The sequence below is a fragment of the Abramis brama genome, assembly GCF_963993115.1.
Source record: "Abramis brama genome assembly, chromosome: 10".
Classification (NCBI taxonomy): Eukaryota; Metazoa; Chordata; class Actinopteri; order Cypriniformes; family Leuciscidae; genus Abramis; species Abramis brama.
Window position 1 is genome coordinate 35,026,696 of NC_139972.1, and position 72,089 is coordinate 35,098,784.

A 72,089-nucleotide genomic window follows, 5' to 3' on the forward strand; every position below is an offset into this window, starting at 1 on the left:
AACGTGTTCAGCTCCAGGTTATTATGACTGCACCAGACAGCCAGCTGCTCAACCTCTTGTCTGTAAGCAGACTCATCACCATCCTGGATGAGGCCGATGACTGTGGTGTTGTCTGCAAACTTCAGGAGCTTAACAGAGGGGTTTTTGGAGGTGCGGTCATTTGTGTAGAGTAGGGATGGGAACCGAGAATCGAATTCTTCAGAACCGGTGCCCAGTGAATCGATTCCTTGGAACCGTTAGCATGCCTGCTTAACGATTCCGCTTATCGGTTCCACTCGTTCAAATGTGACACGACGTCACACACGTGCTGCGTTGTTTTGGTTCAGAACGTAGCAAACACTATGAGCAAACATGGCATCGAGGCAGAAGCGCTCTGACCGCGTCCTAACTACATGCGACGCGACGGCGCGACATGCGATAAAAAGTATCATTTTCCATGTTAATCAAAGTTTAACCAGCCGCGACACGCGACGATTCTATTTGAAACGGATCCTATTTTACTGCGACGTCGCGCTGGAACAACAATCTCAAAGTGTGGCTATGATAATATCAGGTACTATTTTTGTGCTTTATTTAATGTTAAAAGCGTGTATAATGTGACTGAATATCATTTAGTGCTCCCAGCTTTGTAGCTGTAAAAACAACAATGGATAAGTCACATCAGATCTTGAAATTAAACAAATGGAAACAAAAACGTTCAAAATGTGAAGAAAACGTACTCGGTTACTAACGTAACCTCGGTTCTCTCTAGAAGAGGGAACGAGTACTGCGTTTTTATCAAAACGCTACGGGAAAAGTCTCTTGTCACGAAATACTGAAGCAAAAAATTATCCTTAATTTTCATACATGTAAAGCGCGTTGCAGCAGTAGTCAACTATGGCGAGACGGCTTGCTCGCTCATTGGCTGCTCTGCGGCAACTGCATAAGCCTATCGAGCGAGGCCTGAGGTGACGTCAGGCCAATGAGGGCGCTTCGCGCCCTCCTTGCCATTTCCCGCCGAGACGGGTGTGGCTAACCTCTATAAAAGGAGCTCGAAAAGGCTGATTCACTTGATTTTCATAGCCGAAGCGAACCAGAGTGAACCGTACGCACGGCAGAGAACGCAGTACTCGTTCCCTCTTCTAGAGAGAACCGAGGTTACGTTAGTAACCGAGTACGTTCTCTTACGAGAGTCCTCTCGTACTGCGTTTTTATCAAAACGCTACGGGAACCCCTTGTAAAACGCCGTGCGTGCTGGGATAAAAACACTGATCACTGGAAGCTAAGCCAGATGTACAGTGCATAATCACCAGATAGACTCACAAAGAATCCGGGAATAAGGGATGGGGGACCTTAATTCCCTAAACTGTAACGTCCGCAGACGTAAACATGACCTCACAGAGAGAGTCTAGAGACAAGAGGGGATTCCCTCCGTCCTTATATGGTCGCGCCAGCAGACGCGAATATGACATCACATAGACAGGGTGGGGAACCTGAACTGAATGTGGGAAATGTGGTCCTACACAATTCTGCCCATAAGACAGTCGGTAGCGCGTTGCGCATGCGATTTCAGTGTTCTAGTTAGACAGCTGAATCAACTACACCGATAGTAGCTTAGCCTGCAAGGCGGGAACTTCTAGGTTGTAAAACCTGATAAATGTAGACGGCGAGGCCCAGCCTGCCGCCGTACATATATCCTGTAAGGAAATCCCGCTGGACCAAGCCCACGAGGAGGCAACGCCATAGATAGTTGACGCCATAGCGCTGGCTTATACTGTCAAGGGCATTCAGTGCCCGTTGGGAGTCAGAGCGCACTGAATGCCCTTGACAGTATAAGCCAGCGCTATGGCGTCAACTATCTATCTGGATAAGCTCTGTTTCGAAACAGCCATTCCCTTGGAACGTCCACTGAACGAGACAAAAAGCTGCTCAGTCTGTCTGAAGACAGCGGAGCGGGACACGTAAGCTCTTAAAGCCCTAACAGGGCAAAGAAAACCTGAGTCCCCTTCCTCAGGGCAGACAGGGAGATAACCTGAGCCCGAAACGGCGTGTTGAGGGACTTTGGCACATAGCCATGCTTAGGTTTGAGTATGACTTTAGAGTCATTAGGTCCAAACTCTAAGCACGCTGGGCTCACGGAGAGCGCGTGCAGGTCGCCTATGCGCTTCACCGAAGCGAGAGCCATCAAAAACACTGTTTTGAAAGACAAATGTTTGAGGCTAATAGATTGGATAGGCTCGAAAGGGGCACCTTTCATGGCCGTCAAGACTGTAGAAAGGTCCCACATAGGAACTGAAGGAGGTCTGGGTGGATTCAGCCTCCTAGCTCCCCTGAGGAAGCGGATGACTAAATCGTTCCTTCCTAGTGACTGACCCAGCTTTGTTCCGGAGAACGCTGTAATAGCCGCCACGTAAACTTTGAGCGTGGAAGGGGATCTGCCCTTATCCAACAGCTCCTGTAGGAAGGAGAGAACCTCCGTCACCTCACAATCGAGAGGTGATAGGCTCCGAGCTGTACACCAGCCGGAGAAAACCGACCACTTTGAGGCATAAAGCCGCCGAGTCGACGGCGCTCTGGCCTGAGTGATGGTATTTATCACTCCCTCTGCGAGGTCAACGGATATCCGTTGAGCGCCCACGCATGAAGGGACCACAGCTCCGGGTGTGGGTGCCAAATCGAGCCCCCGGCCTGCGAGAGGAGATCTCTCCTCAATGGCACTGGCCATGGAGCGAAGTCTGCTAGCTGCATCAGGACTGGAAACCATGTTTGGTTCCTCCAGAACGGTGCTACAAGCAGCACTGGGCATTCTGTTTCCCTGACCCGCTCTAACACCTGTGGCAGGAGGGAGACGGGGGGGAAAGCGTATAACGGGCAGCGCGGCCACATCTGGGACAGCGCGCCTATCGTTCTTGGAAAAGAACACGGGGCAATGAGCGTTTTCGCGGGACGCGAATAGGTCCACCTCCGCTCTGCCGAATCTCTCCCACAACAGCCGGACTGTTTGTGGGTGTAGAGACCATTCGCCCAGGGGAATGTTGTTCCTGGACAGTCTGTCTGGGCCCACATTCTGGAGCCCAGGCACATGCACTGCTCTCAGCGAGCGCAAATTGTGCTGAGCCCATATTAGGAGGCGTTCCGCCAGCCTGTACAGGGATGTGGATTTCAGACCGCCCTGGCGATTTATATAGGACACCACGGCCGTGTTGTCCGAACGGACTACGACGTGTTGGTCCTTGATATGGGGACAAAAACGCGTCAGCGCATTGTGCACTGCCAGCATTTCCAGGCAGTTGATGTGTTGGAGCTTTTCTCGTTCCGACCACAGGCCGAAGAACGGTCTGCCCTCGAGCAGCGCTCCCCATCCCGAGGTGGATGCATCTGTCGACACCATCCTCACTCTCGAGGAAGTCCCCAGGCTTACACCTGATTGGTACCAGCCGTCCGCCAACCAAGGTATCAGGGCTGTCACACAGCTTTGATTGATCTTGAGGCGTAACCGGCCGGACACCCACGCTCCGCGCGGTACTCGCGCTTTCAACCAGAACTGCAGCGGGCGCATGCGGAGCAAGCCCAGCTGGAGAACTGATGATGCTGAGGCCATGAGACCTAGCATCCTTTGAAACTTCCTGAGCGGGGTGAAAGCGCCGCGGCGGAAAGACTTCGCTGCGCGCTGAATGTGCAGCGCGCGCTGTGGCGACAGCCGCGCCGTCATAGACTGCGAGTCCAGAACGATACCCAGAAACGAAATCGTTTGACTGGGGTTCAGTGAACTCTTCGCCCAATTGACCGTGATACCAAGATTCTCGAGGTGATCGAGTAAAATGGTTCTGTGCTCCACGAGCTGAGATCGTGATTGAGCTAGGATCAACCAGTCGTCCAAATAGTTCAGCACTCGCATGCCTCTGAGTCTGAGAGGAGCGAGCGCTGCGTCCATGCATTTCGTAAATGTACGAGGTGCCAGGGACAAGCCGAAGGGCAGGACTGTATACTGGTATGTCTGACCCTCGAAGGCGAATCTCAAGTATCGCCTGTGATGTCACGCTATCTGTATTTGAAAATACGCGTCCTTCAGATCTATCGACATGAACCAGTCTTCTCGGCGAACATGCGCGAGAATTTTGCTGGTCGTGAGCATTTTGAAACTGCGTTTCACTAATACTCTGTTTAGCCGTCTTAGATCCAGAATGGGTCTGATACCGCCGTCCTTTTTGGGGACTAGAAAGTATCTGCTGTATAGCCCCCCTTCGCTTTGAGCTCGGGGAACACGCTCTATCGCCCCTTTGCTTATCAGTTTTGATATTTCGGCGCGAAGTAGGTGTGCTACTTCTGAAACCACCGTAGTCTGGACGCGCGCTGTGAAGCGGGGAGGGCGTCGACAAAACTGTAGCGAGAAGCCTCTCTTTATAATGCCTAGCACCCAGTCCGAAACCCCTGGAAGCGCTGCCCATGCTTCTGCATGGCTGGCTAAGGGCTGGATGCGAAGCGCGCTCTGCTCGCCGTGCGACAGAGGCGCTTCGGGGCGCAATAACGTAGGCATTATGCCTGTGGCATTCGAGGCGGGGGGCGCGCTTATTACAGCGGGCAGAGCGCTCGTCCTCGGCCTTACTACAGCGCTTGACTGAGTGAGGGAGGGCTGAGTGGGTCCCGTGGGACTCATGTCTGCGAGTAAATGTGGGCGGGAAGCGGGCACATTCACTGCTTTGGGCGCGCTGTCTGACTGAGCAGAGCGAGCGCGCACAGGTCTCGTTTTTACAGAGAGCCTGTGGTCTGTGAGACATAGTGTTTGTGCGGGCACTTTCACTATGTTGGAAGCGCAATCGACCTGAGTCGATTTTATGTGCGCGAGCCCTAAGTGTAGGGCTGTGCTTGTGTGTAGAGATGGGCACTGAGGAGTGGGCATCGACACTACACTTATAGCACCATCGGCCGTGGCCGGGACACCAGAAAATACACTCTTTTCGGGATATATCTGGGTAGCCGTAAAAACGGCTTTTGTGTGCAGGCAAGCGGGCGGCTGAGCGGGCTTGCATCTTGCAGAAAACGCTGGAACAGTCGCAAGTCTTGGGACTGAAACAGCGGCGCGCTTGGGTGAGAGACCGGCCGCAGCGGGACTCACACACCTGCGCTTTCCTAGGCGAGCTAGGACTTCTTCGGGGCTTCCGGCTTCACCACAATCCTCGATCGCGGCCCGCGCAGAGCGGGGCGTCGGCTGGTAGAGCGAGAGCGGGGCCCGGAGCTGCGCTGCTGTCGCTGCTGTGAGGATGCGGCCGAAGGCGGGGGCTGAGGCTGAGAGCTCCGCGGAGTCTGTTTTTCACGACCCGCTGCAGAACCAGAGCGCTTCGGGAGGAAGTGCTTGAAGGCTTGAGACGCTTTCTGAGCTTCAGTAAATCTCTCCACGAACTCGGAGAGAGAAGAACCGAAAAGGCCAGCGGAAGACAGCGGGGCGTCGAGAAACGCGTTGCGCTCGGAATCAGCCATCTCCGTGAGCGTCAGCCATAGATGCCTCTCAGCAACAGTGGCGGAAGCCATACACTTTCCCATGGCTTGTGCAGCAGACTTGGTAGCGCGGAGTGTTAGATCTGAAGCGCTCCTCAAATCCGCGATGCAGATAGCCTCAGGTCCCATCTCGTCCAACTTACGGAGGAGATCACCCTGAAATATCTGCAGTGTAGCCATGGTGTGTAGCGCTGACGCGGCCTGCCCAGCGGCGGAGAAAATTCGCGCGAGCAGCGTCGACGTCATGCGGCAGGCTTTTGAAGGCAACACCGGTTTAGTCCGCCGTCCAGCAGAGGGCGGGCAAAGGTGGGTTGCTATCGCCTGTTCCACCGGCGGAAGTGAAAGGTAGCCTCGGTCTTTCGCATTATCCAGGGAGGAAAATGCTGGTGACACAGACGAGCGCGTTCGCGCAGAGAAGGGCGCATTCCAGGCCTTTGCAACTTCTTCATGCAGCTCAGGAAGAAAAGGAGCGGGCTTTGAATCCGGAGAAGTGCGCTCACCAGGGAGGAAGCTACCATCCAGCCGGGTGCGAGAGGGGAGCTCCGGAGCAGACCACTCGAGGCCGAGGCTCGCCGCGGCCAGCGCGAGTACTCGCATGAGCTCTCTCTCGATGTTGGCTCTCGTAGTGGTCTTGCGGGCAGCAGGCGCGAGATCCTCGGAGCTCGCCCAGTCCTCGCTGCCTGAAGCTAGCAGAGAGCAGGAATCCTTTTCCCCCGACGCGGCCTCGGAACCGACTTCCTGTGATAAAGCGGCGGCAGACTGCGGGCGCTGAGCATCAGGAAGTGATTCGGGAGAAGCCGGTGAAGCAGGCGGGCGAACCGGCGAGCTTAGTCGGGCTGGAGCGGGTTCCGGGACCCGCTGCGAGCGGCGCTTCTTACGGCGCGGCAGCGCGGCGGGGAATGCAGGCTCTGAGAAGAATGCCAGGCGAGTCCGCAGAGTCACCATAGGCAAAAGCTCGTCAGCGAGCGCGAGCGCTGCATGGTCCTCACCCAGACAGGAGACGCAGATGACATGGCGGTCTCCCTCGGTGAGTGGGGCTCGGCACGAGCCGCATGAAGGCATCTTTAAAAAGACGCAGCTCTTTTAGGGGGTGAGTGTCGCAAGGCGAACACACACACACACACACAAGAACAGTAAAAGGATAATGAAAGGATATGCGTCGGAAAGCGCAGCAGGTACGGCTGTAGAAGGCGGCGAAGGCCAGCGGCTTCAAGTGGCTCGTCCCGCTGAAGTGCTTGCCTCAGACGACGCTTGCTTCCTCGTGATCCAGCGATGCGTGCGCTTCGCTGAAGAGATGAAAATCAAGTGAATCAGCCTTTTCGAGCTCCTTTTATAGAGGTTAGCCACACCCGTCTCGGCGGGAAATGGCAAGGAGGGCGCGAAGCGCCCTCATTGGCCTGACGTCACCTCAGGCCTCGCTCGATAGGCTTATGCAGTTGCCGCAGAGCAGCCAATGAGCGAGCAAGCCGTCTCGCCATAGTTGACTACTGCTGCAACGCGCTTTACATGTATGAAAATTAAGGATAATTTTTTGCTTCAGTATTTCGTGAAAAGAGACTTTTCCCGTAGCGTTTTGATAAAAACGCAGTACGAGAGGACTCTCGTAAGAGAACCCGTGTATTATTTGACAAAGATTGTTTTAGTAACTCAATAGCCTAATCCAAATGAGCACTGTTAATATTCCAAAAGACACAAGCTCTTCCTAAACTGTTTTCAGTCTGTGTTTTTAGTTTTTATGGCACATAAATGGCAGTTTTATTTATTTTTTTGTCCGGACCAATGAATGTGAAAATTGTCAATTTCCTAATCCTAAGGCACTCTTCTTGATAATCTTTCAAGGCACACAGGTTGAGAAACACTGCCCTAGGCTATAGGTCCCTGGACTTTACTTTGAGAAGTAGCTCACCTACTTTTAGGTTTGTTCTGAGGTTGCTACACATAATTTGTGTATACTCTGTGCTGTGTCTTCTGATCATAATTATATTAAAGCGAGTTAATACAAACAAATTTGTACTTATTCCCTCACCCAATAAGAATCGATAAGAGAATCGATAAGGAATCGGATCGATAAGCAATATCGATAATGGAATCGGAATCGTTAAATTCTTATCAATTCCCATCCCTAGTGTAGAGGGAGAAGAGTAGTGGGAGAGAACGCACTCCTGGGGGGCGCCAGTGCTGATGGTGAGAGTCTGAGATACTAGAATAGCAAGCGATATACTCTAGGTTACTAGAGCAGAAGCGATATGCTGGGTTAGTTACCTAGTGGTGTTCGGCACAGACAAATAGCCAGGTGTTGCAGGCTATTTCCTCGGAAGGCCTCCCTTGTGGTTGTCACCTGGGCATTGTCAGGATTCCTCTCACTTAGAAAGTGACAAGCTTTATGCTGAAGCCGCCACTCTTTAGAGCTTTGGTAGTAGCATTATCTAGCATGTGGTCCTTATAATAGACTCTCCTGTGAAAGCTCCTTGGGTTTGACCATCAAGTCGCGGGATTGTGTGGTTAGGCCTCTTCTATGGAATTTCTTCCTGCTGAGGCCTCTACTCCTCCTGAGCAACCTGTCTTAAAGCTAGAGTCAAGTTTTTGTTCAGGTCTCTACCTTTGAGTGCTTGTCTCGGGTAAGGCTGATGTCAACGCCATGCCTCCGGGCTGCCTGCACAGTCCCCTCAGACGAGAAGTGGATGAAATGTCTTCTCTTTACTTCAGACTTACGTGCCTGCGCTCTGCAAGTGAACGGACCTTTACGCTCTTTCTCGGACCTTTACCATGACTGTTCCCTGCTGGTGGAATGTCCATAGCCACTTTCAAGAAACGGCTGAAGACGCTTCTTTTTTGACAGCACTTGATCCAGTAATACTAACACTTTCTCTACTACTCTATTCTATTCTGTTCTATAACAAAAAAATAATAATAATAATTCTGTGTTAGATTAAACTGAGAAGGGTCATAGCACTTGCATATTGTTGTCCTACTGTTAGTTTAAATGCTTCTATTGTTCTCATTTGTAAGTCAATTTGGATAAAAGTGTCTGCTAAATGAATAAATGTAAATGTTCTCTTGGCGGCCCTTCCTGGTCGCATTAGTTTGATGTCATAGGCTGTTGCTGGCCAATACGATTGCCGTGATTCGACAGTTGCTTCAGATACCAATCACGCTGAGGCATTCATTATAAGCATCTCAGGACGCAGTGTCTCGGTCCCTGTTCTCAGGGAACAAGGGTTACAGTCGTAACCCAAGATGTTCTCTCACTATTCACTAAACGAAAGATTTACTAAACTGCTTGTAATATTGACACCTAATTTAATCATTTAAAATCTATGCTATAATATTATTGGCTTCTTATGATAAATGCCTTACATGTGACTAATGAAAATTCTGGAATAAAAATATGTTCTAACAATAAATTTACAGAGACAATGCATCTTGCAGAAAAAAATAATTAATAAATACAATGTGAAATATATAATGAGGTTATAACAATTGGTATACACTTACAAACAGTACACGCGTTAAGTACTTCACTGAAGGGGATTTTTATTTCCAATAATTAATAATATAATGTGATCAAAATTTATATAATGAAGTGCTCATTTGCATATTACTTTAATGACGTGTAGTATAGACAGACATATTTTTAAAAACACATTCTCAAGAGACCTTTTTAAAAGTATTGCTAGTGTTCACAAACAACACAATTAGCATGAGAATAGTTTCCATTTATATATATATATATATATATATATCACCAGATCAACCTTTCACACTGTCAAACTAACAAAAAGAGATTGTGGTAAGATTTTAATTATTTCATTGCTTGCGTATGAAATAGGACTGAATAGCTGACTATCTGAATGATTATTTTTTTTAAATGATCTAACTTTTAATTTCAAATGTACTTTTAGTTTTATTATGATGTGCATAATATCACTATCATAAGACAGCATCTCATTCGAGATGCAGCCACCACTAGAGAATGAATCCACTGACTTAGTGTTTAAACTCTCTGGACTAAATGAAACGATGGGGAAAAGATTTGTGTTTTTTTCATTGACTGCAATGTATTATCCATTAATTGTGTTGTGTAATGTAACCATCATTTACACTGTAATCTCACATAAGAAGCTTCATGAGCCGATGTATGTTTTTATATGTAATTTGTGTGTAAATGGACTTTTTGGCACTGGTGGATTTTACCCTAAATTCATGTATGATTTATTAGCCCAGTATCATGTGATTTCTTATGCTGGATGTTTGATTCAAATATTTGTCATTTATTCGTCTGTTCTGTGTGACTTTTCAACATTAACAGTGATGGCGTATGACAGGTATGTGGCAATATGTAGACCACTTGAGTATCATTCAGTAATGACCAATCAGAGGGTTCTTGAATGTATCCTTTTCTGCTGGCTTTCTCCATTTTTTTGCATGTGTGTTGGAATTGTACTAACATCAAGACTAACATTATGTGGCTCTAGTATTGAAAAGCTATATTGTGAAAATTGGTCAGTTGTTAAACTTTCCTGTTTTTCTACAACAGTAAATAATGTGATTGGGTATGTAATCATTTGTATATATTTTGGACATGCAATATTGATATTTTGCTCATACATTTACTTGGTTGAAAAATGCATCAAGTCAATAGAGGGCAGGCACAAATTCATACAAACATGTGTACCACATCTTCTTGCATTGCTCAATGTGACTGTTGCTTTGCTGTTTGATGTGCTGTACACTCGTTATGGTTCAAAGAGTTTGCCACAAGATTTACGTAATTTCATGGCCCTGGAATTCTTACTCATACCACCCATTTTAAACCCCCTCATTTATGGACTAAATCTGACAAGACTACGGAAGGAAGTCATGAGACTGCTTTTCAAAAAAAGTAGTGGAAATATCTGATTGAATATTTCTTGGTCACATACAGAGGTTTTTTTTTTTTTTATCCTAGACATTCTAACTTGTTTTATTGAAATGGACAACATAACAATTGTGATAGCTAGGTTTTTTCTTCTCAGCCATATTACACATGTATATTTTAATTATTATTATTTATTTATTTATTTATTGTATGAAAACATTAAATGATGCAGGCTTGTGTGAATTTCAAATTTCAGATTTGTATGTTCCTTTGATGTAATTTAACTGTCATACACTGATTGTGCTTGTGACACTGACTGGTTGTGACACTGATTGTCCATTCATGCACTGATTGTGCTTGAATGGAGCTATCAAAGCAGCACAAGTCTTAATTGTGTCCATTACAGGTATTCATTAAAGACAAACACACATTTCTTAAGAGGAGTTAAAAATGGACAAAGGAACATATTAAACCATTTAAAACTCTGATGTTTGTCAATGTTCACTATGGCCATCAACTCTTTATTCTATCTTCAAATGTTACCCCCCTGACTTCAGCGCAATGCACTTTCACACCTTATTTCTTTCCCATGCAGGGACTTCTGAAACTAGCACTTGACTGACATTCACTGTCATTGCAATCCTGTAAATTAAAATCCCACTGAAACATTTAACATAAACATTTAACTGAAATATTTGGTAACACTTCATTTTACAGTGGCTTTGTTACACATTACATGCAGTTATTTACTTTAATTTTATGCAACTAACCCTAAACCAAACACTAATCCGAAATAACAATATAGTAAGTACTTTTTGTTAATTAATATGACTCTATACTTAATTTTATAATTACAGTAAGGACACATAAAAAATAAAAATAAAAAATAAAATAAAAAGAACATTATATGTGCTATGTGTGTGTCTCTTGGACAGAAAAATGCAATATAAATTTATAAATCAATATAAATACATATAAATCAAAAGCACTGACTCAAGCAATTAAGCATAACCAAAGCTAGCATGAGAACATGCATTTTGAGTCATTTATAACAACAGCAGCAGCAGCAGCAGCAGGAAGACAACCTTGCTGTGATGTTACAGACAAGCATAGCTGTTCGACCATAGCAAAATAGAAATAATTGCATGCAGCATGCATGCTTGCTAAGGTGGTTGCTGAGAGTTATTTTCATCTCTATCAGCCTGCAACATTATATCCTTTGTTAAAATCACACATAGTGCAAGTTCTAATTAAATAAGCCATATTGGCACATAAGGCTCAGGCACATAGCAGGATTAAGTTAATAGTTACACAAACCTAAGGGTATGGCAACCAGTTCACACTGCTAAAGTAACTAGTTAAATAACTTTGGGCTTCACTGGCCCAGATACACATAAGTCAAGCCACTAGATGTTAAAGTCCCCGTGAACCGGACGTTGCAAACGACTTTTCTCCAGTGTTGTGACCAGGGTTTGAAATTAACTTTTTCACTCACCAGCCACTTTGACTTCTACATTTTTAAGTTATCGGCCTTTCAGAACTACTAGCCCAACAAAAAAAAAAAAAGAAAAAGAAAAAGAACCAGATTAACTATGATGGCTTATATTTGTTATGATGTGTATTACTGAATATAAAATTACATACATTATGATATATTAGTAAATATATTGTCACATTTTTCAATCTATGAAAAGCTATGGAAGCCCGTTTCCACCACATTGAGTAAAAAAAATAAAGATTCTTTAAGTCATAATAATGAGAAACTTTATCATAATAATGACTTAAAATCCCATAATAATGAGAAACTTTCTCGTAATTATGACTTAACATCTCGTAATAATGACTTAACATCTCGTAATAATGAGAAACTTTCTCATAATTATGATTTAACATCTCATAATAATGAGAAACTTTCTCATAATAATGAGAAACTTATAGAAGCCCATTCCCGCCACATAAGAAAAAAAAACCGAGCATAAAAACTCAAAATTATGACATTCTTAAGTCATTATTCTCCTGGGTATTTAACGGAACTTCTATCGCCCTACAATCCATCGCGCTCTTTATGATCACTAAATTCGAGGCTTCTGGTCATTCCTAGGATATCTAAGTCCACTAAAGGAGGGAGGGCATTTTCACATTTAGCTCCTAAACTCTGGAATGGCCTTCCTGATATTGTTCGAGGCTCAGACTCGCTGTCCCAGTTTAAAACTAGAATAAAGACGCATCTCTTCAGCCAAGCGTTCACTTAATACTTACCTTTTATACTACAGCACTGAAACTGCGCTCGTTAAAATCACAAATGATTTACTTTTAGCTTCTGACCAAGGCTGTTTCTCAATACTAGTTTTACTTGATCTAAGTGCTGCGTTCGATACTATAGATCACACAATACTCTTAGATCGACTACAAAATTATACTGGTGTTCAAGGACAAGCATTAAGCTGGTTCAAATCATACCTATCTGACCGCTACCATTTTGTCTCTTTAAATGGAGAAAAATCGATCATAACTCCAGTAAACTATGGAGTGCCGCAGGGATCTGTGTTAGGCCCTCTGTTATTCTCAATATATATGCTGCCACTTGGAAATATTATAAGGAAACATGGAATTAGTTTCCATTGTTATGCTGATGACACTCAAATATATATTTCATCACGGCCGGATGAAAACGCTAAATTATCCAAATTGACAGAATGTGTTAAAGATATCAAAGATTGGATGACGCGTAATTTTCTTTTATTAAATCCAGACAAGACAGAGGTAGTACTTATCGGTTCAAAAAACTGCCCACAAAACCTCTCACAATACAATTTTAACATCGTAGGATGTCCTGTTACTTTATCCTCTACAGTAAAAGACCTGGGTGTTATACTTGATTGCAACCTGTCTTTTGAAAATCATATTTCATATGTTACAAGAACAGCCTTTTTCCACCTTAGAAACATTGCTAAGCTACGTAATATGCTATCAGTTTCCGATGCAGAAAAGTTAGATCATGCATTCATGACCTCGAGACTAGATTACTGTAATGCTTTATTAGCTGGTTGTCCTGCATCCTCAATAAACAAGCTACAGTTAGTCCAAATGCAGCCGCTAGAGTTCTTACTAGATCAAGAAAATATGATCATATAACACCGATTTTATCATCACTGCATTGGTTACCTATAAAGTTCTATATCAATTACAAGGTATTGCTACTGACTTATAAAGCCCTAAACGGCTTAGCTCCAGTCTATTTAACGGATCTTCTATCGCCCTATAATCCATCGCGCTCTTTAAGATCACTAAATTCGAGGCTTTTGGTCATACCTAGGATATCCAGATCAACCAAAGGAGGGAGAGCATTTTCACATTTAGCTCCGAAACTCTGGAATAGCCTTCCTGATACTGTTCGTTGCTCAGACTCGCTCTCCCAGTTTAAAACTAGATTAAAGACGCATCTCTTCAGCCAGGCATTCATATAACATTTTAAATCTTACTGTTCAAACTACAATCTGGCCTCTAGTTCATAAATGCCAGAGGAGAACTGGCCCCCGACTGAGCCTGGGTTCTCCCAAGGTTTTTTTTCTCCATTGGGTCACCTGATGGAGTTTTAGGACACCATTAGGTCACTTGATGGAGTTTTCGGTTCCTTGCCACTGTTGCCTTTGGCTTGCTCAGTTGGGGATATTTTGGGGATATTAATTTAATTTTATCAATCAATAAATTTACACTAGAAACAACCTTGTTGTGTTATTTTGGTTTAATGCTGTGAAGCTGCTTTGATGCAATCTGTATTGTGAAAAGCGCTATATAAATACACTTGACTTGACTTGACTTGACTACAGTTAAATCGGATCGAATGCATTAATATTATGAACAGCAGCTATGCTAATTATTTCCCATCTGCTTTTCTGTTGTTATCTCGGGACTAGGGCTAGTCCCGAGGTAAATAGAGTTCATCAGCTCTAGTTTGTATCCAGCCTCTCATGGAAACTTCAGATGCCCCAACACCCGTGAAGAGACGACTCGACGCCTGTGAAGAGACGACTCGACACCTATGAAGAGACGACTCGACGCTGGCGATATGTTATGCCCTAAATTAATACATGATTAACTAACTGTATTTTTCTATGTACATTTCTGAAATGCACTTTCTGTAAAGCTGCTTTGAAACAATATGTATTGCGAAAAGCGCTATACAAATAAATTTGAATTGAATTGAATTGAATTATTATGACATAAAATGTCGAATTTATGATTTACTAAATCGAAATTATGACTTTAAAAGTCATAATTATGTGATAAAAAGTCAAACTTTTGACATACCAAGTCGAAATTTTGACATACTAAGTCGAAATTATGACTTTAAAAGTCGTAATTATGAGATAAAAAGTCAAAATTTTGACATACCAAGTCGAAATTATGAGATTAAAAAGTCGAAATTATTACTTTAAAAGTCAAAATTATGACATAACTAAATCGAAATTATGACATGTCGACTAAGCTTATTGATCTTCAGGCTTCACTCGACAGGACACGACACGACACAGGATGACATGCATGCTTCCATAGAATTGTGAACACATTAATTAGGCTATTTTTATCGTAGTTGGATGAAATTCTTGCCTTTAGCGAGGGGATCTGAGCAAACGCACTTCTGAAAAGATTTAAGGAAAGAATTGCATCACCCCAGGTAGGCCTAAAGTCATAAAGTAGGCTACACAGAAGTAGGCTATTGCATAATTGCACATAAGTAAAGAATCACAAAATGAAGATTATAATTCGCGTAGCCTATATATAGATGTGAATATGAATGATCCCACGTCATATTTGTAATTAAATCACATTTAGAACATGTTATGGCTTGGGCGCCTAAAACACTCTAAGAATAGGCCTATATAAGGGAAAATTAGAACTCATGTTAAAGTTTCAGATGTAAAGGCCTAATAAATTATGGCAGTATATAACATTTTATGGGGGAACCAATATAACATTTTATTTTATGTAGGCTACCATCATAGTCAGCCCTCCCTAAGTGAACAAAGCAGCTGCTTAGGGCCCCGCCGCCACTAGGTGGACCCCAAGACCCTGACCGTGACATGTAACTGTAGCCTACAACTTGATGTATATTTACATCACATGTTAACGCAGCTGTAGACTTACACTCACGAGACACTGCACTTATTCACAATAACAAAATATCATTATTTGCTTTATTTAAGCATAGGCTACACCCGGAGCGCGCGCACAAAAAGCCTGTCAAACAGCGTCTGATTATTGGACATCTGATTGTGCTTGCATCTGAGTATATAAATACACACCATGTTTACATAAACACAGTTGGTTATATCTAAAGTTAAAGTAATCCGTTGCATCTGTGTGTAAGCGTGTAGGTCTTAAAGGGACAGCAGGGTTATAGTAAACATGCTGCCGCTTGATCTTAAAGGGATAGTTCACCCAAAAAGGAAAATTCTGTCATTATTTACTCACTCTCATGTTACTCAAAAACTATATCAATTTCTTTCTTCTGCTGAACACAAAATAAGAATTGTTTGAAGAATTTGGGTAACCAAACAGTTGTGGGTCCCTATTGACTTCCATAGCAAATATATACTATGGAAGTCGCTGGTGACAAGCAACTGTTTGGTTACCCAAATTCTTCAAAATAACTTTTATGTGCAACAGAAGAAAGAAACTCATTCAGGTTTAAAACAACTTGAGAGTGAGTAAATGAAGACAGAATGTTCATGGGTGAACTATCCCTTTAACCCTCTGGGGTCTAAGGGGTTTTTGGGGTCCTTGAGATGTTCTGACATGCCCTGACATTTGTGCTTTTTTCAGTTGCTTATAAACATATTAATGGCAAAGGTGTAATTACACTCTATTTAGCACAAACAGGGCTACCATAATATGTGAGCAACGTGCATGTACATGTTTGTATTTTTGAGAGAATAATGTTTATGCATGGTTATTGAAAAAAAACTAAAAATTAAAGTTTCTGAAATAAGGCCAGAAAACACATACTAAATATGTGTCAATAAGACTAATGGTCGTTGACTAGAGTTTTTTCTTCAAAATGATGTGAAAATCATCCTGCCTAATCATTCACATAAAACAATACATTGATTTAAATCTTGTAAAACACTTTTTGTTTGGAAAGGCAATATGCGCAAAGGGCGTCAACGATCCAACACCATGCATATTTAGTGGTTCACACCTGAGGAGACAATGGGGCCCACATACTTAATGAGCCATTCATTCAGGTGTGTCACCTTATAGCCACAAGAAAGAATGCAAGAGCATTGGTTCACAGTTGGAAGCATCTCAATTTTATTTTATTTTTTTCCATAAATTGTGCTTGCAAATTGTATAATATCCAAGGAAAACATGTCTAGTAATTGTGCAGTTAATTCTCATACTGTATTTTCAGTTTTGGAATATGTATCCTCTCCCCAAATTTGTCAATAATAAAACACAATAAAAATTATTTAAAGAAAAGGCTTATATTTACCTTTTAAAATTTGTTTACATCTACCTTGTAAATATATATTTTTTTTATTAATGTTAATAAATGTATTATTGTTATCTTTTTACAGGTCCATCTGATCTGTTCATTTTATGTCTTATTTAAGAATTTAATTTAATATAGTTCGTTTTGTACAATTACATTTATTTTTTATATGAGGATACTGTTATCTAAAGTTGTTTTAGTAGAAGTTAATTGCACTTTTACACTTTTTTTTTAACCGAAAGCAATTAAAGCGCTTAACTTGTTTACAACTTCTTTTTCTGCTGGTTTATTTAACTACTTTCAGTACACCACTTTAAAAGACTTTGAATATTAAAGTTTTTAAGTGCAAAAAAACAAAACAAAAAAACAAAACACCTCTTGTGGGTTAGCTACTGTTACCAGCGCCGCCGCTCCCACCATGCGCATCACGCGCTGTGCGCAGGGCACCAAGTGCTGAGGGGGCACCAAAAATAGCCTAATGAAAAAAAAATTATAGTGCCGATATTATTTCATTAGCCTATTGAAATATTATTAGGAAAATTTTAGCCATGTATATGTAACAAAAAAGGGGGAACAAGATAATTTAATTGCTCTAGTCTAGTAAGTACCGCCCCCCCGCGCTGGATGGTCCGTGCCGGTTGTTCGCGCGGGCGCCTTTGCGAAGGACGCGTTCGCGCGGACGAAGTTTGACAGACAGACAGTAGGCAACATTTTTGGAAATGGCCCCTAAAAGACAGCAAGAGTTAGGATCTGAGAAAAGAAATAACAAGAAACTAAGAGATGATGCCCGTGCATCACTTGCAGCTAAGTCCATGTTTAATCATTCTTAAATACGGGAAATGTGCTGCATGTGCTGCTGCTAATCGTAACGCGCCTCGAACTTGCTGACGTTAATGTTAGCAAACTATGTTCTTATAACTTATAACTTCGGTGCAAGCTAAATTGAGATTTTACTGTTAAACATTACCTATTTTACAAATAACTGACGCCAGCTAGCTGTTACTTTCCTTACTACCTTTCTTTAGATATTGAGCAGTAGTTTATGGTTTATTTTGACGTGACGGTGGTTAATACTTTCTCAGTAACAGTTAACGTTAGCAGTCAGTGCAGTGCACATGGTAGGCTAACAATTCCTGTTAAAATATATAAAAAATATAAAATGCCATTATGAATGATATAAAGCAAACAATACTGTTTAATTGTGTGCATTATTGCACCTCATTCTATTATGCTTTTATATTATATTATATTATATTTATCAAATAGTTGATAAATAAGGAATAAAGGGGGAGAACTCCTTGGCTGCCATGCTTTCAGTTTTAAATGTTTATAATTTTTTTCTGGTATGAGATTCTTTGTTTGAATATTTTGTCTAATAAATGTAATTTATTCAAAGTGACATTGAATTTGGGAAAAACATGTCTGGATTATTTTGATAATTTTTTTATTTTGCTATTCTGTTTACTGAAGAAAAGTTTGCACTTTCAAATGTGTATAGTGTGTGTTGGCTATTCTACATATGTTTACAAAGTCAGCAAAGCTGTGAAGATTTTACTTTCTCTTTTTAGTGTTCTTAAGTTTTATACTGTGATGCTGCTATTGTGTTATTGGTATTGAGTTATATGTTTGGTAATAAAAAGTTAAACTGGCAAAAACAAACGTTTTTTTTCTCGGGGTCGGGGTGGGGGGCATCATAAAGTAATTATGCTTAGGGCACCAAAATGGCTAGCAGCGGCACTGACTGTTACGATTAAAAACGATACTTGGTTACTCACGTAACCTCGGTTCTCTCTAGAGAGGGAACGAGTATTGCGTAAGCTGTGCTTACGCAGTGGGAAAAGCCTTCTTTTCTCGAGATACTGAAACCAAAAATTATCCTTAATTTCATATATTGTCAACGCAGTGCAGCTGCAGGCAGCTGAGCTAGAGCGGCATACTGCGCGCTCATTGGCTGCCGCGCGGCAACTGCTTAAGCCTACCAGTGAGCCTGGCGTGACGTCACGCCCAATGAGGGCGCGCGCGACCTCGCGCGTCACAGCCCGCCAGAATGGGCGGCGTCAGAGCGTATATAAGGAAGGCTCGTAGGCTATATTCTCTGTTTTCTGTCGACTGAAGCGACACGAGCGATAGGCTCAGCACGGTCAGGGAACGCAATACTCGTTCCCTCTCTAGAGAGAACCGAGGTTACGTGAGTAACCAAGTATCGTTCTCTTACGAGAGGTTCTCTCGTATTGCGTAAGCTGTGCTTACGCAGCGGGAACCCTTTGTCCACGCCGTGCGAGCCTAACAATCACATATGACTCATAGAAAAACATAGAGGTGATCAAAACAGGTGGCCAGCGGTGCGGGCCAGCGCATGTTCATAAGCACACATAGGGAAAAAACACAGAACGGCACTGCCGGTTCATGTAACTGATACCCTGAGCGTGCAGCTCAACAGACAAGCTAATCGGTAATACAGCCTGACCCTTGGGCAGGACATGAAACACGACTAGACTGACAGAAGTTTAGCCTGCATAGCGGGAACTTCCAGGTTATAAAACCTAACAAATGTGGAGGGGGACGCCCAGCCCGCCGCCCTACAAATGTCGTCAATGGAAATCCCACTGGACCATGCCCACGATGAGGCCATGCCTCTGGTGGAATGAGCCCGTATGCCTAACGGACATTGCAGGTCTTTGGACGCATAAGCTGCTGCAATCGCGTCTACTATCCATCTGGACAGTGTCTGTTTCGAAGCGGCGCGACCCTTGGTGCGCCCGCCAAACGAAACGAAAAGCTGCTCTGAGAACCTGAAGGCTGCAGAGCGCGTCACATAACACCTTAACGCCCTGACCGGGCAAAGGCGGTTAACCCCTTCCTCACTGCTGGAGGACGGCAGGGCCGATAGGGTAACGACCTGAGTCCTGAAGGGAGTGCCTAACACTTTGGAGACATAGCCGTGCTTCGGTTTGAGAATGGCTAACGAGTCGTTAGGTCCAAACTCGAGGCACGACGCGCTGATGGACAGCGCATGTAAATCTCCCACACGTTTAACTGAAGCCAGAGCTAGCAGAAAAACGGTCTTAAGCGTTAAGTATTTCAACTCCACAGAGTCCAAAGGCTCAAAGGGATTCGCTTTTAAGGACTCTAGGACCAGGGACAGGTCCCAAATAGGAACCGACGGGGGCCGCGGAGGGTTCATTCTCCTGGCCCCGCGTAGAAAGCGGGTAATGAGTTCATTTCTGCCCAGTGCACGGCCGCGCGCCGACTCAGCGAACGCTGCTATGGCCGCGACATAAACCTCGAGCGTGGAGGGGGACCTGCCCGCGTCCAACATCTCTTGGAGAAATTTCAATACCTGTGGAACTCCACAGGTCCGAGCATTAGAACCCATATTCACACACCACTTGTTAAACACTGACCATTCAGACGCATAGAGCCGCCTCGTCGAGGGGGCTCTGGACTGCGTGATCGTGTTAATTACCCCTTCTGGCAGGCCAACGAGTAATCGTTGATTATCCACGCATGCAGAGACCAGTGCTCTGGATGGGGATGCAGAATCGAGCCTCGGGCTTGAGAGAGGAGATCTCTCCTCACCGGAATCGGCCATGGGGCTGTGTCTGCCAGTCTCATTAGCTCGGGGAACCATGGTTGGTTTTCCCAGCGCGGGGCTATGAGGAGCACTGCGCAGTTCGCCTCCCTGATCCTCGCTAGCACTTGAGGTAGCATCGAGATCGGTGGGAACGCGTACAGCGGAGCGCTGGGCCAGGTCTGGGCCAGCGCGTCCTCCTGTTTTGAGAAAAACCTCTGGCACTGAGCGTTCTCGCTCGTGGCGAAGAGGTCGATCTTCGCTTCGCCGAAACGACGCCAAAGCGTCTGTATCGTCTGGCGGTGTAGAGACCATTCCCCTGGGGGAACGTTGTCCCTGGACAGTCTGTCCGGGCCGTCGTTCAAACGACCGGGTACATGAGCTGCCCTTAGGGAGCGCAACGGGCCTTGAGCCCAGGATAGGAGGCGCTCTGCGAGCGCGCACAGGGTTCTGGATTTGATTCCGCCCTGGCGGTTCACGTACGACACCACTGACATGTTGTCCGAGCGAACTAGCACATGGTGTCCCCGTAGAAGCGGTAGAAAGTGCTTCAGCGCTTTCTCGACCGCCAGCATCTCTAGACAGTTTATGTGAAGGTCTTTCTCCGTATTCGACCACGGGCCGCAAATCGGACTGCCTTCGTGAGTCGCTCCCCAACCCATGTTGGACGAGATCACTTTGCGGTGTGCGATGGTTCCCATCGACACTCCCCGCTGATACCATTCGTCCGCCAGCCAGGGCTGCAGGGCTGTAACACAGCGCTGAGTCACTCTGATTGGAGCACGGCCCGAAATCCATGCTTTGCGGGGCATTTCCGTTTTTAGCCAGCGTTGAAGCGGACGCATTCGGAGTAAACCCAGCTGCAGGACAGCTGCTGCTGATGCCATGTGGCCCAGCAACCTCTGAAAAGTTTTCAATGGAAAAACTTTTCCCTCCTGAAAGGAGGCGGCGAGGTGTCGAACACAGCGCGCACGCTGTGCGGACAGTCTGGCCGTCATCGCCGCCGAGTCCAGATCTATACCCAGAAAAGTGATAGACTGGCTGGGGGCTAAAGAGCTCTTGTCCCAGTTCACGGAAAGACCCAAGCTTTGCAGGTGACCGAGAAGCGCTTCTCTGTGGGAAACTAGTTCCTCCGCTGAGTGCGCTATAATGAGCCAATCGTCCAGATAGTTCAGGATTCGCATTCCCCTCGATCTCAGGGGTGCGAGAGCTGCATCCATGCACTTCGTAAATGTACGGGGTGCCAGGGATAGGCCGAACGGCAGGACGGTGTACTGATATACCTGGCCGTCGAAGGCGAATCTCAAGAATGGCCTGTGACGGGGTATAATCTGAATCTGAAAGTACGCGTCTTTCAGGTCGAGAGATATGAACCAGTCCCCCGGGCGAATCTGCGCGAGGATTTGACTGGTTGTGAGCATTTTGAACGGCCGTTTCATAAGCGTTTTGTTCAAATATCTCAGATCCAATATAGGTCTGAGTGCTCCGCCCTTCTTGGGTACGAGGAAATAGCGGCTGTATACGCCTGCCTCGGAACCCGGAGGGAGAACCCGTTCTATCGCCCCTTTGTGCAGCAAATTCGCTATTTCTGTGTGAAGCAGATGCGCTGCATCCGCTTTCACTATAGTCTCGGCCCGAGCGCGATAGCGCGGAGGGCGGCGAGCGAATTGAAGCGAATAGCCCTTTATCACTGTGTTCAGTACCCACTTCGACACTCCCTGAATAGCTTTCCATGCATTCGCACTCATAGCTAGGGGTCGAATCGCCTCTGAGTCTCGCCCGCCGCACAGCGCGGGACGGGGGATCTGTGGCGGTGTAAGCGCGAGTCGCGCAGTGGCAGTGAGGGGGAACTGGGGTTCGCTGATGGCGGCAGCCGGCTGAACGGCGCTGTGAGAGAGCGTTGTGTGTGACGGCTCGCGGCGCGGAAGCGGGGCGGGCTCGTGCATGTTTATCGGAGAGTGTGCGTGCTGTAAAGCGGGCACAGAGCTCTTTATTATCACACAGCCGGTGGCTGACTCGTACGTGTTTACATGAGAGTGTGCGCGCTGTGTAGCGGGCACAGGGCTCTTTATTAACACACAGCCGGTGGCTGGCTCGTGCGTGTTTACATGAGAGTGTGCGTGCTGTGTAGCGGGCACAGGGCTCTTTATTAACACGCGGCCAGTGGCAGAATGTTCTGGTCCCCAAGCGTGTGAGACAGAGCGAGCACTGTGTAGGTGTGAGCACTGAAGTGTGGGCGCGTGACCTACAGTTATCACTCGAGCGGCCGTAGCGCGCTTTATGTGAGTGCACTCTGTGGGGTACACAGGGGGATTTGTGCTTGTGTGTAGTGATGAGCACTGGGAAGTGGGCAAGCTTACTACACTCATAACACTGACGGCGTGAGCCGACTGACCAGATATTACACTCTTTATTCGATTTATCTGGGTCGCCGTAAAAACGGCGTTTGTGTGCAGGCGAGAGAGTTGAAAAACTGGCTCGTTGGCTGCTGTGGGCACTACTGCAGTAGCCTTTGATAAGGGGACTGGCAGAGGGATACATTTTAGCTTTGACGGTGGTCCGGCCGCAGCGGGACTCGACCGTCTTTTCCTCCCGACGGATGCTAGGAGGACTTTGCAGGCTCGGGCTTCAGCGTTACCTTAGGCCGAGGCCCACGCGGGGGCGGCGGCCTGTGCTGGCTGGTGGAGCGGGACCTGGGGCGGCCGCGCTGGCGCTGCTGGGAGGCTGGGGGTCGAGATGGCCGCTGTGCAGAGCTGCGTGCAGGAGGCTGGTTAGAGCGGCCTGCAGCGGAGCTCGAGCGGCGGGGCAGGAAGAGTTTCATGGCCTGTGACGCTTTCTGTACCTCAGAAAAACGGTCCACGAGGCCACTCACTGCAGGGCCGAAGAGACCAGTAGACGAGAGCGGGGCGTTCAGGAAGACGGACCGCTATTGTTCCCCCATGTCGGCTAGTGTTAACCAAAGGTGGCGCTCAATGACGGTCAGCGAAGCCATGGATCGTCCGATAGCTTGGGCCGCTGTCTTCGTCGTGCGAAGGGAAAGGTCCGTCGCACTGCGCAGGTTGGTTAAGGCCGATCTGTCCAGTTCTCCCTCGTCGAGCTGGCGGAGGAGGTCCGCTTGGAGAACTTGAAGGACCGCCATTGTGTGCAGGGCTGAGGCGGCTTGCCCAGCGGCGGAGAAGGCGCGGCTGGCGAACGCCGAAGTAGTCCTGCAGGCTTTAGACGGGAGGGCAGTCTTTGAGCGCCATCTCGCGGATGGGGGGCAAAGATGCGCTGCAACCGCCTGTTCGACCGGTGGAATCCGGTCATACCCCTTCTCCGTGGCTCCGTCCACGCGGGAGAGAGTCGATGAGGCTGGAGAACGGAGTCTGGCTGAATCTGGAGCGTTCCACGATTTAGCAAGCTCGTCGTGAAGCTCAGGCAGAAACGGCGCTGGTCTAGACGCTGGGGCCTGGCGACTGGTGGTCAGGAAGCATCCATCGAGCCTGTTAGGCGGGGGTACCTCTGGCGGTGACCACTCGAGGCCCAGGCGCTCGACTGCCATAGTGAGGAGGCGGAGAAGCTCGGCCTCCACCCCGGCGGGAGCCCTGCTGGAAGCTCTGGTGGAGGAGGCGGATCGGGCGGAGCTGGACCACACCTCGCTGTCCGACGCCATCAAAGAGCACGTGTCCAGTCGATCGTTGTCATCCGCTTCATCCGCTGTGTCGACGGCATCGAGGGCGAGAGCCGTCGGCTGCGCGTCGGGGAGCGAGGGCGGAGAGGGAGAGAGCGAGGCTCGCGGGAGAGGCTCCGGCGAGGCCCTGGCTCGTGTCTCAGGCTCCGGTGGGCGTTGTGAGCGGCGTTTCTTCTTACGCGGCCCAGCAACGGCAGGAGCGGTGTCTGTAAAGAGGGCGAGTCGAGCCCGCAGGGTCGACATCTGCAGCTCTTCGCAGAATTCGCAGCCGCCCGAGGAAAACGCGACGGCTGCATGATCCCGTCCCAGGCAGAGAGCGCAGAGGAGATGGCGGTCTCTGTCGCTGAGCGGCGAGCGGCATGAGCCGCACGTGGTGTGAGGCATTTGCAACAACGCCTCGTGCTCTTTTAGAGTGCTGCGGAGAAAAAGGCAAACACACGCAAAAAGAGCTTATCAATGAAGGATATGTATCGCCGGATAGCTGAGCTGGCACGGCAGGCTGAAGGCGGCGAAGAGATCGTCCGGCTTCCTCAGGCTGTCCTAAGCTGGCTCGTTAGCTTGATCCAAGAAGGCCACGGCGACGGTTTCCTCTCAGAGATCAGCGATGCGAGTGCTTCGCTGAAAAGACAGAAATCAGAGAATATAGCCTACGAGCCTTCCTTATATACGCTCTGACGCCGCCCATTCTGGCGGGCTGTGACGCGCGAGGTCGCGCGCGCCCTCATTGGGCGTGACGTCACGCCAGGCTCACTGGTAGGCTTAAGCAGTTGCCGCGCGGCAGCCAATGAGCGCGCAGTATGCCGCTCTAGCTCAGCTGCCTGCAGCTGCACTGCGTTGACAATATATGAAATTAAGGATAATTTTTGGTTTCAGTATCTCGAGAAAAGAAGGCTTTTCCCGCTGCGTAAGCACAGCTTACGCAATACGAGAGAACCTCTCGTAAGAGAACCGTAGAAGGGAGAAAAAAATAACACATGAAGTGTGTAGGCAGTAAGCACATCAGTCTACTCATATTGTGTTAAATGCTTTGAGTACATTCCCAAGTTGTGGTCATTTTAAATTACACAGATATGTGTAAAATAGGTTTTTCTTTTTCAACACATTTTTAGTTAATATTGACACAAAATGTGTAAATTAGAGTGTTACACATATTTTGTGTATTTTTTCTACACATTCCTTTTAAGAGTGAAACTACATGTGTGCGTGCACAAGTGAGGCTTGCAAAAACACAGTCAAGCAGCCAGACAAAATCTAATATTAAAAAGTCAAGGGTCAGCATCCCAACTACAGCAAACACTGATCTCGTAACTTCAAACCAAACATTTTCAATTAAACATTTCAATAACAACTTCTGTAGATGTATGACATAAATAAAGTCATACTGGTTAATAATAAGTGTAATAATGTGTATTGGCTGGAAGTCAGTTGTAGTGCTTGTGTTTCTCTATTTTCTGTTCATGTGTTCCTCTTTCCTTCAGTGATTCTGCTTGTTAACAGCAGGTGTTAATCACTAATGCTCAACAATCACTTAAATATTCCCTTAATTATCTCACTGCAACACTGCGTCAATGTTACTTTTTACTCTTTGTAGTGTGGATTTTCCTGTGGGGTTGAAAGGGTTAACAGTGTAATATAAAAAGACACACCCACAAAATGTATTTTAACAGTAATAAACTATAAGTTATAATACAGGTATATACTGGCAAAACTGTTGCCAGTAGTTTACTGTAAAATGTTGTTTTTTTGGGTCACCGTTGTGCTGAAGAGTAGAGCCTGTGCTTCAGTCCAGGAGAAGACCTAGAAACATTGATGATATGCTGCATGTTGCTTTATTTAACAGGCGGAGACTGTGTAGTTGCTGGTCCAGTGTAAGTTTCTTTATTTAGAATATTTTTTTAGTGGTCTCAAATGAAATAAGTTCACGTTAATTCTTTGCTCACATTATTAGTGCATTATACATTTTAGTTAACACATTTAAATGACAGTTGGTTAATTTAAGGCAGTCGGTTTCTCCAAGTGAAATTAGTTAACTCGAGTTTCAATTTAGTGTATTGTTACAGTAACATACTGTAGATTACAGTAAATAACTGTACAATTAACAGTAAATTACTGGCAACAGTGTTGCCAGTATTTTACTGTAAAAAAAAGCCTGGTAAGGTCTAACAGTGTACCTCACAGGGTAACTGTCATCAGAGAATTGTAAACTTATATCTAAAGTGTTTTAAATTGTATTCTTTTTGATCGGCTGAGAACCAGGCTAGCAAGAAGCAGATGTGACACTGACAATGTATATGAAAAAAAGGTAAAAAAAATGCTCAGAGTATGCAAAATATTGAAATGGGATGGATGCATTTTCGAGAAGGGAAGTTTATTCAGGTCCGAACAAAAAAAGGTGGGGGTACACGTACAATTTGCGTGTCAAAGGACTCTACAAAAAAGGATCTACTTGAAAAGGCTGCAGAGTTGTTTTTTCCAGGTGAAAAATGTTCCGTGGGAAGCTTCACAGATTTTGTGGTCGATGTAACAGACTTTCAAGAGCAAACAATAGATGACCAGATTACAGTTGGATAACTTTATGAGCTGACCAAATTACCAATCTTGCGTTTTTACTTGACAACCAAGAAGAAAGCCATCGCTAGTGACACACAGTTGAACTTCAACAGCGAAACAATTGCGCAGGGAGGGGGAAATAGGCAAGATTCCAGATCTCCCATACGTACCAGCCAATCCCCTCTGTTGACTAAGCAAGATTCCAGATCTCCCATACGTACCAGCCAATCCCCTCTGTTGACTGAGCAAGATTCCAGATCTCCCATACGTACCAGCCAATCCCCTCTGTTGACTGAGAATGTAGAGTCAGACCTAATTTATGTAGGGAGTAGCACTTTAATTGAAACAGGCAGTGATGTGATGATGTTTTATTGTCAGACTCCATAATTAGCATGACTGATCCATCAAGTGTGTTTGAAATTGATGCAGCCAGGCAGCCAGAGGTGGACAATTTGGAGGATAGTGGCACTGTAACAATCTCCACAGGACTTATCTCTGGGCTGGAAGACACTGTGCTTGATGACACATTACCTATTTTAGAGGAATCGTATTCTGTACCTTCTCCAATTGATAACTCACTGGAGCCCTTTGTTCAGAGTGAAAGGGTGAAGAAAATTCTTGTTATTCATCGCGGTCAGGCCTTTCGACAGCTTATTGAACATTTTTGTGACGAAAGTGTCTTGACGGATGACATATCTATGAAAGTCATTCTTCCCGATGGAAGGCTGGAAAATGCTGTTGATGAAGGGGGGGTTTTGAGGGATGTGCTTTCAGAGTTTTGGCATGACTTTTATGAGCAATGTACTTTGGGAAATAGCTTTAAGGTCCCTTATCTACGACACGACTTTGGTCAACAACAGTGGGAAAGCATCGGCTGAGTCATTGCATTTGGTTGGCAAAGAGAGAAGTACCTGCCTGTAAAAATAGCACCTGTAATGCTGGAACAGGCGGCCCATGGATGTGTCACAACAAGTCTTGTGGACTGCTTTCTCAGATATGTTACAGAATCAGACAGAATGATCCTAGAATCATGCCGTTCACATTTTGAAGATGTGGACAAAGAAGAGCTCTTTGAGGTCATGGATCATCATAACTCTCAAAGAGTCCCAACAGCAGATAATATCGAGCAGCTCTTGGAGGAGATGGCACATCAGAAGCTGATTCAAGAACCTGCGTTTGTGATAGAGCAGTGGCATAATGTGCTTGCGCCTATGAGAATTGAGCTCCAGGACATCGCAGCTGCCTATGATGAACTACAACCGACATCAAGAAAGGTCATGAAATAAATAGCCTACCCTGCTACAATGAATTTACAACAAAAAGGTATCTAAGTACATTTCTTAGAGAATCAGATAAACAACACCTGTCCCTCTTCCTTCGTTTTTGTACCGGGTCAGATTTGTTCCTGGGAAAGACCATCACCGTTAGCTTCGCACAGTTGGAAGGCTTTCAGAGACGACCCATTGCACACACATGTGGCTGTTACCTGGAGCTGCCTGTGAATTATGACAACTACCCAGAGTTTCGCCATGAAATGAACAAAGTGTTAGAGAGCAACATATGGGTCATGGATATAGTCTAGTACACTACAGACTTACTATTAGTAAGATTAAGCTTCAATTGAAGTTAAGCTTCAACAACATAACTGAGGTCACAAAAGGCTTTATTTCTTGATGTTTTTTTCAAGATGTGTTTTACATGTTCACGTTTCCAAAGTTCCTGTTAGTACTCTCTCTGAGGCACAAGGTTTGAAAGGGTCAGTTACAAAGCTTGTATCATAATTTATTTTGCCATGTATTTTGATAAAAATAATTTTTATTTGAATGCACTTTATTATACAACACTTTCCTTTTGTTTTTCTAGTATTTATTTCTAGCATCACTGTTCAGTTATGCCCATAACACAAGTACAGTTTATTGTACAGTTTTTTGTTCTGCAATTTTGGAAAAGTGTTATTTTGAGTGAATTAAACCATTCCCTGGTTAAAACACAACCTGTCTGTCTTCCCTACTGACTCTTATAATACAAATCTCAAATGTTGTCTTCAGCAACACATATTTTTTAGATATGAGGCTCCAACTCACTTTTAATTAGCACTCTAAGAGTTATGTACAAGTCCACTGCTGCAAACACATCATTCGTATGGTTCAAATCATGCTCTGACATAAGATCAACACATACGTTAAAAGTGTCTTCATCGCATGGAAATTCCTTGAAAACACACTCTTCTAAACAGACTTGAACCTTCTCCAGACACACTGGATGCAGATGGTCTGTGGCTCCATATAGAGGAGACACTGCATACATGATGGATGGTCGGCCATGTGGTGACCGTGAGTTGTGGACTGGCCGCATTCTGTGGTTGTTCCAAGCGAAGACTATCTCATCAAGCTCTTCCTGTAAGGAAACATGTTTTGATAGAGTTAGTAGAGTTAGTAGATGTCTGGGAGGCTGTGTGTGTAGCAGGAGAATCACACAGAGCATGAATCATGGAACCAGGTAATCAAATCACAGAAAAATGTGAAATGAAGAGTATTTTAAGATATTTTACATTTTTGGTATGCATAATACATTATAAATACGATTTATAACATTAGAGATACAATAAATTAGTGAGGACGTTAATAGGTGAGCCAAGTTACAATTCAATGTTTGACTTAAAGTGTTAGTTCACCCCCAAAAAAAAAAAAAAATCTGTCATAATTTACTCATCCTCATGTTCCAAACCTGCATGAGCACGCGAAAATTAGTTTTTTCGTGCATGTAACGCATGGGTAGTAGTGATGTGGGGTACGTATGTATTATACGTTTGGGAAGGATTAGTGATGTGGGGTGCATGTGTATTACACGCAATAAAGTGCGTATCATATGCACGCGAAAACATGCGTATCATGCACGTAAAAACTAATTTTGTGAAGCCACGTGTGGACAAAATCACAGAGCCTTACTCCAATCAGATGCAATTAAATAATGGTTTTAGATAAACTCTTTTGTTGCCAGTTTTTCTCATGTCAGTCGTTTATGGTATTTTTATTTTTCATAATTCATGTCACAAAACTTCTAAATTATTATTTCTTTAAACCACACATTATTCCCTTTTTGATTCTATTAAGAATACTTTTGTAACGTTTAATGTCTAAGCCAAATAATTTTGAATACAGTATCACAACATAAATGTAGGTATTATTAAGCCTACAGAACACAGATAATTTAATATTAGAGACTACAATCTTTTCTATATGAATTAAAAGATGTTAATGTAGGCTATAGGCATGCAAGGCAATTGAGAAGCGAAATAAACTCACCTGAATTTTGTTAAGGAAACAGAACTGCACCAAGGATTTGTCCAAAAAAGTGTCTGCGAAGTGCCCGTCCTCTCTCAGCTTGTCAAAGAGGTCTATCCAAAATTGGACACATTCACTTCGCAAAGTGAGCCACCATCTTTCGATGCGCTGGTTTCCAGTGCTTGGGCCAAAAGTAACATGGGCCCGGTTTCTCAAAGCGTTCTTATCTCTAAGTAGTTCTTAACCTATTCCTTAACCTCTCTCTTAACCTTATGGCACGATTCCCGAAACGTTCGTTCGCTAAGTATATCTTCTGTAAGTCACACTTTCGTAAGGTTGGTCTGGACCACTCTTAGCTTTACCTTATCACTGTTGCAGGTCTATATGAATATAATTCTGAAGTTTTAATACACCCAGACAGTATTAAATTAGGCTAATTCAAGTGTTTTCATGCAAAGAATAAAATTGTCATTACACTGATTGTTGTTAGATTTTTAATTATATTATTATACAATATTATTAATTTAATTAAAACGCTCTTTTAAAGGCCAGTGAAAGCATAGGCTACTGTCAGTTAAGTCCTATTCGGACGCTAATATTGTTTCTCATGGGCTCGTCCGGTATTTTAAACATTTACAGGGGTAAGTCGGTGATTTTAGTGCCGTCCGAATCCATAATATCAGTGTTTTTCTCACCCAACCCACGTAAAAATCCCTGGCCAAATTAGTACCTTCTGTTTTTTGACAAACAGGTCGTGTGGTAATTTAATTGCCGTCTGAATCCACATCTCTGAGTTTACAAGAGATTCAAAATTCACGGTTTAAATCCTTTTTGATCACTGCCGAGCACCGTACGCAAGATGTAAACTTTTATTACTGAAATGCTGGAAAGTATTTACAAGAACAATATTTCATCGCAGCTCCACCTCAGCGAACAAAAATGGGAAAGAGAAGAAGGCACGTAAATTTTTGAAAAGGTTATTGTGGCAGCAATATATGTTACAATTTTAAAATATGTAGGCTAGGCTATTATAGGCTATTATAGTTTGGATTATTTTTTATAATATCCAATAATCATAATAAATTGCAATTTCAACTATTTCTGAAGTGCTTCATTTATAAAGATCACCGCTTTCTCACATAAACAGCCCCTGCACGAGAGAATAATTGATTCTCGAGCCATCGATATCAAACAATTCAGCACCATCGCCACGGACAGCGCCGGGTAACGTCGCACGTAAGAAGGTATATCTTAAGCAGCTTCCTAAGGTATGGTTCGGGGAACACACTTAGGAACATAAACAACTTTGGTAAGATATATCTTTCGAGCTTTCTTAGCGCGCTAAGAGTGAGCGTTATCGGGAAACTGGATCAATAAGTCTTGGATCATTGTTGGTCTTGTATGCCTCAAGCCATATCATGCTCCTGGAAAATCCATCGATACATCCACTTATTCCAATTCCAAATGGCTTCAGCTTATCATAGCCATCTATATGCCACACAAAGTTAGGACCACGGCTATGATACAAACGCCGCCTCAGTCGATTTCGTGACCTCAGATCAACCCCTTCACCATCTAAAAGCCGCAGAAGAACTCTCACTGTTTCCCTGTCAGTTACAATCCCATTCATCCAACATTTTTGGTGCATCCATCTATAGCCATGACATTGCCCAGTTGTTTGAAGTTGTTGTTCTATGAAAGCTGCCACCTCCGCCACATCCGTTTTGTTCTTTCTGCGCCAAAGTTTGTTCTTGCTTAAAATCCTCTCAAGAGTGCGTTTGCTCAGAGCTATTCCATGCCGTTCCGCTAGTACGGCAAGAATTTCATCATTTGTAAAACCACGATCGAAATACTCCTTAATCTGTTCATAATTCATCATGTGTCGGGTCGCGTGCGTCAGATCAATGAGCGTGCCAGTTGACAAGTCATAATTTCGATTTAGTTATGTCATAATTTTGACTTTTTAATCTCATAATTTCGACTTTTTAATCTCATAATTTCGACTTGGTATGTCAAAATTTTGTCTTTTTATCTCATAATTACGACTTTTAAAGTCATAATTTCGACTTAGTATGTCAAAATTTCAGCTTGGTATGTCAAAAGTTTGACTTTTTATCACATAATTATGACTTTTAAAGTCATAATTTCGATTTAGTAAATCATAAATTCAACATATTATGTCATAATAATGACTTAAGAATGTCATAATTTCGAGTTTTTATGCTTGTTTTTTTTTTTTTTCTTATGTGGCGGGAATGGGCTTCCATAGAAACTTTCTCGTAATTATGACTTAACATCTCGTAATAATGAGAAACTTTCTCATAATAATGACTTAACATCTCGTAATAATGAGAAACTTTCATAAAATGTCGAATTTATGATTTACTAAATCGAAATTATGACTTTAAAAGTCATAATTATGTGATAAAAAGTCAAACTTTTGACATACCAAGTCGAAATTTTGACATACTAAGTCGAAATTATGACTTTAAAAGTCATAATTATGAGATAAAAAGTCAAAATTTTGACATACCAAGTCGAAATTATGAGATTAAAAAGTCTAAATTATTACTTTAAAAGTCAAAATTATGACATAACTAAATCGAAATTATGACTTGTCGACTAAGCTTATTGATCTTCAGGCTTCACTCGACAGGACACCGCCAGTGTATAATAAGGTACAGAGAACCGCTGACACGAGAGACTGGTTTAGTCAAGCCTTTAATGGCGATGGAGGTTAAACAACAACACAAAAAACTTCACGCGCATGCGCCGCCCGGGTCTGCACATTTGCGCTCAGCGTCACAGAACACGTCACGATCCACGTAACACTCCACATCCTGGCGCCACCCGTTTTCCTCCGGATTCTACGCCCTCTTTTCCAGCTTGAGAAACACACAAACAAGGAAACAAAAAGGTGGAATGTGACAACACAAGATAAGATGACAGAACCATTCGTGCCGTAATACACACAGAATATCTCACAGAGCTGCATAGAACACTAATGCAACGTCTCAAAGAAAATACTTTTAAGCCAAAATAAGGATACAGGCGAAGGCAGCCCATCTACGGAAGCTCATAATCTTTCAACTTGTCAGGGGGCCGACGGAGACGAGCAGACCGCCGTGGGACCTGCACCGGGAAAGTTGATGGAGAGGCCAACTCGTGACATGGAACCTCCACCAAACAAGACGGGGACACGTGTCTATCCTCCTGACGTCCGCTGCCATCAGACCCTGGAGGTGAAGCAGGCTCCGCTATCGCCAAGGGGATAGACTTGGATCACTTGAGGGAGCGCTAAGCGGCACACTGCCCTCCTCTTCACACTCTTCTTCACTCTCAGACGCTGCACCGTCTTCACAATGACCTAGGACACTTGGGAAAGAGTCAACTTTATAACAATCAGATAAGCGGACCCTATAAGAAGCACGCCGCAGCTGGGAGCCCGTAAACTTGCGGATGTTGCACCACATACCGTCAGATCTAAGCACGAGATATCGGCTTCGAGCTCGGGACTTATTGCGGTCACTATAAAGGTAAACAAGGTCGCCCGGGCTAATATCTAGTCTGGGTGCACCCTGACTTCGTGGTGCTTTCGCCTTAACACTATGGGGGTGGTTAGCGAGGTGTTGTGCATGCTGCATCGAAATCAGTTCCCGGTCACGCACTGGTAATTGCTCAAGAGAGAACTGATCACGCTGCAACAGCATTTCATGAGCGGACATACCACGAGACCGGACACGGCTATTTAACTGAGCAACAGCTACCGACAGCAACACGGGGGTGACGACCCCGCAGTGTGGTTCTAGACGTAAAATCTCGCCCTGTAGCTCCTGTATAGCCTTTTCCGCCACTGGATTTTTGTTGATATTTTTAGCATCGCCTACCTCAATGGCTAGCCTGTGTTGAGCAAGCATTGCATCTCTGGCCAGTGCTGAGAAACCTGGTGCTGGGTCCGTTCTAACTACGGCAAAGGGGCCATCGAGCGGACAAAGGCTAATACACATACGTATGATACCATCCTGCAACGTTTCCTTCCGTTCGTCATCAATCAACAATGCAGCTGTGAAGGATGTCACACACTCACGAACGACTAGGATGAGCTGACGTTCACGTTTAAGCACGTCAGCTGCAAAGGTAGACCCGACCGTCTCAGGTGGATCGCAGCAGGACTGCTCCACTGCGAACACTGGGGACTGTGCCAGTGAAGCACATTGGTGACATCCCTTACTAGTAAGCTGGACGGCAGCCTCCAAATCCAGTGCATAGAAGTACCGGCCGATGACAAGTCTCAACTGGTGTGCCGAGGGGTGATCTAACCTAATATGCAACGACATAAGCAAACCATGCAACACTGACCTAGGAACGACGATGCACTCAGTGGTGGTCAACAGTGGTGTGTTACGTCGTACAACTAAAAGCCCATCTCTTGCCAAGGTAACAGTGTTCAAATAACGTTTCACATCTTTAACATTAGTAACCCTCTTGGAAGGGCGCGTACCCTGCCGAAGATGCGCGTGCACCCTACGAAGGTCTGGACACTCTGCCTGAATGGACACCCACGTGGCTCTATTGGCAAAGGGTACCTTTTGAGCTCCACGCAAGATGTCAGCGACGTCAGTACGGCACACCACAGAGACCATAGATTCACGGATGAAGCTGCAAACTTGACATGTAGGACTATCACATTGAGCAGCATTACGACTAGCATAATCTGACGGGAGAATGGCAGCCCCGACGACATGACGAACAGAGACCTGGAAGCGGCTTGCAGTGGACAAGAAAGTGGTAACTCGCGGACTTGCAGAGAATTCGCCCCTGCACAGCTTTTCAAAGGCCTGTACACATGGTTTACTGTCAGTGAGCACACATGCCTTCTGTGATGACTGAATAATGTATGGGCTGCAATGTTTGAGGGAGGCAGCTATAGCCAGGGCCTCAATCTCGCACGGAAGCCAATTAATCTGATTCTTACGAAGTTTAGCGCTAAAATATCCAGCGATCAGCAGCTTTCCCCCCCGTGTAACGTACATAGTCGCGCCTAACCCTGGATCCCTGAGAGCACCATCAGTGACAATCCAAAGCTGATCATCAGGTCGCGGTATCGTCACAGCGCAACTAGTGGATAACGCCTGCTGAGCCTTATGAAAACACTGGAGAAGCTCATCTGACCACACAATCGCAGCCGTCGACTCACCCCCAGCGACCACATTGTCGAAGGGAGCAAGGATCGACGCACAACCCTTAAGAACACGTGCTAGGACTTTATACACACCGATGAAGGTCCGTAGGCCACGAACAGTCGCAGGGGGAGCACACGAAGCCAATGTGGCAATGCGGTGTGAACTAGCACGAATAGTACCCTGACTCCACACCCACCCCAATATGTCGGTCTGGACCGGGGCAACGACAGTCTTACTGGGAGCTAAGCACAGATTGCATGCCTGGAGAGCCACTAAGACCTTTTCCCACACTGCAAGAAGGCCCTCAAGAGTGTCAGCCCCACAATACAGGTCTTCAGCAACCTTAGCCACCTGTCCCTGTTGAAGGAGATCACCGAGTACCCGACAGGTCAATTCTTCTAATGCAGTTTCTGAACCAGGCATGCCCATGGCACATCTGGCATACACCCGGACTCCTTTAAATGGCGTGACGACCCCGCAGTACTTCATGGAGGCTTTGGATAGTGGAATTTGGTAGAACGCCTTGGTGAGGTCAGTGGCGATAATATACCTCCACTGAGCAATCTGACGCAACGTGGCGTCCACATTTGGCATAAGGGATGGCTGGGGTTTGCTATAACGACCCACATCGGCGAAAGCTGTAACGAGACGAAACCCACCATTAGGTTTTTTGATAAGAAATGATGGGTTGACATATTCAACATCGATGTCAATGTCTTCAGGCTTTCGAAAAACGCCTAGTGATTCTAGCTCGTCGAATTGAGCCTGCAGCTCCTGTAACTGTCCCCTTGAGTACTGCGGAACTCTTCCCTTCCATTGCGGTGGCTGGATAGGTCCCATGTTTACCCTCGCCTGGAAGGGGCCAGCAGCACCATTATAGCCTCCAAACTGCGGACTGAAGACCTCATCAAATTTCCTATGAATCTCGTGAAATTTTTCTCTGATGTCTGCCGTCATAATACCATTGGGGTCTAATGAGATAAGGTCAGAGAATAGTGCTAAACTGGGCGAACTGGACTTGCAAACAAGGGCCTGAGGAGTCTCCATTGGGGCCTGTTCAGTTAGGGACTCCGGAACGTAGGTCATGCGAACACGGCATACATGATCATGTTTCTTAATCCCCTGCGGTACGTCAGTCAAATTGGGAATCCTGATTTTTCTGGATACCCCTACGACCAACGATGGGGCAAACCAGTGTGCACGGCCCTCATGCGGCTCAACGGCAAGCTTGTCGCTAATGTTTGCTAGTTCTGCTGGAAGCTCAAGTTCGACAAAATCCCCCGGCCACACAGTATGTGATGAGGTGGCACGGAGTACGTGAGCTCGCCGAATGGCATGTCTGTCTCCATACGTTTGACTGGCACCATACTCGTATGTGTCAGACCCCACACTGACCTGATGTCGAGCAGGGCGAATGGAGATGTCATTACATTCCATAAAGGGGATGCCAGCGAGAATGTCAGAATCCAGGTTCTCTACCACAAGTCCGTTGAAAAAGAGCTTGTGACCATCTCTCTGAAAGTGTGTGCGTGTCTCTCCCACTACCTTCAATGGTGAGGAGCCATCTGCCTGACGAGCTGACTGTGTACTACTGGAGACTTTAAGGCCCAGTCTGCTGGCACATGCTGCCCTTATCATGTTTCCTGTTGCACCACTGTCAATGGTCAGCCTAATGGGGATGTGGCCATGGAAGGCTTCGATGCATGGTGACTGCATAATATGAATGCGCTGTACTGCCTTAAGGTTGGATGCACTGTCCTCGTTATCGTCCTCAGACTCGCTGTCAGAGTGACTCAGTGAGCCAGCAACTTGCCGCGCCTTAGCAATGAAAGCTCTGTCAGGAGGGGTCAGAAAGGGGCACTTACTGAGAAAGTGATTGTCTGGTCTGCGAGCCTCTTTACAAAGTGGGCAGGATTTCTTTAGTCGACCCAGTGAAGCCAGCTTCTGTCTTGGGGGGTTAGACACAGCCAAGCGCATAGCTCTAGCATCCTCTGAGGACTGCAGCTCGTCTAGTAATGAGCACAGGGCTTGAGATATATCTGGTTTAATGGACGCCAGAGTGCGTGAACGTAACTCTGTGCCATACCTCTGCTTTACAAGCTTCGGCAACGCGCTGTTTATAAGCCGAAGCCAAGTGAGAACAACAAAGTTTTCTATCGTGGGGGAGAGCTCCTCGTCCTCTGCGATGGGTTCACCTCCGTGAGTAATACCAGAGTCTCTGCGTAGTAGATTATCCTCAACAAAAGCCATTAATATCTGGTACAAATCCTCTGGTCCTTCATTAGACTCTAGTTTAATAGCAGAAAAATCAATAAAATGTGCACCAGTCGACTGGAATCCATAATGTAGTCTGATTGTCTGCCATATGTTATCAATGCATGTAGAGCTCTTAACAACAGTATTTTGGGAAATAACTGGGCAGTAGTTAGCGATCTGCCCCAGCATAAGCTCAAGCATGCTGACCTTTTGTTGGCGCGTGCGCCGTTGCGCCGCGGGAACATCTGCGTCATCATCGGTAAAACCTCTGAATGGTGAAGCCCTCGTCTTTTTTTCCCAGCGTGTGCGGTCAACTAGAAACGGAGCGAACTCTGTGTCCAGAGATAAAGTGTAGACGAGGTTCTGACGCCAGTTCTCAAATGAATTTACAGTCTCAACTTTTGTGAGGCACCATTGTTTCGGTGCTCTGTGTGTATTCGCCATGGCTTAAGTCTCGTGTTACACCAGCAATCCACAACGCGGCTCGTTTATGCGCGTCGATAGTGTGAATTAATCTCACATGAACTCACCAGGCTGTTTGGGGAGTGAGAGCGTTAAAGCTGCCACCACGCCAGTGTATAATAAGGTACAGAGAACCGCTGACACGAGAGACTGGTTTAGTCAAGCCTTTAATGGAGATGGAGGTTAAACAACAACACAGAAAACTTCACGCGCATGCGCCGCCCGGGTCTGCACATTTGCGCTCAACGTCACAGAACACGTCACGATCCACGTAACACTCCACATCCTGGCGCACGACACGACACAGGATGACATGCATGCTTCCATAGAATTGTGAACACATGAATTAGGCTATTTTTATCGTAGTTGGATGAAATTCTTGCCTTTTAGCGAGCGGATCTGAGCAAACTCACTTCTGAAAAGATTTAAGGAAAGAATTGCATAACCCCAGGTAAGTCATAAAGTAGGCTACACAGAAGTAGGCTATTGCATAATTGCACATAAGTAAAGAATCACAAAATAAAGATTATAAGTTGCGTAGCCTATATATAGATGTGAATATGAATGATACCGTGTCATATTTGTAATTAAATCACATTTAGAACATGTTATGGCTTGGGCGCCTAAAACACTCTAAGAATAGGCTAAGGGAAAATTAGAACTCATGTTAAAGTTTCAGATGTATAGGCCTAATAAATTATGGCAGTATATAACATTTTATGGGGGAACAGAGGTGGGTAATCCAGGGGTCAAAGAGTAAAAGTCCTGCCATATGTTTATTCCACCCATGAACTCAGTCATCTGATTTCACTAATTAGTTATATCTCCTGTCTGAATTAGCAAATCCAGGTGATTGGAACAAAATACTGAGGAGGATTTTTACTTTCTGAACCTTTCTTTACACCTCTGCCTAGCAATGCCACATGTCAGCCAAGAGCAAATAAATAAACCAGAACTGGACCTTATCTGAGCCAAAAAATCTGTGTATATTAAATATGGAGTAATTTCAGCCACAGCCTTAGATGAAATCAACTGAAGAGAAAAGAAGACATTCAATCTGTGAAGATCTCAGCAGAGGAGGATTAAACAACTCCACAAACAGCATTACCAGCTTCACTTATTACTAACCACACTGACTTTATTTCTGTCAGACGTCTACAGAAGGTTTTATTGAGAATTAACAGAGGTTTAACTCTAATGTGTTTCATTTGAAGTCACTATAACAGTGATTAGTGTTTCCATTAGTTGGGCTCTTAACTCTTATTATATATTGTATTTTTGGCCACTGTGACAGTGTGTTTGTCAAACACATTTGCAGCAGCAAAGAAAGCTAAAGTGAAATGAGATCAGGTGATGATGGTTACCTGTTGATGGTTTTATAATCATCATGAAATAAACACACACTATTAGTGAACTAATGTAGGGAATAGTGAATGAGAGTATAGGGTGTGATTGTGAAAACAGCCTCTGAGTGTCGATTTTGAGCACTGTTAATTTACAGTATATTCCTGTAGGCTATTTTTGTTTTCTACGGTATATTATTGTTTTAATGGAAAATGGTATGATATTGTCAGAATTTGGCCTTTTTTACAGCAAGGGTTAACAGTGTGGTTTATAGTCCTTATAATCAATCTGTAATATTCTGTGTAACTTTTATTATACTAGAGAAATCATTTACCTGGATCCATTTATTAGATGGATAATTGTTTTGCGAATATCAGGCAAGTTTAAAGCATAAACAAGGGGGTTCAGGATGGGTGGTATAACAAGAAATTCAAGTGAAAGTAAAAGAGACAGCCATATAGGAAGTTGTAAAGTCACAACCCGACTCAAAGTGACCTCAGAAATAATGGCAATTGAGAAATTCAAAAGGACCACAATGTGTGGAATACAAGTTTGATAAGCTTTGCCCTTGAACTGTGATGAGCTTCTTCGGCAAATGACAAGAATTTTTACATAAGAATATAATATAAAACTTACTGGAATGATTACAGTTATGATCAATATAAAAAAACCCATCACATTATTAACAGCAGTGTTTTCACAAGACAGTCTGACCATTTCATAGTTATGGCAATACACCTTAAACAATTTGTTACCACACCATATCAGTCTGGAAGTCAAAATACCATTAATACCAAGAGAAATCATTGGATAAGTCAAGTTTATAACTATTAAAACAGTTAGAAACCTTGGTGTAATTATGTTGTGATACTGTAAAGTGTAACCCCCTAGAGTTTAACACTGTTTTAATTTGTTTAGTTGTATGCAGTACTGTAGTTTCCCTGTAGGGTCCGCTATACAAACGAGTTGACTGAGAAGAAAAATATAGAGAAGAAGATTGTAGAATAGCTGATGAGCACGAGGTGATCAAGCGCTGCTTTTGAATTACTGAAAAGAGTGTATTTTTCTGAACAAAAAGAGTTTAAATTTTCCATAAGTCTTATGAAGTATGTTCTTGAGTCCAAAAGGAATTCCATTTGATTCTAGTGAGAATTTTCTGCGAACTCTGATTGTTTTTTTTTGTTGCCTGATTCCATCCTGTGAAAAGATCTGTGAAGTGAGCCAAGGCGAGCCAGTCCGTGATTTAGAGAAGGTCCTACTGAATTCTACTTGACGTCCAACCCGGACCAGTTTGCATCTGTTTGCATCGTGGGATTTTGTGCAATTACAGCTAAGCTGTTGCTTTATACACACACTACCCGGGTAGTAGTAGAAAAAGGCCTTAAACACAAATAACTTTACACACACACACACTCATTTTCAAAGGAACGAGGAGAACTTTGGACATTTTATTTTTTTATTTTTTTTATTTTTCCTTTTATTCTCAGACTTTGTGTACACAACCTGGACTAAATACTGCTTTTCCCTTTGTCACAGTGTTGTGACGAGTCCTCAATATATATATTTTTATTTCATTTGTTCTATGTACAATAAATGTGCTGGCTGTTGCTGAACACTATTTGGCCTAAACTTAATTTCTATCCTCCCAAGAGTCGAACCTATGTCCTAAATATTCAATGATACAACCCTTATGGTATTTGGTTGACTTTGACAGTGTTACATAACCTTTTTGTGGCGAGCCAGCCAGGAGGATTTTTTTTTTTAAATAGCCAGTTACAAGTACATTTTGAGAGTGGTGAAATTCCAAACTTTAGTCTATCAAGTAATTTTTTTTTTGACTGAGCACAATGAGTATGTCTGATATTGAAAAGTGTTACAATGTGAAAGCACGGCATTCATTATGTGTGTTAGGCATTACTGATAATGACACAGACGACGACATTATTGCAACTTTTGAGAATTATGGGGTTATTGTGAAAGTAGTTAGAGTAGCCCCCCCCACTGAGCAGACAGGACAGCCCATCATTATAGTTGAGTTTGATGCACACACTCCTGTCACACTTCTTGAGCCTAATTTCCCCCTAGAAATTAAGAGTGTGCGAAACCCAGCAGTTGCATGGTATGCAGATAACATCAAAGTGCTAGCACAGCCATCAGCACAGCCCCATACCCAAGCACAAAGGTTATCCATTGAGTCAAGTGATGACAGTGATAATGCTGTTCCCGAAGAGGTCTCTTCTGACAACAGTGACTTTATTCCAAAGAGGTACATAAAAAGACAACCACTTAAGAAGCCGAAAGCAAAGTCACGTGTCTTTATCTCAGACAGCCAGCCTGATCCTGCTGTGAGGAAAAAAACACCAAAGCCTGCCTTTAACACACTTACCAATGACGACTTAAACCCTCCTGAGATCCAGCGCATTGTAGTCGAGCACGTCATCAAAAATGATGCTTTTTCTGCACAGACACACTCTAAATGGCTGCGTTCCTTCTCAGGAAAAGTTCCTAAGCCCCCGGGCGAAGCTGATTTTGATACCTGGTGTCTTCATGTTGACCTTCTGTTGCAGGATTCTCTTCCAATAGATATCCAGCGAAGGAAAATCTTAGAAAGCCTCTTGCCGCCCGCTTCTGATGTGGTTAAACAGCTTGGTTCTACAGCTCCTCCTAGAGACTACGTGAAGCTCCTAGACTCTGCATATGGCTTAGTTGAAGATGGTGATGAGATCTTCGCCCGTTTCCTGAACACCAACCAAGATCCTGGTGAGAAAGCATCTGATTACTTACAAAGATTACAAACACTGCTCAGTACTGCGGTTAAGAGAAATGGTCTAAAGCAGGCATCTGCGGATCGTCAGTTGCTGAAACAATTTCAGCGTGGCTGCTGGGATCACTCGTTAATACTTACCCTTCAGCTGGAAGCCAAAGCCAAGACACCACCTGACTTTGCAGAGCTTTTGCTGCTGCTCAGAACTGAGGAGGACAGACGTGCAGCAAAACTGGACAGGATGCAACGACACTTAGGCAGTTCAAAACACAAAGCTGCAATTCACAAACAATCTGTTGTTGATATGTCTCCTTACAGTGATTCAAGTGTGTTGCAGACCTACATTTCGGAAACAGAGGCTTTGAGAAAACAGGTGGCTGATCTCCAGATGCAGCTTAGATCCTCCAAATCTGAGAAAAAGAAGAAAAATGAGTCCAAATTGACAGAATACTCAAACACGGTGACGCCTAAAGTGGAGATGCAAGCTCAACAGGTAACAGCTAAACCACCAAAACCCTGGTTTTGTTTCAGATGCGGCGAAGATGGCCACATAGCCAGACTATGTGAAGGCTCCATTAATAAAGCCCTAGTAGACCAGAAATACAAAGAGCTTAAAGTCAAACAGGATGACTGGACGAAGAGAAACGGGATGCCGTTAAACCGGGTCGGGTTTCAGTAATGGGACATACTGGGGCCCTTTGCAGAAATAATCGTCCCAATGGATTAAATGAAGAAAGAAAAGAGAGTCAAGCTCATTCCAGTCTTTTAGCAAATGACAGTGAGTTAAATCCCAGTATTGTAGGTCCCAGATGCACTGCTGAAATTGTCATTGAAGGGAAGCCCTGTATCTCCCTTCTCGATTCAGGATCACAGGTGACAACTGTGTCCAAGTCTTTCTATGATACTCACTTGTCATTCCATCCGATCCTCTCCATGAACAATCTCATTGAGGTCGAAGGAGCTGGAGGGCAGACTGTGCCCTATCTGGGGTATATCGAAGTGAGCATGCATTTTCCAGAAGATATCACTGGAAAAGCTGAAACTGTCACCACGCTTGCACTCGTGATCCCAGACTACAAATTCAATCTTGAAATCCCGGTACTTATTGGTACTAACACCCTAGACATCTTGTTCAAGTCCTGTGTCACAAGCAGTAATGGCCATGCCGTTCTTAACAGGCGTTGTCCATACTCGCCTCTTGTCCAAAGTCTTTTGCACAGATACACCATTGAGCAACAAAATGGTAAAGTGGGTCATGTTAAGTTGAAAGGGAAACAGAACATCAGAATACCTGCAGGCCAAAAGATAGTCCTGGATGGATATGTTAGAGGTGTGTCTACAGCCAGAGATTCTCCCCTTGTGGTAGAGCCGTGCGCTCACTCCAGTCTCCCTGGTGGGTTGCTTCTTTGCAGCTATGTCCTCACAAGTCCCAGAAGAACATCATTCAAAGTTCCTATCCTCCTTCAGAATGAAACTTCTCACGAAATCACCCTTCCAAGAAAGTGTTGCTTAGCCGAGCTGTATGTTCCATCTGCTCTGTCTTCGCTGAAAGATACCCCTGATAAAGAGAAAGAGACAAAATTCCTACCTCCCTCCGCTGTGGTTAGCTGCAATGCAGTGTGTTCTGCCAGCCATGATAAGATCACTTTTGATTTCACCGACTCACCTCTCTCTGAAGAATGGAGAAACCGAATTGCGGAAAAGCTCAATTCCATTCCTGAGGTTTTTGCTTTGAATGATCTTGACTACGGACACACCACGGCAGTTAAGCACAGGATTCGCCTTTCTGACCCAACCCCTTTTAAACAAAGGGTAAGGCCCATCCACCCTTCTGATTATGAGGCTGTCAGACTTCACCTTCAGGAACTCAAGGACGCTAACATCATACGGGAGTCCGAAAGTCCATTCGCTTCTCCCATAGTGGTCGTGAAGAAGAAAAATGGTTCTATTCGGCTCTGCGTAGACTACAGAAAGCTCAACAATCAAACAATAAAAGACGCCTATGCACTGCCAAACATTGAAGAAACTTTCTCCGCCTTAACAGGATCTAAATGGTTTTCTGTTATGGACTTGAAATCAGGGTACTATCAAGTTGAGGTTGAGGAAGAGGACAAATATAAGACCGCGTTTGTGACACCCATGGGATTCTGGGAGTTCAACCGGATGCCACAGGGGGTGACGAATGCACCTAGCACCTTTCAGCGTGTTATGGAGAAATGTGTCGGCAGCCTGCATCTGAAGGAAGTCCTTGTCTTTCTTGATGATTTAATCGTTTTTTCAAGTAGTCTAGAGGAACATGAGGAACGCCTTATGAAAGTCTTAAACCAATTGAAAGAGTTTGGTCTAAAGCTGTCCCCCGACAAATGTCGTTTCTTCATGAAGTCAGTGAAGTACCTTGGACATATTGTTTCCGAAAACGGCGTGGAGACTGACCCCGATAAAATCTCAGCCCTTACCACCTGGCCGAAACCCACTAACATCAGTGAGTTAAAATCCTTCTTAGGATTCACTGGGTATTATCGGAGGTTTGTCAAGGACTACTCAAAGATCGCAAGGCCTTTAAATGCACTGACAGCTGGTTACTGTCCACCCAGAAAGAAAAAGGAGTCCAAACCTCTCTCCAGTGCTGACTTCAGGAAGCCTTTTGGCAGTAGATGGACATCTGAGTGTGATGTTTCCTTTCAGACATTGATTGAAAATCTCACCACTGCCCCAGTGTTGGGGTTCGCAAACCCAAAGTTGTCATATATTCTCCACACGGATGCCAGTCTGCACGGCCTGGGTGCTGCCTTGTATCAAAACCAAGAGGGCCATCTCAGGGTTATTGCATTTGCCAGCAGAGGGTTATCAAATTGTGAGAGACGTTACCCCACTCACAAGCTAGAATTTTTAGCCTTGAAGTGGGCGATAACAGATAAATTCTATGATTACCTATATGGAGCAGAGTTCGTTGTCATGACAGACAATAACCCGCTGACATATATATTGACATCAGCCAAGCTCGACGCTGCTGGACACCGTTGGCTTGCATCCTTATCAAATTTTAATTTCAGTCTTCAGTACCGAGCTGGAAGGAAAAATCAAGATGCCGACGGTCTGTCCCGGCGACCGCACCCTCAACCAGAAGTGGATTTCAGTTCCAAGACTGAGGATGAACGGATTTATAAATTCATTTCTCAGTTCATGAAGGAAGGAGATGGAACTTCATTCCCTAATGAGGCAGTAAAAGCCATATGTCAGAAGCACCAGTTACATGAGCTGGAGGAGGCAGAAAAAGAGGAAAGTTCTTTACCTGCTGCTTTGGGATGTTTGGCCATGAATGTTGATGCCATTCCAGCAGAGTTCTTACAGGCCGATCTACTCCCTGGATCAAGCACTCTCCCCAGAATGTCATCGCAAGAGTGGGTTGCAGAACAGTCAAAGGACCCCACAATAAGTAGGGTGAGAGAACTCTTGAATACCGGAAAGAGACTCCCTTATCGTGTCAGATGTCATGAACCTCGAGAAGTTCAGCTGATGCTCAGGGTGATGGATCAATTCACATTCATAGATGGAGTACTGTACAGAAAACGGATGAACCAAGGGAATTCATCCTATCAGCTTGTTCTTCCTCAGAAGTTCAGAGAGATTGCCTTAGAAGCCCTGCATGACTCAGTAGGTCATATGGGAGGGGAACGGACATTAGATCTGGTCCGCACACGCTTTTACTGGCCAAGGATGTACTCCGATGTTGAATGCAAAGTAAATACCTGTGAGAGGTGCATCAGGAGGAAGGCCAAAGCCGAAAGAGCATTCCCCTTAGTTAATATAGAAACCAGCAGGCCTCTGGAACTTGTCTGTATGGACTATCTCTCTCTCGAGCCAGATGGACGTGGTACAAAGAACATCCTAGTTATCACCGACCATTTTACTAAATATGCTGTGGCAGTTCCAACAGCCGATCAGAGAGCAAAAACAGTTGCCAAAACTCTGTGGAATAACTTCTTTGTGCACTACGGGATTCCAGAGCGCTTGCACAGCGACCAAGGTCGTGATTTTGAGTCTGCTGTGATTAAGGACCTTTGTCTCTTGCTGGGGATAAAGAAGACTCGAACAACTCCCTACCACCCACGCGGGAATCCCGTAGAACGTTTTAACCGCACGCTCCTTCAAATGCTGGGAACTCTCCAAGAGGAAGACAAAGTGAGATGGCGGGACCACGTTCAACCGCTGGTACATGCCTATAATTGTACCAAGAATGATACAACTGGGTTCTCTCCGTATCAGTTAATGTTCGGGAGACAGGCAAGCCTCCCAATAGACGTGGCTTTTGGTATCAAACCAGAAGGTGAGAAGAAAGTTACCCACACAGAGTACGTCAAAAGGTTGCAAGAGAGTTTGCAAGAGAGTTACAAGATTGCTGTTGAACACAGTGAGAAGACAGCTCTTCGTAACAAACAAAGGTACGACCTGAGAGTGAGAGAGTCTACCTTGCATGTTGGGGACCGTGTCCTTGTCAAGAATGTGGGAATAAGGGGTAAACATAAGCTAGCGGATCGATGGAGCAACACAATCTATCAAGTGGTCAAACAGATAAATGAATCTCCTGTTTATGTAGTGAAGCCTCTTAAGACGAATGGTCCAGAAAAAACACTTCATCGAGATTTGCTTTTGCCCTGTGGATTCTTGACTTCCACCAATTCCACTGATAAAAGTGACAAAGAGGAGAGAAAGGAGAAGATCTCTTGTCCTCGGGAAACCTTGTTAGTGAATGAATGTCTTAACCCAGATGTTATTCAAGAACCTGTCCCTGACCATGGAGCAGAGGTAGATTTTTATTATTTCCCTCGAACCACACAAGACACACATCCTACTGTAACCATTATCAGAGAAGTGCCTTACAATAAACCCATGATTGAGAATGCCAGTGAGACCACATTGGATCCTAATGCAAGGCCATTTGAACCTTCTGGTAGTAAGGAGGATGTGCTCTTACCTGGAGAAACCCTGACAGAGGAAATCTTACCTGGAAAGTCCTTGGAAGAGATGATGAATAACTCACCTGTCAAGGAACTGGATTCAAAGTCCATGGATCGCTGTGATGATGAGTCCAATCAGGAGTTGCTTGTTAATGACACTGAACCTGTTGAGAAAAAGAATGAAGCAAGAGAAAATAAACAAAACAACAGTGAAACTGTGAATGAGGATTGTGATGTAGGAAACGAAGATATACCTGTTCAAGAGATGTCAGAGCTCAGACGTTCTACACGACATAGGGAACAACCTGATAGGCTGAACTATAAGTCATTAGGAAATCCTTTAGCATTAGTTATGCATTCCCTATTTGAAGGTCTAAACCAAGCTTTCACACGAGCTCTTGAAGCTGATACTTTCCCTCAAGTTAGAGCACTAGCGCCTGATACATCTGAACTCTTATAAATGCACTACATGCAGAGACGCATGCAGGTTCAGGAGGGGAGAATGTAACCCCCTAGAGTTTAACACTGTTTTAATTTGTTTAGTTGTATGCAGTACTGTAGTTTCCCTGTAGGGTCCGCTATACAAACGAGTTGACTGAGAAGAAAAATATAGAGAAGAAGATTGTAGAATAGCTGATGAGCACGAGGTGATCAAGCGCTGCTTTTGAATTACTGAAAAGAGTGTATTTTTCTGAACAAAAAGAGTTTAAATTTTCCATAAGTCTTATGAAGTATGTTCTTGAGTCCAAAAGGAATTCCATTTGATTCTAGTGAGAATTTTCTGCGAACTCTGATTGTTTTTTTTTGTTGCCTGATTCCATCCTGTGAAAAGATCTGTGAAGTGAGCCAAGGCGAGCCAGTCCGTGATTTAGAGAAGGTCCTACTGAATTCTACTTGACGTCCAACCCGGACCAGTTTGCATCTGTTTGCATCGTGGGATTTTGTGCAATTACAGCTAAGCTGTTGCTTTATACACACACTACCCGGGTAGTAGTAGAAAAAGGCCTTAAACACAAATAACTTTACACACACACACACTCATTTTCAAAGGAACGAGGAGAACTTTGGACATTTTATTTTTTTATTTTTTTTATTTTTCCTTTTATTCTCAGACTTTGTGTACACAACCTGGACTAAATACTGCTTTTCCCTTTGTCACAGTGTTGTGACGAGTCCTCAATATATATATTTTTATTTCATTTGTTCTATGTACAATAAATGTGCTGGCTGTTGCTGAACACTATTTGGCCTAAACTTAATTTCTATCCTCCCAAGAGTCGAACCTATGTCCTAAATATTCAATGATACAACCCTTATGGTATTTGGTTGACTTTGACAGTGTTACAAAAGGTTTACTGATTGCAACAAATCTGTCAAATGCCATTAACATTAATATTGTATTCTCATTTGCTGTATACGTGAAAATGACATAAGACTGTAAGATGCATGCTTCACGGGAGATTGAGTGTGTATCAGACAGCAAGTCTGTCAGTGCTCTTGGGAAAAAGCCAGCTGTTCCAAACACAGAGTTGATAGACAAACAAGAAATCAGAATGTACATGGGCTGGTGTAAAGTCCTTTCCAGAAATATTACAAGCATTATAATGACATTAAATAGTGTGATAACACCGTATAGAATAAATCCCAAACTGAAGAAAGCATATCTTATGGATCCAAGATTTTCAAATAACATGAAGTAAAAATATGTTCCATTTTCCATTTTGCATCAGGCAAAGTTACTTCATTGACCTGAAAAAGAAAGTACACAATGTTTCTATGATTTTTAAACATTTTAAAAAACAGCAGTTTGCATTATTAACTTGAAAACAATAAAGTTAAATATGTTAACATAATTCATTATTTAATTATGAACACACATTAATTATCAATGAACAATAATATATTTATAAATTAACATTAGATTAATATTTGCTTTAAAGAATTGTGTATACATATAATCTTCAGGTTAATTTGGTTTAAAAATAGATTTGTATAAACACCAATAAACAACTTTGAAATGTATTTTGAACATCAGGCAAGTTTTTCTATACCTTAAAACACAAATTACATAATTAAAATACCTTCTGTGATACAGCTCAAAATAACCACTGGTGCAAGAACTGTGAGTCACCATTATGCTAGTGTTCTTATAGCATCTAACATGTCTTAGGAGGCCTCTTTGTTTTTTTGTTGTTGTTTTTTTTGTTTTGTTTTTGCAAATAGAGGGTATGCGCGTGAAGTCACCGTTGGCCGGAGTGACTGCGGTTGCGCCCACTAAGTGGCAAAAAGACTGAGTGGTAGCATTTGTTTTCACTGTGAATGCCGTGACAAACACACATAACACGTCTAAAACGGGACAGAGCTTTGCGATTGACTGTAAAACTAGATTTGATAAGAAATCTGAGGTATACTTGTACAGACTGCCGAAAGCTACATAAAAGAGAAGCAAATGGATCGCTGCAAGTCATATAAACAACTGAACTGGCAGCGAAAGGTGGATTTGCAATTATTATTTTGTGTCAATATGCTGAATTTAGAGATAGAATCATACCCTATATATTGTATTGACAACTCATCAATTAAATATTTACCATTTTAATTCTGACGGTAAATCAGACACTAAAATAAACTATTTAAAAAATTATTTTTTTCTTTCTTTTTTTTTTTTTTAACTATACAACTTTAAAGGATGGACGATATGATGATATATATACTCTGTTAGACCTTACCAGGCTTTTTTACAGTAAAATATACTGGCAATACTGTTGCCAGTAATTTACTGTTAATTGTACAGTTATTTACTGTAATCTACATTATGTTACTGTTAAAATACCATGCACTAAATTAAAACTAATTAACTAATACTAGTTAACTAATTTCACTTGCAGAAACCGACTGCCATAAATTGACCAATTGTCGTTTAAATGTATTAACTAAATATTGAATGCACTAATGTATTACTGTGAACTTATTTATTTTGAGACCACTAAAAAAAATATTTTAAATAAAGATATTCCCACACTATAAAGAGTAAAAGTAACATTGCAGTGAGATAATTATGTGAATATGTAAGTGATTGTTGAGCATTAATGATGAACACCTGCTGTTAACAAGCAGAATCACTTAAGGAAAGAGGAACACAGAAAATAGAGAAACACAAGAACTACAACTAACTTCCAGCCATTACACATTATTACACTTACACTTATTATTAACCAGTATGACTTTATTTCTGTCATTCATCTACAGAAGTTGTTATTGAGATATTTAACTGAAAATGTTTGGTTTGAAGTTACCACTATAGAGATCTGTCTCCTGGATCTGTCTGCTGCCTTCGACACTGTGAATCATCAGATCCTTATGTCCAGCCTCTCATCACTGGGCATCACAGGAACTTCACTCCATTGGTTCAAGTCCTATCTCACAGGTAGGTCCTTCAGGCTCGCATGGAGAGGCGAGGTATCCAGAGCACATCAACTGACCACAGGGGTTCCCCAGGGTTCAGTTCTTGGTCCCCTCCTCTTCTCCATCTACACCACATCACTGGGACACATTATACAGGCACACGGTTTCTCCTACCACTGCTACACTGATGACACACAGCTCTTCCTCTCATTTCAACCAGATGATCCCACAGTAGCTGCACGGATCTCAAGCTGTCTGGCGAACATCTCGACATGGATGAAGGAACATCACCTGCAGCTCAACCTGGCAAAGACTGAGCTTCTCGTCCTCCCTGCCAATCCGTCTCTACAGCACAACTTCACTATCCAGCTAGAATCATCATCAATCACCCCATCAAGGTCGGTCAGAAATCTTGGAGTAACGTTTGATGACCAGCTGACCTTCACAGATCACATTTCAAAGACAGCTCGATCATGCAGGTTTGCACTGCACAACATCAGGAAGATCAGGCCTTTCCTTACTGAGCATGCAACACAACTTCTCGTCCAGGCCCTGGTCATTTCTAGGCTTGACTACTGCAATGCTCTTCTGGCCGGACTTCCATCATGTGCAACTAAACCTCTACAAATGATTCAGAATGATTCAGAATGCTTCAGCTCGTCTTGTCTTCAACGAGCCCAAGAGGGCCCACGTCACTCCTCTGTTCATCTCTCTGCACTGGCTACCTCTCGCTGCTCGCATCAAGTTCAAGGCATTGACGATTGCTTACAGATCTATCACAGGCTCAGCTTCCTACTACTTTCACTCACTCCTACGAGTCTACATCCCTACCAGAAGCCTACAATCATCACAGAAAGCCACAAAATCACTTTCCAGAACATTCTCATTCACAGTTCCATGCTGGTGGAACGCTCTCCCCACCCTCATCCGGAATGCAGAATCCCTGACAACATTCAAAAGACAACTGAAAACCCATCTCTTCCGTGAGCACTTAACCTCATAAAAAAAAAACAAAAAAAAAACAACAACTTCCCTTTCCCTTTAAAACCTCACTTATCGGGCTTATGCTACTCTGAATAATGCCTGAACTTCGTATTTTGAGCACTTCTTGCGTTGTTTTTGTTTTTGCCTCTTCATGATGACTCGCTTAATTTAGTCCTAATTTGTAAGTCGCTTTGGATAAAAGCGTCTGCTAAATGACTAAATGTAATGTAAAATGTAGAGATCAGTGTTTGCTTTAGTTGGGTTCTGGACTCTTGACTTTTTAACATTAGTTTCTCTCTTGCTGCTTGAACTGTGTTTTTGCAGGTCATACTTGTGCATACACACATGGTTTGTGAATGATTGCAGTTATATTGATTATGACACTTTGACAAATAAGTTGTTCCAGAGACTCTTCAAAGACCAGAAACAATATAACTTAATTTATATTATTAAATATAATATAATTGTATTATAACTCGAATTATAATATACATTATATTATAATCGCCAAGCAGGGCATTAATTGGAGAAGTGTGACATTAATCCTTAAAATTAAATTTCATTGGTGTGCTACCCAGTGCCAAAAGGAGTGTGCTTTTATTTTTTGCCTTTAAAAAACAACAAAGTGTGGCACAGGCAATAGACAGCCAAATCACCCTGGAATTGGGTGCACCAACTAAAATTGAATCTGATCCGTCGTCTCTTTGGTCATGTGTTGGCCATATCAAAATTCAAGAGAATATAATTCTAACGTTAGTCGTTGTCGTTGTCTAGGACATCTCTCCTCTAGCTAACTTCCCTCTTCATGCTTCTCTCTTCTCCACTCCCCACACCCCCCTTCATGTGCACGCGCACTAACCCCCCAACCCCCACCACCAAATCATTCTTGTCGGTTATTGGCTGGAACACTGTTTGTTATGTTTCGTGGTCCAGGCTGGGCCAGTTTGTTTTTGATGCCGTTTGTGGAGCCTGGGCTGTCTACAGTGACTGCGTTTTTTTTACAGTGTGTTCAGGGGACAGGCAGCTAGCGGATAGTGAGGAAATGTTTGCTGTATGTGACAAAAAAAAACGTTTCAGCCTAAAAAACACGTGACATCGCTTAGAGCACCTTTAAGTACAAAACTGAGAACGTGTGGTAACAAATTGTTAAAGGTGTACTGCCACAACTATGAAGTAGTCAAGCTTTCTTGCGAAAGCACAATAATAATAATGTTTTTGGTTTGTTTATATTAATCACAACTATTGTCATCCCTTTAAGTTTCATATTATATTCTTATGTAAACATTTTTATTGTTTGTCAAAGAAGCTCATCACAGTTCAAGGGCAAAGCTTATCAAACTTGTATTCCACACATAGTAGTCCTTTTGAATTTCTCAATTGCTGTTATTTCTGATGTCACTTTGAGTCGAGTCAAGAACTTCCTATATGGCTGTCAGTTTTACCTTCACTGGAGTTCCTTATTACACCACCCACCCTGAACCCTCTTGTTTATGCTTTAAACCTGCCTGATATTCGCAAAAAAAAATATTTGTCTTATAAACCCCTCCAGGTAGATGTATTTTCTTTTTTCTTTTTACTGGTTCAATGAATGTTACACTGAACGTCTCAGTTGCGTATGCAACCCTCGTTCCCTGAAGGAGGGAACGGAGACGTAGTCGACGTCGTCTGAATGGGATCACGCTTAGGGAGCCTGTCATCTTCGAGTACTATTGAAATGAGCCAATGTAATTGGTGTGTATGATTCACATCACATACTCCGGCCCCCCGCGGCGCGGCATAAATAAGTGGATGCACGCACAAGTTGCTTTTTTCGCTGAGGAGCCGAGCGTAACTCGGAGTCAGCGGTGGTCCAGCAATAGTGGCGAAAGGACTACATCTCTGTTCCCTCCTTCAGGGAACGAGGGTTGCATATGCAACCGAGACGTTCCCTTTCAGTCGTTCACGTTCGACGTAGTTGACTGAATGGGATCCCCTATTGAAAACGCCACTAGAGCTGCCACCTTCCAGCGCCTAGACAAAAGCCTCCTGACCCCCCGCAATTTGAGGTGGGTTCCGAAAATGAACTGTAACTCAGCGAATACTCAGTCACAAAGGCATACATGTCACGGTTCATGAATTCACTGTTTTCTTCGTGTCTCGTGTATTTGTTGTTCTGTGTGTGTGGGTGTGTGTGAGTGGGCGTGGCTGCTCATTTCAACTGATCAGCGCTCCACCTGATCTCATTCCCCTCACCAGCTGCTGCCAGTTTATTCATCTATATAGACTCATCGCACTCTCCTTTCTTTGTCAGATCGTTGTTTTGGTGTCTTCAGTGTGTGTCGTCGTGTGCCATTCCAGTCCTGTTCCTGTTCCAGATCGTGTTCCTGTTCGGTGTTCTCTTGGTGTTCGTCGCGTTGGATGTTCACTTCACTGGATTCACCGTCACCTGTCTTCACCATCTCGCTGACCATCAAGTCCCTGCGCCACCAGCCCACCCGTGTATTTTTGCCTTGTGTCTACTGACCCATAATAAAAGAGTACTTGCAATTTTGCTTCCGCTTCATGAATTATGACAGAACGATCTGACCAAGCGATGGGAGCAGCAAGTGGATCCTCTTCACCTCTGGATGACTTCATCAGAGCCACCATTTCTCGGATTGAGGCCCAGGAGAGGACTTCTAATGAGTCGGGTCGGGCCATTCAAGCTCTCGTGGCGCAGGTGTCCGAGCTCACCCAGCAGCTGCAACAACTACGAGCTCCCACTGCGCCACCACCCGCACCGCCCGCTCCCCCAGTACCACCACCGAGCGTCTCCCAGTCAGAACCCCGCCTACCGGTTCCTGAGTCCTATAGTGGTGAGCCGAACTTTTGCAGAGCATTTTTAACACGCTGTTCTATGCATTTTTCCCTGCAGCCCAGAACATTTGCCACCGAACAGAGCAAAGTGGCGTTCGTGCTCACACTGCTGACTGGGAGGGCAGCTCTATGGGGGACGGCGGTGTGGGACAATCAAGATCCGTGCTGTGCCTCGTTCCAGACACTCGCCGCCGAGATGAAGATGGTGTTTGACCGCGCGGTCGCGGGAAGAGAAGCAGCACGAACCCTGGCGGACCTCAAGCAGGGAGGTAAATCTGTATCGGATTATGCCATTGAGTTCCGGACCTTGGCGGCTGAGTGTCAATGGAACGAGGAGGCGCAGTGGGACATGTTCCTGCATGGGCTGGCTGACCGCGTCCTGAAGGAAATCTACGCCTTGGATTTACCCGCTACACTCAATGGACTTATTGATCTGGCGCTTCGCGTGGATTCTCGTCTCTCCCGAGTGGAACGGATGAAGTTACCAGCTCGGGCTTCTGCAGCCGTTGAGACCACGCAAGCCAGCGGCGGGGACGCGGTCAGCCCCGTCTACGATCACAAGCCCATGCAGGTCGGGCGAGCTCGGCTTTCCCGGGAGGAGAAGGAAAGGCGGAGATCCCAGGGCCTTTGCCTGTACTGTGGGACTGCTGGTCATTTCGCGTACAACTGCCCGGTAAAAGGGCAAGCCCGGCAGTAAATCTGAGGCTACTGTCGGGTGGGATCTCCGCTGAGAAGACCTCATCAACATCTACGCTCCTCCCGGTAAGACTTAGATGGTCAGCCAACACTCACGACTGTCTAGCACTTTTGGATTCCGGGGCAGAAGGTAACTTCATGGACTACACATTCGCTCACAAGATCCACGTTCCTCTGTTACCCCTCACCCACTCCATTGCTGTTCACGCCCTCAACGGTCAAGCTCTTCCTACCATTTCATTCACCACTGGACCCATTACACTTACAGTATACGGAAATCACACAGAGACTACCTCATTTTACATCCTGGACTCCCCCCTTGCACCTATTGTTCTCGGTCACCCCTGGCTCATCAAACATAACCCCAAGATAGACTGGCAACAGAGATCAGTGTTGGAGTGGAGTAGTTTATGTCACGAGTCCTGTCTTGTGTCTGCTTGTCCGTCTGTTGTTGTTTCTGCGTTACAGGAGGAGGCAGTGGATTTGTCAAACGTGCCCACGGAGTATCTGGACCTGAAGGAAGTGTTCAGTAAGTCTCGGGCTGCTTCTCTCCCTCCGCATCGTCCCTATGACTGTGCGATAGATCTACTGCCAGGTACGTCTCCGCCTAAGGGCAAGCTTTACTCTCTGTCTATTCCCGAGAGGGAGGCCATGGAGAAATATATTTCTGATTCTCTGGCATCCAAATTCATTCGACCTTCCTCTTCTCCAGCGGGGGCGGGGTTCTTTTTTGTGGGGAAGAAGGACGGTTCTCTGCGACCTTGCATTGACTACCGAGGGTTGAATAACATCACGGTAAAGAATACTTACCCTTTGCCGTTGATGTCTTCAGCCTTCGAGAGGTTGCAGGGAGCGTCGGTCTTCACAAAACTGGACTTACGTAATGCTTATCATTTGGTCCGCATCAGGAAGGGGGATGAATGGAAGACCGCTTTTAACACCCCCAGGGGGCACTTTGAATATTTGGTTATGCCTTTTGGGCTGTCCAATAGCCCAGCGGTCTTCCAGGCACTCGTCAATGACGTGTTGAGAGACATGGTCGATCAGTTCATTTATGTCTACCTGGATGACATATTGATTTTTTCTTCGTCTCTCCAGGAACACGTTCAGCACGTCAGACGAGTGCTTCAGAGGTTGCTAGAGAATGGGCTTTTTGTCAAGGCGGAGAAATGCGCTTTTCATGCACAGTCTGTTCCTTTCTTAGGGTACATTGTGTCGTCTGAGGGGATGCGTATGGATCCTGAGAAGGTTAAGGCTATGGTGGATTGGCCAAGTCCAGATTCCCGTAAGGCCCTACAGAGGTTTCTGGGGTTCGCCAATTTCTACCGGCGGTTCATTTGCAATTTCAGCCAACTAGCCTCGCCTCTGACCGCCTTGACCTCCCCCAGAACTACGTTCAGGTGGTCAGACGCAGCTGAGGCTGCGTTTGCCAAACTGAAAGGCCGCTTTGTTTCAGCCCCCATCCTAGTTACCCCTGATCCATCACGTCAGTTCGTGGTGGAGGTCGACGCGTCAGAGGTGGGGGTAGGTGCAGTGTTATCCCAACGTTCTTCTACAGACGACAGAATGCATCCGTGCGCGTTTTTGTCTCATCGTTTGTCCCCTGCCGAACGTAATTATGATATTGGTAACAGAGAGTTGTTGGCAGTCAAGTTAGCATTGGAAGAGTGGCGTCACTGGTTAGAAGGGTCGGGGGTACCTTTTATCGTTTGGACCGATCATAAGAATCTGGAATACATTAGAACCGCTAAAAGATTGAACTCTAGGCAGGCTCGGTGGGCACTTTTTTTTCGGACGTTTTGACTTTACTCTCTCGTACCGCCCGGGCTCCAAAAACATCAAGCCCGATTCTTTGTCACGCATTTTTGACCATTCCGATCGCCCGTCTACTCCCGAGTGCATTTTTCCGGAGACCCTAATTATCTCCACACTCTCATGGGAGGTCGAATCGAAGGTCAGGACGGCCTTAGAAGGGGTAACGCCTCCGCCCGGTTGTCCACCGAACCGTTTATTTGTGCCAGAGGAATTACGGTCCAACGTCATTCAGTGGGGTCATTGTTCCAATGTGGCTTGTCATCCAGGAGTCACTCGCACCACGTCCTTAGTTAAGCAACGATTTTGGTGGCCACGTATGGCTCGTGACGTTCACAGTTTTGTTTTGGCTTGCTCAGTTTGTGCCACTGGTAAGACTTCCAGTCGACCCCCAGACGGGCTCCTTCAACCGCTGCCGATCCCTTCGAGACCCTGGTCCCATATCGCACTAGATTTTGTTACCGCCCTCCCACCCACTCAGGGTAACACGGTAGTTTTGACCGTGGTGGACCGGTTCTCGAAGGCGGTCCATTTCATTCCCTTGCCCAAATTACCCTCAGCCAAGGAGACAGCGTTAACAGTCGTTAACCACGTCTTTCGGTTACATGGCCTCCCGACAGACGTGGTTTCCGACAGAGGACCCCAATTTGTGTCCAAATTTTGGCAAGAATTTTGTAGATTACTGGGTGCGACGGTTAGTCTGTCCTCAGGGTTCCATCCCCAGAGCAATGGCCAAACTGAGAGAGCCAACCAGGATTTGGAGAGAACGTTGCGATGTCTGGTCTCCAAGAATCCTTCCTCATGGAGCCAACAACTGTCAATGGTGGAGTACGCCCACAATTCGTTACCAGTATCATCTACGGGCCTATCACCGTTTGAGTGTAGTCTAGGTTACCAGCCACCAATTTTTCCTAGTCTGGAGTCTGAAGTCGCGGTCCCCTCCGCTCACGCCTTTGTCCAGAGGTGTCGTCGCACTTGGACTAGAGCCCGCGAGACTCTACTCCAAGCGGGAGCGCGCACCAAGGCTAAAGCCGATCGCCACCGGTCTAGGCCTCCCGTATACGTCGTTGGTCAAAAAGTGTGGCTTTCTACTAAGAACATTCCTCTCCGTTCCATCTCTAATAAACTAGCTCCCAAATTTATTGGCCCATTCACTGTCACCAAGATCATTAGCCCGGTGGCAGTCCGCCTCAAACTCCCTCCAGTGTACAGGAGGATTCATTCCGTCTTCCATGTTTCCAAAATTAAGCCCGTGTTTCGTTCTCAGTTTAATCCGCCTGTCCCGGTTCCTCCCCCGCCGCGTCTCGTAGAAGGGGAACCTACGTATTCGGTTAATCGTATTCTGGACTCAAGGCGGAGGGGACGCGGATTCCAGTACTTGGTGGACTGGGAAGGTTACGGTCCGGAGGAGAGGAGTTGGGTTCCTGCTAGAGACCTGGGATCACTCTCTTATCGATGATTACAATCGACAGGTAAGGGAGTCTGGGGACGCCAGGAGGCGTTCCTAGGAGAGGGGGTACTGTCACGGTTCATGAATTCACTGTTTTCTTCGTGTCTCGTGTATTTGTTGTTCTGTGTGTGTGGGTGTGTGTGAGTGGGCGTGGCTGCTCATTTCAACTGATCAGCGCTCCACCTGATCTCATTCCCCTCACCAGCTGCTGCCAGTTTATTCATCTATATAGACTCATCGCACTCTCCTTTCTTTGTCAGATCGTTGTTTTGGTGTCTTCAGTGTGTGTCGTCGTGTGCCATTCCAGTCCTGTTCCTGTTCCAGATCGTGTTCCTGTTCGGTGTTCTCTTGGTGTTCGTCGCGTTGGATGTTCACTTCACTGGATTCACCGTCACCTGTCTTCACCATCTCGCTGACCATCAAGTCCCTGCGCCACCAGCCCACCCGTGTATTTTTGCCTTGTGTCTACTGACCCATAATAAAAGAGTACTTGCAATTTTGCTTCCGCTTCATGAATTATGACAATACAGGCACACAGGCTTAAAGCTTGAATTATCTTCTTTTAAATGAATTAAATTATTTAAAAAACAAATATTCTCAGTTTATGTAATCTGTATGAAAAGAGAGAGATGTCAGTCGTTCTCATTTCAGCTCAAGTGCTTAAGTGTTAATGTGATTAATGTGAATAGGGGCTATTCAAACGCAAATGATCTGAGGCGATCCATGCAAACCTATGAAAGCCCACATCAGCTTGATAAAACACACCAAGTTTAATCAGACTCTTTACGACTTTACGACGCTGTGAGGAAAAATACTATCTTAATAATAATCCTGGAAAATTTACCTCAGAAGTGCTGGTAGTTTCATTTCGAGGAGCAACAGATCCAGCTGAGGTATAGATAAGTTCTTTATTCTTAAGTGCTTTGTTCTAATCGCAATATGGAATAGTGTCTGTAAACCGCAAAAAGACTGTTTAAAAATGAATCGCGTTTCTGTGTGTGAATGAATGAACGGCAGAGATAAGCGCTGTTGTTTACTACAGCTCGCAAAAAGACTGTTTAAATATGAATCGCGTGTCTGTGTGTGAATGAATGAACAGCTTTTACCAAACTATATTGTTATACTGAGATGAGTACAAATCGACTGAAATATTTTGAAATAAAATGTCTTTGTATAAGCAACATATTAAACTGCACATTAACATTTATATGCCCTAATATATCATAAAAACGATAGGCCTATGTTACAGACGAAATATGAAAGACAACATTTCGTTGAATAGTTTTGGATAGATTATAAAGTTTTTACTGTAAAATAGACTACTGCCACATAGACGGCTGCATATATGGGGGGAAAAAAACACCTAACCCTAAAAAAATTCTAACAAAAGGTTTCTCAGCTGTTTTTTGTAGTATTAGGTGTCCTTAATAACATACTAAAAGTTTACCAAAGTTTGACCACTAGAAAGGTGTAATTTTCAAGATGGCGTCCAAGATGTGCAGGAAGCCCTTAAAATATCCTAACTCCTTCATTATTTGACCTAGCTAAGTAATCTTGGTGTCTAACCCCATGTTTTCTGGGTCTATGAATCCATTGGACTTGTCTAAATTGCACTGACATGATTACATACTTATGGAATACATGATTTTGTGATATTACTGTAAGGTTTTATCTTTGGGGTGAACCAGAGGTGTAAACAATTTAGCCTATGTCATGCAGCTCCTACTCAGTACGTGTTTTTGGACACAAACCCTTTTTTTTTTTTTTTGCTAAAACACAGGCTTGACATTCAGTGTAAAAGTTAAAAGTAACTTAAATTGGAGTTGTATAACTTTGATCATAAACAACTATGAATTAGCCCGAACAGAGGCCTGTGTGTGATCCCTCTAAAATGGTCACTCATTTCAATTTGAATAAGGTAATACATATGTAATGCATCCTCTATAGATGTTTTTGAGTATAAATATGGCATTATACTAAACCCAACAAAACTAAATTCACAATTTTCAGCAATTCAGAAGATGGTAGAAGATAATACTGGCATTTGATATTGCTTGCCCCATTAAAATGTTGTTGGCAGCACAGTGTATACCATTTTGCTCGAACAAAATTCCTCCTTAAAACTACTTAAACCCCACCCCTCCTTCTGGCAGTTATTTTCTGGCAGTTATTTTCCCTGTCTCCATGGTAACTCAACTGTCAACAGAACATTAGACAGATTTCTAACACGTGTGTTAAGAGAGGAGTAAGGAGAGAGGTACACTCTAAATGCCATTTTGACCATGAGTCACGTCGTTGTAAACCAAGAAACTTGCCCCATTTGCTGTAAAAATTTAAGAGATGGCTCCAATGTGGTTGAGGTTCATCAGAAGGGAGTTGATGGAATCAACAATGCAAGTGTACAAAAAGGCGACGACGTACACATTTCCGCTGGTGAAATAGTACACTCAAAATGTTGACAGAAGTACATAAATAAAAAAGACATTAAAAGCCTCCATGACATAGTGACAATGAGAGAGAAGACATCACAAATACTACGATCTTATTTCAGTGAACAAGAAAAGGATGAGGAATCCCAGAAATAAGCGATCATTCAAACAGCTGCGCGATTGATCAAAAGTGATATCAAGTCCAATGTCCTCTCCGTTACGGATCAGTATCCGAGAACAAAGTCACTTGAGCTTGATTCTGCCCTTTCGTTTGTTCCTGAGACTCTCCGTACACTTTTGAATGGTCTTTTTGTGGGTAAGGAGACAAGCCAAAAGGTTGCAGGAATTGGACAGGCAATTGTCCAGGCAGCAAGACCACGTGCTGTGGTAGCTCCATTACAACTTGGCCTTGCAGTGCAGGCACTTCATATGTATCGGTCACAATTCCTGGTGGATACCCCTCATGGAATGGGATTTGCTTCATCATACAAATGAAACTTTTCATTTGCGTTTTGAAAAGAATGCAGCAGATTCAGTTGCCCCAGATATGTTAGCGGATGACATAGATGTGCTGGACATGGCACTTCTTTTTGCTGGGGACAATGTTGACCACAACATCCTTACTATTGATGGTAAGGGGACCTTCCACGGAATGGGAATTATAGCAGCAATCACTCCAGGGCGAAAAAAGGACCGTATTATTCCAAGGAGACACATTACCAACCTAGATTTTGCAGTGCAAAGTAAAATCCCAGTCATCGAATATCGCTTTGCGAATCATGTGCGCCAAACCATTGTGTTCAACGACCTCCCAGCACTGATCAACTGTGACAGAACAGTTGATGTCCTGTGGGTGCTTTCACTTAACTACAAACAAGAAACCCCAGGGTGGCAGGGAATGATGCATATCATTCATCAAGGACTAGAACATCCAGGCCAATCATCAGTTGTGTTCCTGCAAATGACTGACCTGTACTCTGGAGACAAAGGTGTATTTTGTCCACCTTGGTTTTTGTTTGTAACCTGGCTATCAAACACAATGCTCCACCCATTATTACCTTTGATCAGCCACTGTACTGGAAAGCAAAAGAGATCATTGTGGATGCACCACAGAGTAGTCCCCTGAAAAGCATAGTCTTAATGCTTGAAGGTTTTCATACTTTTATGAACCTACTTGGTGCAATAGGCACACTGATGGAAGGCACAGGACTCAGGAACATTATGGAAGTTGTCTATGGATCATATGCCGTCCAGCACATGATGACTGGAAAGTCAGTGCAAAGAGCTTTTCGTGGACATTTGCTGGTGGACAGATGTCTCAATCACCTAGTTGTGTCAGAGCTGCAGGAGAATGACTCACAGTTTGAGTCATTGGTGAACCAAGCTGGAGAGATGTACTCATCCATGGTAACGAAATAAACAACTTTGGAGAGTGCTGCAGCATCAGATATGCTGAACCAAATCAAGGAAAAGGTGGACACAAAGAGGGCACACCTTGGCACAAGGTAAAAAACCAGCCGGCTGTGGGTAAACTATCAGAAGATGCTGCAGACAGCCCGAGCTCTAATCAAAGCAGATTGTACAGGATCTTGGAATATGCACTTGCAAGCAATGCTGGGCACTTCAACTACCTACTTTCTACCTCCAAGAAATGTGCCAACTCAAGACCAGACACCCTGATGTACATGACAAGTTTTCCAGGGGTTTCCATGTGATCCGCCGCAGCAACCAGTACTGGGCAGGCCTTAGCCCTGACCTTGTCATTGAGCAGACATTGATGCGATCCTTGAAAAGCAGTGGAGGCTTGACCCATGGAAGTGGAATGACTGAAGAAATGAGAGCATTGTGGACCATGTCTACACCCATCACATCTGAATACAACAACGCCATGCAGGAATTCAATGACCTCACCTACATGACCAGCGAGCAGCACCGATAATCCTCAGAAGCAAGGATGAAAAGAGATCACTCTGATCTAGAAAAGATCAAGGAAAAGCTTACCATCTGCACACCATTCTCTCCAGACCCATCTCTGAGAAGATGTTGGCAATGAGATCATTGAAAAGATGATTTGAAAACCCGTTTTTGGAATATCCTTCAAACGGAAAGACCGGGCAAAAACCCTTGCAGATGACTCCACCATCAAAGTTGCCCAACACCGAACCATTGATACTGCTTTGCTGTTCCAACGGTTCCTGATCATGTCGAAAACTGGACAGTTTTCACTGGAAGATGTAATGAGCTATGAGCTCTGCTCATTTCCTGCAGCCCTGTTCGAAGGCAAGGAAATCCTCGTAAAGCCAACAAGCCCCAACTAGCGCAGGCAGTCACTGAGTTCTCAAGCAAGAAATCTAACAAAACTGTCCTGGATTCCATCCCACCAACTGAGCATTATGTCTTTGGTGGTGGCTCCCTGGTTCACCGCTTGGCACGGAAAAAGGGTGACAGTTACAGTGCCATTGCACAGTCATATGCAGACTTTACCATATGCCATTATGGTAAAGCAACAGTCATTTTTGATGGTTATAGCGAAGGTCCTTCTATCAAAGACAATACTCATCAGAGACGTGGTGAAAACACTCACCCTATTGTTAACTTCAATGCAGAGACTGAGTTTGTGGGAAGAAAGGATGATTTCCTTTCCAGATCTTGCAACAAACAAGGACTTATCAATCTTATGACAGAGGAGCTGGAGAAGAAAGGGCTGCACTGTTATCATTGCATCAGTTGATGCAGACGTGGACATTGTCAAAGCTGCAATCAAGGCCTCAGAACATCAGCCCACAACCTTGATAGGGGAGGATACAGACTTACTCATTCTTCTCCTCTACTATGCTGGGACGAACAATAGAGGCCTCTATTTTCGGTCAGAAGTCCAAAGCTACTAAAGTGTACAATATCAATGAGATGAAACAAGTCCTGGGTAGTGACTTGTGTTCCCAGTTGCTGTTTATCCATATTATAGTGTTTGTTCCAATGTAGGCTATATTCAAACTAATGAATCCTCAACTTTGAAATACGTATGATAAAATGTATACTTTAGTTTTTACAAAGAAAGATTACACTTGAAATATTCTTAAAATTGTAATTGTTGTTGTAATTGCAACCTTTTTAATAAAATAGCAAAACATATATTTACAAGGTCAATATAAGCCTTCTCTTTAAATTATTTTTATTGTGTTTTATTAGTGACAAATCTGGAGAGAGGATACATATTCCAAAACTTTCTGAAAGTACAGTATGAGAATTAACTGCACAATTACTAGAAATGTTTACCTTGGATATTATACAATTTGCAAGCATACACAATTTGTGGAAAAAGTAAAAAAATTCAAGATGTTTCCAACTCTGAACCAATTCTGTAGAATATATGTATGTATATATTTTAAAATGGCAAGCTTTATAATGGCAGTGAATGGCTGGAGAAAATTTGAAGCCCAAAAAAGTGCATCCATTCATGATAAAAGTCCTCCACTTTTACTCCAGGGGATTAATAGGCCTTCTGCGTTTATGTAAGGAAAATACCTATTTAAAACTTTAAAAACTATAATCACTAGCTTCTGCCAGACGGCCGTACGCATCGATTTACAGTGGAAGACTAGCATAACCCCTGACCCGCCGCACAATGTAATGACATACATGGAAGCTCAGAGGTAAGAGCAAAACAAAACCCTGGTCGAGAATTAGCCATTTTAAAGAGAAATGTCGGAGGATTTCTATATAATAGAAGAGGAGCTTCAGTTTGTTGCACAGCCCTATTTGTTTAAACTGTGAGGCCTACTCTTGATTTTTTTTATTTATCATGAATGGATGCACTTTTTTGAGTTTTCAATTTTTTCCAGCCATTCACTCCCATTATAAAACTTGGAAGAGCCAGGACATTTTTTAATATAACTCTGATTGTATTCGTCTGAAAGAAGAATGTCATGTACACCTATGACTTGAGGGTGAGTAAATCAAGGGCTTATTTTCATTTTTGGGTAAACTATCCCTTTAATGCAATGCCAATCAACATAGTCTGTATGATAGAATTTTATATAATAATATATTCTCACTCTGTGTTAAGAAGCAAAATGAAGCCACAGAAGTAATTTCAAACACGACTGACATGTTTTGTGATTTTGGACCAAAACATGATATTAAACTCATACATTGTAGTGTTTGACAGTATGCTAAGCAAACTAGCTTTCCCTGTTGTCAAGAGCAATTGTTTTATTACTAATTTTGAAAAGTAAGTCCAGGTAAGATCATTTGACTGTTTTCATTTGAATCATTTCATTTATTGAAAGCAAAGAAGTTTAAGTGAGAGGTCCGAAAAAAAGAGAGATTTACAACATTATGAATAAAAAAGTGCCAGTAAAAAAATAAAAAATGAAAAAATTAAGTGGGGTACGGTTAACATGTTAAATGCTCTTTTTTTCATCCTACCGAAAATGTGCTGGGAGCCCACTATTGCTATAGTAACTAACTACACTTTAACATACATCTTATTGACATCTTATTGAAATCATGCAATCTTGATTTTTTGCTTTGTAAAAAGTTTGCTTCGTACATTTAGTTTGAATGATAAAGCTCACCCTCTTTCAATACAGTTAATTTAACTGTGTCCATGTTTTCAAGACACTTACATTGTTTTTGCTCCATCCATGCAATAACTGCGTCCATGTTATGAGCCATTTACTTCAACTGCTCAGTGCTCTGGTATTATCAATGGAATGACTTATTTCAGAAAAATAAGAAAATGAGCATAGCTCATTGTCTGTTATTGGCTGAAGCGCATCAGACCTGTCTGTGATTGGCTGAAGCGCAGGGCTCCACCGCAGTAGTTTGAAAAGTGTGTGTCAAATGTCAGCTTGCCCTGTTGCTCCGTCGGCACAAAGTCAAAGTAAAGTAGTACTTGTCAAAGTACAGACTATTTTCTTTAGCGGAAGCAATACAGTCGTTTTTAAATCAATAAACTCCTTTTTAAATCAATATTTTGTGTCAAATTATTGATTTATTTGGTAGGTAGCCATGTAATAAGTGGGATAATGTAGAGCGAGGCGGTTGTTATAGCGAATACAACTCCTTCAGGCTGATTCAAGACCCCTCCGTGACTGTCGGGGTTGTATTCGCTATAACAACCGCCTCGCTCTACATTATCCCTTACTTAGTTACTTTTCATCTCTGTTCTTTTGTCCTTGCAATTCTTTTCATTCGCTCAGTGACACACCTGAATGAAAGGCTCATTATGCAGCTCATTATGCAGCTCATTATGAAGATCATTATATGAAGAGTTCAGATGCAAAAGCCTCTAAGTGCCATCTGAAATTTTCTTGAATGATCATTTTTATCAAGCTCATATATTTAAGTTCAATAATTTCACTTAAATGGCAATGCAAATTACCTATTAATTGTCATTTAAGTGAAATTACTGAACTTAAATATACAAGCTTGATAAAAATGATCATTCTAGAAGAAAATTTCAGATGACACTTAGAGGCTTTTGCATCTGAACTCTTCATATTATCTTCTCAGGTGTGAACCACATCATTATTCATGATCGTTCATGCCCACTCGCATATTGCCTTTCCAAACAAAAAGTGTCTTACAAAATTTAAATCAATGTATTGTTTTATTTGAATGATTAGGCAGGATGATTTTCAGATCATTTTGAAGCAAAAACTCTAGGCGACAACATCCATTAGTCAAAAGTCTTGTGGACACATATTTAGTATGTGTTTTGTGGCCTTATTTCAGAAACTTAAATGTTTAGTTTTTTCAATAACCATGCATAAACATTATTCTCTCAAAAATACAAACATGTACATACATGTTGCTCACATATTATGGTAGCCCTGTCTGTGCTAAATAGAGTGTAATTATACCTTTGCCATTAATATGTTTATAAGCAACTGAAAAAAGCACAAATGTCAGGGCATATCAAAACATCTCAAGGACCCCAAAAAACACCTTAGACCCCAGAGGGGTTATTAAGAGATGTGTAAACTTTTTACCACAACACTGTATTTCTAAAATTGTGCAAACAATGGTTCTTGCTTAGATTATTGCCCAGTGGTGTGGTCGGGTGCATCAAGTAAAGACAAAAAAATTAACTAATTGAAAATTACAATTAGTCCAGAACAGAGCGACACAACTCACTTTAAACTGTAATGGAAGGGCTAATATAATAAGAATGCACTGGTGAAGGATTGTCTCTCTGCTTTGTTTTATAAGAAATATTTCTGTGTCTAGAGTTCCTAATGTCCTGTACTTTCAACTTTTGTATAGTAGTACTAGTCATGATTTTAACACCGGGCATGCATAAAATGGATGTTTTTTTTATTTCCTGTTTTGAAAACCACTGCAAAACAATGTAATGTATAGAGGAATGAAAATATCGAATGATTTACAATTAATATTACATATTTTGTAACAAGAAAAATTAGTTTTAAAAAAATATATATATTTAAAGGAACATTTAATGGCACAATATATAGTAAATTGTTGATCTTGATGAATGTTGGGTTAGTATGTTTCATTGACTTGACTTTTTATTGTTGTTGATTAAATGTAGTTTTGTTTTTTTTACTTGTTGGGACCCCAAGAAGAGTAGCCACTGCCTAGGTAGTGGCTAACGGGGATCCAAATAAACAAATAAACTTAGATCATAGATGGAAAAGACCATTACCAGCCAATACAGGCAATTTACTAAGGAAAAATATGTTTAGTTTTTTGACAGTTATAGCACCATGTCCTGCCTGATCTCCACCACTTTTATTAGGTGTCCTCAAAGTGTGCCCATACCCATTTCGTTTTGAAGTTTAGACACTTATATTTATGAGAGCATAAAAATGATCCATGAGCGACATTGATTGGATTTTTTTTTTGTCAGTTCCTATCATAATTTTGACATTTGGGCATTATTGTTTAGCTATTGACCTATGTTTTCAAATTTCCTATGGTGGTTTTGTCTCGATCGGACTAACGGTTTCGAAGGTAATTGCAAGTTTTTTAAGCGCTAAATGACATAATATCATTATACAAACCATAAGGCGAAACCTGGCATGTTTGGTATCGTTGGACTCGACACGGATTCAGGAGTCTAAGGAGGTAACTCTCCCAAGAAAAATGCTGGCTTGAAACTTCTCAGGCTCCTTCAGGGCATTGTGTCGATGATGCATACAGAGTTTTTTTTAGATACGCCAATGTTCTCATAGACTATCATGGCACCCTGCACAAAGACACTGCATGCTAATTTTCATCGGACTAACGGTTGGGTTCGGTTATAGCCATTTTCATGATTTTTTCCCCTGTTATAGCGCCACCAAGTGGCCAAACATCACAATTTTTTTCATGTGACCTCAGATTGAGCTCATAAACGTGTCCCAAGTTTAGTGAAAATATCTCTTTCCATCCACAAGTTATAGCTGTTTTAGTAAAAGTGGCCCCAGTCACATCGAAGATTTTGGTTCTCCTTAGTGACTTTTTTTATGATTATTGACAGTCACTCTCAAGAGAATATTTCTACACTGTATTGGTTCCGATCAAGCCAAAAAACTTAAGACTAGTTTGCAAAAGTAGGTTTTTGGAAGAACCCAAAATACCCGAAAATGTTCCCAGGTGACGGGCAAATCTGAGGCATGCATTTTGTCCGCCTTGAACCCCTAATAACGCTTGAACCCCTAATAATGTGGTATACATCTAAACAGAAGACTTATGTACATATTTGTGCATTATGCACTGTATGCACAGCTCTATAAATAAAATTTGTATATGTATTTTCAAAATCTCTAATTATTGGTTCTCTCTCAAGTACTGAGAATGAATTATACAAACAGGTGGTAATTGCTGTGTTAGCTGTTTAAACTAGAGATAGCATGGGGGGAAAACTGTTTTTGTGCCTAGATGTTCTAGTGCACAGAGATCTGTAACATCTGCCTGACAGCAGAAGTGCAAACAGATTGTGGCTGGGGTGAGAGGGGTCTGTAATGATTCTTCACTCTGGCGTTGTACAAGTCCTGAAGGTTGGGCAGGTGCACACCAATTATCCTTTCAGCTGTCCTAACAGTCCGTTGCAGTCTTCTTATATCTGATTTGCTGGCTGACCCAAGCCAGACAGTTAAAGAAGTGCACAGACCCGACTCAATAACAACTGAGTAAAACTGAGTCATCTGCGACTGTAGCAGAAGTACAACCTCTGTTGGGCCTTTTTGACAATATGGAGTCAATGTGAGTGTCCCACTTCAGGTCCTGAGAGATGGTGGTGCCCAGGAACCTGAATGACTCCACTGCTTCCACAGTGCTGTTCCTGATGGTGAGTGGGGGGAGTGCTGGGGATTTTCTCCTAAAGTCTACTATCATCTCCAAAGTTTTAAACGTGTTCAGCTCCAGGTTATTATGACTGCACCAGACAGCCAGCTGCTCAACCTCTTGTCTGTAAGCAGACTCATCACCATCCTGGATGAGGCCGATGACTGTGGTGTTGTCTGCAAACTTCAAGAGCTTGACAGAGGGGTTTTTTGGAGGTGCGGTCATTTGTGTAGAGGGAAAAGAGCAGTGGGGAGAGAACGCACTCCTGGGGGGCACCAGTGCTGATGGTGAGAGTCTGATGGCGCTTTTCCACTACACAGTACCAGCTCGCCTCGCCTCGACTCGGCTTTGTTTGGTTTTCCACTGTGTAAAAGTTGTACCTGTAACTGCTTCCAGGTACTTTTTTTCGTACCACCTCCGGCGAGGTTCTAAGCGAGCTGAGGCGATACTAAAATGTGACGTGAAAACACGGCAGACTGCTGACTGGTCAGAGAGAATCATCACTATTCACTGCGTCATCATTGCACATGCCAGACGGAGTATCCTGAATAAAAAACAGCAAAAACAAAAACAAAAACATCCAAAAACAGCATACACTCGATTTCCTCCATTGTCCTGTGTGTTTGGGTAGCGGGTGAATATTAAGTCACGGCATTTTTCTGCGGCGTCGCTATGACGACCAGGTACTATTGTGGAGGTACTATCTGCAATGGAAAACGGAGCGGAAAGCGAGCCGAGCCGAGGCGAGTCGAGTCGAGTCGAGTCGAGTCGAGTCGAGTCGAGTCGAGCTGGTACTGGTAATGGAAAAGTGCCATGAGATACTAGAGAGATACTTCGGCACAGACAAATAGCCAGGTGTTGCAGGCTATTTCCTCGGAAGGCCTCCCTTGTGGTTGTCACCTGGGCGTTGTCAGGATTCCTCTCGCTTAGAAAGTGACAAGCTTTATGCTGAAGCCGCCACTCTTTAGAGCTTTGGTAGTAGCATTATCTAGCCTGTGGTCCTTATAATAGACTCTCTTGTGAAAGCTCCTTGGGTTTGACCATCAAGTCGCGGGATAGTGTGGTTACGCCTCTTCAATGGAATTTCATCCTGCTGAGGCCTCTACTCCTCCTCCTGAGCAAGTTTTTGTTCAGGTCTCTACCTTTGAGTGCTTGTCACGGGTCAGGCTGATGTCAGCGCCATGCCTCCGGGCTCCCTGCACAGTCCCCTCAGACGAGAAGTGGATGAAATGTTCTCTTGGCGCCCCTTCCCGGTCGCATTAGTTCAAGATTCAAGATTCAAGATTCAAGGTAACTTTATTATCCCAGAGGGGCAATTTAGGTTGCAGCCAGCAGTAACAGTATAACAATGAAACAACAACAATGAAACAACAACAATGAACATAACCACCAAAGAACATAATTTAAATTTGAATTTACAGGCAGTCGGGATAAATGACCTTTTTAATCTGTTTGTTCTGCATCGTGGCAAACTGTATCTGCGCCCGGATGGCAGCAGCATAAATTCATCCCACAAGGGATGACTATGATCAGCCAGAATGGCTCTCGCTTTCTTCAGGGATCTGACCCTATACAGGTCATGTAGGTAATTTAAGGGTGTGCCAACAATTTTGCTGCATACCTTTACGATACCTTGCATGCGATTTTTCTGTTTAAAGGGCACCTATTATGACTCTTTTCACAAGATGTAAAATAAGTCTCTGATGTCCCCAGAGTATGTATGTGAAGTTTTAGCTCAAAATACCCAACAGATCATTTTTTACAGCATGTTTAAATTGTAATGTTTTGGGGCTCAGAAAAACGCGCTGTTTTAGTGTGTGCCCTTTAAATGCAAATTAACTGCTGCTGCACGGCACAGGGGGCGGAGCCTCACGAGCTCGCGCTTCAGTCAGGACAATCTTATCTGATAATATCAGAACAGAAACTCTCAGTTGCGGTGTTCATTTCGACTCGGAGTCGGACAATAATGCCCACAGAGCCAGAGAATATATGCTGTATGGACATGGAACAGGTATAGTTTAGCCCCCTGAGGTCGGCTATCGCGCCGGCGCGATAGGCTCGTTTTTTTCCTTATCAGTGAAAACAAATAAATAAAATAAAATATTACTTTTTATCTAATATGCTTGTGTTATACATCAATCGATCCTGTTAAATGTGTATTATTTTTGTGTATACTCACAATAAAAACAAAGTGTTGTGCTTTTTGCCAAATAAAGAAAAATAAACACGAAGTGAGTTCTGCTTTCTCTCTGTCCGTGTAGTCCATTCTGAAACGCGTCCGAAAATGAACTGTAACTCAGCGAATACTCAGTCAAACAGACATACAGACACACAGGCATGAAGCTTGAATTCTCTTCTTTTAAATTAAGTAATTTATATAAAAAACAAATATTCTCATCTTGTCAAATCTGCATTAAAAGAGAGCGATTCCAGTCGAGCTAATTAGAGCTCATTCAGATGTAATGTGACTCCGCCCACGGAGAGCGCGCGCTATTCAAACGCAAATGTCTGAGGCAATCCAAACTGTGAACGCCCACATCAGCTCGAGAAAACACATCAGATCATTGTACTGGTTTACACAGTCTCGCAGCGCTGTGAGGAATAATACTATAATCAGGGATGCACATAAGTGGTGCGCAGGTGCGCATGCGCTACCCAATTAAACAATGCGTACCAGATGAATTGCCGCAACCCTCATTTGCGTACCTAAGATTTGGGGATAGATAGGTGCGCAATCTGTGGTGTTGGATAGGCCTCAGAACTAGAGATGCGCGGATGGGCTATTTCATCCGCAACCGCATCGCAAAACTCATCATCCGTCCGCCATTCATCCGCACCAACGTTTTTGACCAATTTTCAAAACCGCACCCGCCCGCCATCCGCTGATTGTGCAATGCAAGGCGCTGCTGATGACAGCCGCAAGACTAGAAAACTCTCTTACCTCAGAATATCAGCAGTGAACTCCGTCTCCGATCGGCGCACATGGACAAAAATAAATAAATTATTTAAATAAATAAATAGGCTAAATTAAACGAACTTCGGCAAACCTGACCGTACAATATTTTCATTGTAGCCTAATAGAAAACGCATTTTGGCACATCATTTAGGATTTTTCGTTGTTGCGCCATCAGCTAGCCTATGCCTACAAAAGACAGATGAAATTTAATATTAATAATTGATCCATGTCGGTATACACAGCCTAATATTTTACACTTAGGCTATAATTAAAAAATAGCCTAAACAATCAAGATAGCCTATTTACTTTTTTATTTATTAAAAACAGGAAATTGGTTAATGAAACATGGATTAAAATTA

The 72,089-nt window shown here is 43.7% G+C and overlaps 2 protein-coding genes across 2 annotated transcripts; one reads left to right on the forward strand and one right to left on the reverse strand.

Moving 5' to 3' along the window:
• Positions 1 to 9,429: 9,429 nt before the first annotated feature.
• Positions 9,430 to 10,374, forward strand: LOC311090404 (olfactory receptor 6N1-like; the record flags this gene model as incomplete). The annotated part of the gene is made up of 1 exon (XM_084125659.1): positions 9,430 to 10,374. The coding sequence occupies one exon, from the start codon at positions 9,430 to 9,432 to the stop codon at positions 10,372 to 10,374; it is 945 nt and encodes a 314-aa protein (XP_083981785.1).
• A 29,105-nt stretch (positions 10,375 to 39,479) lies between these two features.
• On the reverse strand, positions 39,480 to 40,345 carry LOC311090406 (olfactory receptor 51I2-like; the record flags this gene model as incomplete). Its single annotated transcript, XM_084125661.1, has 2 exons — positions 39,480 to 40,036; positions 40,336 to 40,345. 2 exons carry the CDS (start codon positions 40,343 to 40,345, stop codon positions 39,480 to 39,482), a joined length of 567 nt encoding a protein of 188 aa, XP_083981787.1.
• Between the last annotated feature and the right edge of the window lie 31,744 nt (positions 40,346 to 72,089).